Below are 72,089 nucleotides of genomic sequence, written 5' to 3' on the forward strand. Positions count from 1 at the left end.
TGGGAGCGACGGCAGCTCCTCACCCCTCTCTGGCTCTGGGAGCGACGGCAGCACCTCCTCACCCCTCTCTGGCTCTGGGAGCGACGGCAGCTCCTCACCCCTCTCTGGCTCTGGGAACGACGGCAGCTCCTCACCCCTCTCTGGCTCTGGGCACGAGGCAGCTCCTCACCCCTCTCTGGCTCTGGGAGCGACGGCAGCTCCTCACCCCTCTCTGGCTCTGGGAGCGACGGCAGCTCCTCACCCCTCTCTGGCTCTGGGAGCGACGGCAGCTCCTCACCCCTCTCTGGCTCTGGGAGTGACGGAGGCTCCTCACCCCTCTCTGGCTCTGGGGACGACGGAGGCTCCTCACCCCTCTCTGGCTCTGGGGACGACGGCTCACCTCTCTTTATTGGAGTGACCGGTGGATCTCCCATGTCTACCGCCAGGTAATTAACCACCATGAGGGCAACCTCTGGGAAGGAGGCCGGGTGGTGCTGTTCCTCCCACTGTTCCCACCTCTCCCCATCTCGACGCCACAGCGTGTTGATAACTATGGGGAGATCGTGGACGAGGTCTGCCTCAGGGTGCATCAACCAGTCCCAGATCTCCTGGGACGGTGGTGAAGGTGGTGGTGCTGGAGGTAGTGGGGTGGCCCCTGATGCCCGGGGTGAACAAGGCACCTCTTCCTGGGCCTGGTTGTAGGGGCATCCTGCCCAGTTGTGGCCGTCCTCCTCACACCGGCCACACCAGTTTGCCGGTGGCACGTCTGGGCAGGACCGCCAACGATGGTCCTCCTTCCCACACCAGGAACACCAGGGGAAGAGGCTGGCCGGGTCCTCCAGCGGTGGCTGCAGCAGCTTACATTTCTTCAGCTGCTGCTTGTCCTGCCTTTTCCACTGTCTGCTCTTCTTTCCCATTTTTTTTTCACCAAAAAAAAAAAAAAAAAAAAAATACTGCTCTGAGCCTCTAGGTGGCGCTATCCCACTTCTGACACCAAATGTGGCAGGCTGGCGAGTGGATAGAGGCCCAGAGACAGACTGCAGTTCAAAAAAATAACTATTTTATTATAAATAAACAAAAATAAAGTGCACAAGGGCAAAAAATAACAGATATTCAAACACAAATAAAGCAAAAACAAAACTCACAAAAATAAAGGTTTCCAGGCTGGGCAATGCCTTCACTGGATTTAGAAAATTCAAAAAAACCACAAAACAAACACCAACCTGCTTCCTCAGCTCCCTCCTCTCCCAAATGAGAAGCAGAGGCCTCCTTTTATATCAGGTGGCTGGGCGCTGATTGATCGTTAATCAACCTAATCAACTAATCAACCCCAGCCACCTGAACATAATAAACCCAGGCAGGCAGGGGAAGTTAACCCCATCCCTGCCAATTTAAAAAGGGCAGAGCTTTGCTCTTACTTATAAGACCTCATGATAGCATTTCTTAGAAGCCTGCAGCAGCGCACAGGATTTTAAAAATAAAAGTCTTTCAACTATAGGTCTACTCCTGTCATTTGCTTTAAAAAAATATTCCATGAGAAAATAAACTCGGACAGTACAGCAGTGTAAAACAAAGGCTTACACTATATCACATTTCCAAATGGAGAGGCTGAAGAACAATAATAAACAGGCATTTTATTAGTTGTCAGGCTTTCCTAACATACTTTACACAGTTGTAGTGTAAGTCCGGACTCCAGGAATGAAAATGCATATATTAATCAAGTGTTCTACTTGGTTGCAACATGAATGCTTCCTTACGGGCTGACGGTGAAATAGAAGTACAGGCTACTTAGTTGGCTAATTGGCTTGTTAAGGCATCTGAAATCAATTGCTGTTTCAATTGCAGGGGTCGTAAAAACTACTCGCAAAGGGCTTTGTGAGCTCGTTGCTCCTTTTGAAAATAAAGGAGTATACTAGTGTGAGCAAAAAAGGTAGAAATGAGAATGCGCTGCTACCTCTATTTTGTTCTAAATGTGCCCCTTCTGAAAATCAGGCTGCAAGTGTCTTTTATTACTGTGTTTACAGTTTTTTGGGGTTTTTTTACCCATAATTAGAATGTTATAATATATTTATATGTTTTGGATTTATTAACTGCAAGTTGTATAAATAACAGAAATGAGGTTCAATTTGTTTAAAAGACATTTATAAAGACGTTACTGTAGTAATGAGTAGCAAATTAGGTTAGGTTTTATTTTGTTTAATTACATTTTTTTAGTTTATAAATAGGTTATATATTTGGTTACAATTAACACAAAATGAACGTGCCTTCAAGAGTTCATGGCCCCCATTTTCCTCATAGTGCCATTACACTATCACTTGTATTCTTTCTCTAAGGAGGAAGACAAATTGTGACTCCTGAATAGAGGCTTAGAAAGGAGAACGATATTTTTTTTTCTGTTTTGTATAGTTCTCTATTGTTGTCTCAGCATAGATCATTATTTAACAAGCTTACTAGCTAATGCACTGTTACAACCAAACTGAAGTACTTCTGAAAAGACTCTGAAGTGAGGTGGTTTAACAGATGACAACTAAAATGGCTGCTCTGTAACCACGGCTAATGTGAAGAAATAAAGGGAAAACATTTTTTTTAACCTTTTTTCTTTTTAAACTTGTTTTTTGTTTTGATGGCCACCAAGACGCTAACTTTTATATACCCCCCCCCCCCCCCCCCCCCCCCAAAAAAAAAAAACAGCGTTGTTAAACAATTAAAAAATTTTTTTTTATTTTTTAAAGCAAGGATATTTTATATTCTCAACATGCTACAAAATTCAAAAAAGATCTTGGAATCCGCCATGTGGAATTCACATGAAACTGCTGGTATTGTCAGCAACATTAAAATATGGGAAGTGTAGAATATGTTTGTAGGAAATAGTGTAGTCCCAGCTGCTTCTCTTTTAGAATGACACTGTAGGCATGTAGGTTTAATGTGCAAGGGGTGCCCCTGGCTACAGCTAAAAAAAAAAAAAACTACCTTTGGGGAGCTGGAATAAGGATTAAAGTGAGCTAACATTAGGCTAAAATATATAAAAGAATGTCATTGCCATTCACACATTGTATTAAAAAAACTGAATATAAGTGTAGGAAATATTTTTCCCAAAAACCCTTCAGTGAATGCAAGTCAAATATTCCTGAAATCCTCTCTGAAGGGAGTTTCCTTGCATTTCCATCTTTGTTATTTCAGTCTTCAAAGGAAGCAAAACAAATTAGCAGGCATTGTTCAGACTCTAGCTCTCCTGATAATATTATTTGTGGAAACATACAAGTAAGAATAACTTCCTGGTTGAAAAAGATTAAGTGGCTTTTGGAAACACATATTCTTGTAAACAGAAAAGTATTCATTCTCTGCTGTATATTTTCATAATCTGGAAGTCTTAATGTCAATTTTGCAGACTGCTGGTAAATTCTCTTCTTGGTTACCAGAAACAGGAAAAAAATAAATGAAATGATTCACATACAGGGAATTTTCTTGACTCAACCTTATCTTGCAATAAAAATGTATTAAAAACAGGATATGTTAATCCTGCTAAATTGTTCCTTGCTCGACCTTCTCTGAGCTATATCATGATTTTGCATCCTATGTTCTATTTTCATGCATTCTTTGAAGACACTGCAACCTTCGGAATATAATGGGCACTGTGAGCATAACCTGTATAACACGGACCCCTTGAAAAATGAAATGCTTCTGAAACTAAAGTAAGGCATGTTGCTATAGAAGAACACGGCACATGAAAAAAAAAAAAATTAAAAAGCATTTGCTGTTTGCATTTTCCTTTTGGGATTTATTTTCCTAGGAAGATGTATTCTGAATTTTGTATTTAAAAAATGTACAAATCCTTTGAAAAACAAGCACAGAGCAAAACCATGTCTAGCAAAACAAAAACAAAAAAATAACGAGGTCAAGGATAGCGTTGCTAACACAAAAATACATACGCAATATAAACAGCCCTTATTTGTTTAACTCAGATATTTACTTCCAGTAGTGAAAAATAAAGAACATTACTCATCTGAAGAAATGTTTACTTTACCAATTTTTTAAGTGTACACTTTTTAGCTTTATGGTTTGAATCAACACTCACAGCCTCTTGGAAAGTCATTATTGTACCACAAACTGGCAGGTGGCATTTTGTTTGTTTAACCTTTGCGTCAGTGCTTTTAGACTCCTGACTTACTCTATCAACCTACACCCAGCCTTAACTTGGCTAAAATAAAAGGATGCTTTGTGAACGGCTTACAATAATGTCATGCCCTCCTCCCCACCTCTCATTTACTAGTAAATGTCCCATCAGGATCTTGTATAGCCTTCATATCCAATGTTTTCACTGACCTCCATGTTTTCCTTCCATCTTGCTTTCATGCAATAACAAGTGACTGCTTTGTGCATACCATCTCTACTAACATCGTTCAATCTTCTATGAGAACTACCACAGTGTCTGTTTATTTCTTCAGTGTGTTTCTTCCAGTGCTCATTTCAATGTGTTTTTGTTTGATTTGAAATTTGTAAAGATCTACCATTGTGAGGTAAATACCGTATTCCTTCGAATTTAAGACACCTTCGAATTTAAACGCAGCACAAATTTACAACCCTCAATTTGAGGAAAAAATAAAACATGAAATAAATATGCATTTACAAAGATACAGCCTCAGTTATGCTGTTTTGTTCAAAACTGACACGAAACAGTGCTGTTGTAGATTAACTACAGAGCTTGTTTATTGTGCTGCACACTGTACAGTACTTAAGATGGCATCTCTGCCGTACACACACCACCACTCACTTACGGCATTACACATCCTTATGAAGCACCATTTGTGCCAAAACTATCCGGCCATTAATTTGTCAATTTGCTTGTCAATTCGTGAACTGGTCAATTTGTCCATAAATTTGTCAATTCATACAGTAATTCATAAACATATTTGTTAATTAATCTATTCATTCATTAATTAATTTGTCAATTAATTAATACGAAAGGCTGTATGCACCTGCAAATTTCCAGTCAACCAGATAAACTTCCAACTGGCAATCTCGCACTGTGCCGAAAACACTGCAACCTTTCTAACCAATGGGAGCGCACACTAATATTTTAATCAGTGAAAATCCATCCTCACTCAAAACTGCTTCTGCCAATAATATTGCAGTTTATTAGAAGGGCGTTTCAAAAGATATTCTATTTAACAAGATACTCGACTTGGCAACATTAGAAAATTGTGACAATACGTAGTTATTATGAAAAATACTACTTTCTTTACTTCTAAAGTTCAATGCATTTTTTTAACATGGCGAAAACCAGAACAAACCATTGATTCTCCATAGAATTTAGTTTTGCCTAACTCTCTATATACAACAATGCTTTGCGCACAGTGAGACATGTTGCAAGATCCTTTGAAAATTATCGGAGTCAAGTATCTTGTTAAATGGAATATCTTTTGAAACGCTCTTCTAATAAACTGCAATATTATTGACTGAAGCAGTTCTGAGTGAGGCAGGCTATATTAAATTTGAAGGAATACAATAGACCCCAGTGTCTTTTATATTCATGAATGTGGATGTTAGTCTCAAATTAAATGAGTTTTAACTAAGGCTTTTAAATCAATTTTCTTATTTTTTTTTAGCATGGACAACCTTAACCCTAACTTTTTTTCAAAATGATCTAGACAAGATTCAGAACTGGGCAGACACATGGCAAATGACATTTAATAGAGAAAATTGTAAGGTACTGCATGCAGGAAATAAAAATGTGCATTATAAATATCATATGGGAGGTAATGAAATTGGAGAAGGAATCTATGAAAAAGACCTAGGAGTTTTTGTTGACTCAGAAATATCTTCATCTAGACAATGTGGGGAAGCTATAAAAAAGGCCAACGATACGTTGTGAAAAGTGTTGAATTTAAATCAAGGGAAGTAATGTTAAAACTGTACAATGCATTAGTAAGACCTCATCTTGAATACTGTGTTCAGTTCTGGTCACCTCGCTATAAAAAAGATATTGTTGCTCTAGAAAGAGTGCAAAGAAGAGCGACCAGAATTATTCCGGGCTTAAAAGGCATGTCATATGCAGACAGGCTAAAAGAATTGAATCTGTTCAGTCTTGAACAAAGAAGACTACGCGGTGACCTAATTCAAGCATTCAGAATTCTAGAAGGTATTGACAATGTCACCCCAAGGGACTTTTTCGACCTGAAAAAAGAAACAAGGACCAGGGGTCACAAATGGAGCTTAGGCAAAGGGGCATTCAGAACAGAAAATAGGAGGCACTTTTTTACACAGAGAATCGTGAGGGTTTGGAATCAACTCCCCAATAATGTTGTTGAAGCTGACACCCTGGGATCCTTCAAGAAGCTGCTTGATGAGATTCTGGGATCAATAAGCTACTAACAACCAAACGAGCAAGATGGGCCAAATGGCCTCCTCTCATTTGTAAACTTTCTTATGTTCTTATGTCTTCAACATTTTTTTATCACTTCAAAATACAAGTATATTAACACAATTATATAAGGAAAATAACTTTGGAGTAGGGAGCACCACCGTGAAAGTGCTAAGTGTGTTAAGTGCATGTAGTAAGCATTGGAGTACAGTAAATCATAACTGCAGTTTAGATAGGTAAAATACCTGTCTTCTAAAGTGCCTTTTAAATTAACAAAAAGCTACATATTGAAAACATATTGCAATGTATAATCTATATCAGTCTATTTGAACCATCTGAAAATCCTGGATTAAAGTATAAAATAAAGTTTTAAACAAAATAAAGAATGAAAAGATCTTCACCACAATTAAAGGCATCCAGAGATAATGTTGTTGATAATGTTGCTAATTAAAGGTTTAATCTGTACTCCAATGTTCATAGTTATAAGAATATTAAACTAAAATAGACACTCATTCTTTAAATACTATCATGATAAAATGCCATTCTAATTTTACTGTGGTAGAACTATAATATATTGATTTTTTTTCCCCCCAGTGTAACTGAAAACCAAATAAACTTGTTGCTTGAATCATCATACGAGATTTAGGCTTACAACTTTCCTTATTATTAAGTCAACTTTACAAGAAAGAGAATATTTACACTAGCAGCAGAAATCAATAGACTTAGTCTAACACCACCATCATCAATCATAAAAGACTAGCTGATGGCTGGTAATCAATAAGCTTTTAACTAGCAAATTGGAACACTTTGCCTAAGTAACCTGATAAGGATGTCTGTATATTATTACCATGTACAGTTAAACTAATCTTATGAATGATGAGATAAAACTTTAAGATTGAAGTGATTAGCAGGGGTAAAAAAAATGCCATTTGTATATTATTCAGCTTTCAAAAGACAAAAGGGAATGATAAATGTAAATGTTAAAACAGTACGAGGAAAGGCTGGTTAGAAACGTTTTATGTTCTTCTGTCTAAGCGGCCTCTGCTTTGCGTGACTGTTGAATTTTTTTTTTGTTTGACGTGCAGTGTGTGATATGTTAAAGCAACATGCTATCATAGAGTTTATGGCACAGCAATGGGTGCTCCATTGACTCCTGATTGTAGGCACTGCCATTGCCTTTTGTCTTTCGTACAGTATTCACAAGAGACTGTGATAGGGGTCCTATCCAGTAAACTAAGAGCTTATGTAATGAACAGAAAGATATACAAGTCAGAGGACCAGCCTTTATGGATGTGACCCCTGGCAGCCCCTTCCAGCCAGCAGTATAATCCCTAACCCAACACTATTGCCTCAACATTGTCCAGCTGAAACCCTCATAGGACTCCTGGTAGTTGTACTTGTCACGGTTTGGTGTCATATTGAACCCAGTATATAATAATGTTGGATACACTTCATTTTTAGTTTATTATCTCCTTATTATCAACATTACCAAATATTAATAAATGCTCTTCATTTTTTTTTTTTTTGTTAAAAAGGCACTTTTTAAAGATGTTACTGTAGTCATGTTTTACAAATGAGATTAGGGTCTATATTATTATGCTTTTGTATTACGTTATACATTGGTACAGCATTTAAACTAAATATTAACACAAAATGCAACATTTGTTAACATGTTAACAAACTAGTTGTTAATAGTTAATAAACTAAAAAAGTGCCCCTTAGAACAAAACCTGGTCATAATCTTTTTTTTTAAATAGAAATTAACCAAAATAAGGATTGGACTATAAAAAAAGTAGATAGTGTGAGATTAACACCTAAGGACAGTATTTGTTTTATTTATTTATTTATTTAATCTCAAACATTTTATTCGCATTGCAAAGGACAAGGTTTTTTTTTTTTTGTCAATAACTGAAATTCCTTTTTTTTTTCCATACAGCTCTTATCTGAAGAATCTGTCTCTCACTTTATGAAGATAAATTATTGATGCCTTTATTACTTTGTGGAATTGGCTGCAAAAACAAGGCCACTAAAACACAACCTGCTTTTTGTCCCGGGCTGTATCTCCCCAGGAAACTTGAATAATAAAACTGAGTAACATAGGTGGATCGCGTCCCGTGGAACATATAATATAAACATAGCAGTTTCTTTGCTATTAATCAAAACCATCGTGATGGACGTTGGTTAATATGTTGTTATAATCGAACAACTGAGGAATGTGCCTGCAGCGGTTGTTGACCTTGAATAAACTGGCACCATTATCTTTTGTTAGGCTGATAAATTAGTAGGAGAGGAGTGTTTGTCTTGATACTGTATCTGTACCTGTTTTTGAAACTTCTGTCATGAGTCAAACTCTGAAACAGCTGACGTGTGGCACATGGACAAGTCCATTATCCAGTAGAGCGAGCCGCTATAAACCGGCAGCTCTCGGTAATGCACAACCTGTTAGCTTTGTTTATCAGTTTAGAAGAACACCATGTCTATTATCCGCTGAACAATTACTTTTGAAAAGATGACAAACACTGGCTAATTCGATAAACTGATAAGCAAATTGAGTCAACTGTTTAGTTTTGCATTAAAACCTATACACAGCATTAGAGAGAGAATGTCCAGTGATTGCACGGATTAAAGCATGGGGTTGTCTACGCTCGGCCGCTCATCCCGAACTAATGCCCCATGTGCAGATTTTTCATTGACATCACGAATGTATCAACAAACACTTAAGCGTGAAATTGACCATTTTGTGTGCCTTTTCTTTTGTCTACATTAGTGATGGGTGATAATGTTAGGGGTCTGAAATAGATATTGTCAGGTGCTGCATGAAAAGCGGTTTCCTGGCGCTGGAGCTAAATATAAAAAGTATTAACTAAAGATTGATAAAATAGTTTATTTTTTGTTTGTATTTTGCTACACACAATTGGAAATCATGCAGTTTTATAAAGTCAGAATCAAAGTTTTTTATTTAAACATGGTCGATGAAAAATAAAAATATATACTTTTCGCAAAGCTGACAAATTATTTATTATACACTGTTAGAAAAGAGGACATTCAGTGTTAATCGAGAATTCCAGATATATTAGCAGTGGAGTGAAGAAGTCTGTGACAAAGCATTAACCCTCAACTTTGTCATTTTCAGATACTGAGTTGCATACACCTGCAGGATCTTATGAAAGTTTAACAATGTGACAGGGTCACTGTCGCCCCGTTTACCTACATTGATATACTGGCTAATTCAGTGACTAGCCTAGAGGCTCTGAAATAATGTTCCTGCATGCAGGGTTATAACGCTTTAACCCACTGGTATCTTGTATTGTAGAACTCCTAGTGATTTTGTTTTGAACCCTTTGATTTAATATGAAAATAAACCAAAGTTTGAAGCAAGGTGAAGGTCATCATTATTAATCATCCTCAACAGGGCTGTCACAGCTGTCACTGTAGTAGATCAAAAACAGGCAGGCAGACAGACAAGCAGACAGACAGACAGCCAAACAGACAGGCAGGCAGGCAGTCAGGCAGGCAGGCAGGCAGACAGACAGCCAAACAGAATGGCAGGCAGGCAGACAGACAGACAGACAGACTGGCAGGCAGGCAGGCAGTCAGACAAGCAGGCAGACAGACAAGCAGGCAGACAGACAGCCAAACAGACAGGCAGGCAGGCAGGCAGACAGACAGACAGGTAGGCAGGCAGACAGGCAGACAGGCAGACAAGCAGACAGACAGACAGACAGACAGACAGACAGGCAGGCAGGCAGGCAGCACAGACAGACAGACAGGCAGGCAGGCAGGCACAGACAGACAGACAGACAGACAGACAAACAGGCAGGCAGATAGACAGGCAGACAGGACTTCTGATACTCTCAATAACTTGAGAGGGTTTCATCACAATCAGACAAGCAGTATCCTATGTAAAAATGTAAGTTTGAAATTCATAGAGTTGAATGGATAGATGCATAACTTACTTATACTATCAGATTATAATATGTTCTATAACTCATACTCCTTGGTGTGTCTTGACTCTTTAGATATAGGTATGCAAAAATCAATAGTGTGGCAAATCAACAGTGTTGTGCTTAAGCAAAAATAAATAATTAAAAAAAAGAAAAAAGATCCCATAGCAGTGATAATATAGGTTATTCTAATAGGAAAAGTAGAGAAATGATATGCACCCTTGTGAAGCACCCCATTATAAATTCCAATTGACTTTTAAAACTATGGATAGTCAAACTAAGAGGTATATACAGCATGTTTTTTTTTTCATTAATTCAATATCACACGCTTGCACTAAATGGCAATCATTTTAATTACCTAACAAGAGAGACCAGTTGTGTCAGTTATGGTCTGGACCCTTGTATCATCATTGCTTAGATTAACGTTTAGATACATGCAAATACAATACATAAAATAAGCAAGTAATGCTCATAGCTAAATGCTGTTTTAGTGGTTTTAAACAACTTAAATGAGACCCGGTAACTGACTAGTGGAGCAAAAAACCCTTTAGCTTCAATTAAACAATCAACAGCCTCCTTACATTAGCACTGTGATCTCACACTGAGCTCCTCCATGCAATCGGGTCAATATTTGATTAGGAGTTGTCACAGAAACCACTTCCTCCGTGCACCTAGGCAAGCTTCAGGGGATCATTTCTATATCATTGATTCAATTAGTCCTGTGTGATTTTCAAGCAGTGGAAATTCTACAGTAATGCAGATTCCATAGGCAGCTAAGGAAAAAGCAAGCTCCTATTTTATTGTGCATTCTGTTTTAGTATTTGCTTTGCAATTAGACCCAATCCAGAATGATATATGGTATTTTAAAAGTATTCAGCCACCACTTTAAATGATTATGGGATTTTCTACTTGAGTTGCCAATTTAGATAATTCTATTAAAAAAAAAAAAAAATTACCTGGGCAAACAGAGACCGAATGAACTGCACATGTTGTCATAAATAGCTTTGTGGAAATCCGCGCCCCTCATCAGTTGTATCAATTAATCAGCAACCTGCTCAATAGGTTCTCTATCAATCAAAATATGGCATTTATGATATTTCTGGTGGCATGAAGGATGATTTCATTAAAAACTATAAGTGAAAAAGCCCAGTTGAGTACCATCAATGCATTGCCTCCTAGCTGGGTTGTATGGTGGCAAATAAGACTTCTTGTACAGCATTACTAACAACATGATTTTTGTTTATGCATAGATAACTATTTGTCATTCTTACTTATTAGCAAATATTTGTGGGTATTTCCGGTAGGTTGGGAAGCATATTAGCGTTGCACAAACTTCACAGCACAACTTTTCATGTCAATCTTTACAGTTGATTTGATAAATGGCAGTTAGATTGTGTCAAACACCTGTCCTTATTTATGGTTAATGCAATCTGGATGGATTCCCTGGTATTGTCAAAATTCTTTATTTTATTTGGTACAGAAATTGAAGAATATTATGTTCTTGGTTATTTACACATAAATACTATACATAAATATTTTAGATACACTTCAAAGTACAGATACATTAACCTTAGCACTATATCGTACACTTGTATTACATTTAATACAACAACTCAAATATATGATCAGAAAAATAAAATAAAGTTGTATCCGGATCAGTACTATTTGTATGTACAGTAGTCATTTTTGGACACCACAAGTTCTGTTGGTAGGTCCTTCTTGCTTAATACTTTGTGAGTCATTACACAATAGAAAAATCAATCCCCCTACTATTAGTTTTAGAAGTGTTCTGGATATCGGAGGCCACTGAACTGAATGACTGAAAACACAAGTATATAAAATAAAAGATTAATCACACACTGTCATGCCTAAATCATTACAGGTCCCCCAATCATTAACATTTTTTTGCTCACAAAAACTCTTCAGTGTTTGCCTTTCAGCTAAATGATAACCTTTTTCAAGTTGAATCTCCTGATAATAGAGTCAAAGACAAGAGCAGAGTTGTGTGGTAAAGGTCATATACGTGCTGATCCGACAGGAAATAACCCGCTTGCAAGCAATCAAAGATGCTGGGCTTCCAAGTTGTTGTTTTTTTTTTTTTTGGTTTTACTTGCAGTTTGGTAAGTCTGTAAATTGGCTTTTTGGGATATAAATAGAAGACATCACTTTGGTCTAAGGCACAGAGGTTCTGTTCTCTGTTAAATGATTATCATCCATTTTTAAGGACCGTATGTTTTCAATTGTCAAATTTCACTTACTCTACTTACAATCCTCAACTGAAGTTTTCAATTTTTGGCTATTATAAGTTGGTCAGTGCCTGGCTGTTAGTCTAGAAACTATGGGCTACATTAATTTACTCCAAATCAACACAGTTAGAAAGTTGCTTTTTAATTATTATTATTTTTTTTTTTTAATTAGAGGTTTGTCCCCCTACAAGACAACACAGGAAGATAACAGGCAATAGTCAACACTTTGTGCAAGCATGTGAATACAGAGTTTTATTAGGAATCATTTTTTATATGTAAATAAAATATATTTCTAAGATTTGTTTATGTTTGAGTCTCAGTATTGGCAATACTGTTCTGTGTGCATTACAGTATTGTACAATATTGTGCGTTTTCATTTCTGCCAGCTGCCAGTTCATTTTGATAGTATTGCTGTTTAGCTGTTAACAGGAGACTGGCCAGTGGGTCCCCAGAAACAAAGATATTTAATGTATGACAAGGGTCTTTGGTTGTTGTGATGAGAGACAGGCCTTATCAATATACTTTCACTGCAGTACAGCTTGGTTGTTTGTAATCAGATGCTCAGTTTTTATTTGGGGGATAAAAAGGTGTCCCACAAACAAAAACAAAGTTACAAATCCAGCCTATTGTGTCCATGTGTTCATCATCTCTTGAATGGGAATGTTTACCAGTTTGTATCTTATGGAAATGCCATCACAGATTAGATATATTGTTTAATAAAATTAATTTGATATATTGTTGAAAGATACAAGCTGATGTTCACCTCATTTAATAATATAAACCTAAATTTGAGAAAATGTCCCCACAAAGATAGTAACTCCTGAAAAAACGACGTTACGGTGACGTCCCCACTTTGTAAAACACCTTTTTAAGAACTAAATATGCCTTTATAAAAAAAAATTAAAAAGTGCCAGAATATTTAGTTTGTTGTCGACTTTCGCCCTGTTTGCAGTTTTGTCTGACTGGAGTAAGAAATAGTAAATAAAAATATAGTGAGAGTGAACAGGAAGCCCCCACAAGTATAGGAAAACATAACGTGTGTATATATGTGTGTGTGTGTGTGTGTGTGTGTGTGTGTATGTGTGTGAGTTGTTTAAGTATATAGAAAAAATAAATAGGTTAATATTAGCCCATGAATGAAAAAAAACTGTTTACTAAGAAATTTTTTTTTTTTTTTTATCAACACACAATACTTTTGAGAACAAGAAAATGTATTTTTTTAAATTATTAATTTTTTAAAAAGTGATAGAAAGTCCAAACACATTTTTGGTAAAACTAAATGGAAAGCTCTGGCCAAGGAACACAGATCAGAGGGGAATATATTTTGTTAAGAGTGGAAGTCGAGCAAAGTGTATCTTTACATCTATTCACTGTAACAAAGAAACCGGAGTCTTTAGGGAATTTTCTCCGAATTGAGCCAATTATTAATGGCAATCCTTGAGTAATTTGGGTCACTGACAGGCAGGACTGTAAAGATCAACATGTTGCGTGATACGCAGTGACACTATAGACTACACTGTAGGCTATACACCTAGCTCTGCTATAACTTTGTGTGGTCACTTTTTGGTATCTTAAAAATAAAGATCTACACATTATTGTTACAGTGTGTGTCAAAACGTTCTGCTTTTTAGTCCAGCTCTCTGAAGGCTTGAATTTGGTTAGATGAGACAGTGCCCCGTGTATTTCTTTTTATATTTTAGAGAACTGAACTATAGTCCAATTGTTGTGGAGGACATTTTTATGGCATTTTTCTTTTTTTACATCAAATCAGTGTTGTCTGTTTAGGCCTATATAATTATCATATTTTATATAATGTCTGTATTAAAATCCATAAATTAATATTGCACAAACTACCGAAACTGAAAGTAAAAAAAAAACATGTTAATTGTCTTTCGACTTTTCCGATTTAAAAACTGTAAGTTATATATATATATATATATATATATATATATATATATATATATATATATATATATATATATATATATATATATATATACACACACACATACACAATACCTAAAAAATATAGAGCTCCAAGTCTTCTTGTGGATCTCTGTAAATAATTACCCTGCTCAGCAAAACTGGATTATTGACACTTCACATTCAAAAAGTTATTATCGATTTATAATAGCCATAAGTCCCCATTTTGTATATCTATTATAGTGCTATGTTCTTCACTTAAATGACCTTCCAATAAGAAAGTTACAAGTACCCAACTAAATGCATTTTAAAAAATGTATTAACCCAAAATGTATTCACATGACAGGGTGCAAGTTTTTTCATCAAATCTGACAGGAGTCAGTTTCGTGGTGTTGAATAGATGCTAGAAGCGACAGGTGCGCCGAATGTTTGAGGTTGAGCAGGCGTTGTGACAGATTAAAACTGTTGGTTAAACTTTTATTTGAAAAAGAAACTACAGGAGTCACCCGTTGTCTGTTTAATCCACTGAGAAACGTGTGGGAGCATCGTTCTCCCCCATTATCCCTGTACAAGATAACTCTCGATAAACCGATGCAAATACATAAAACACTCATTCAATAATGACCTTGAAAAAATAGTCTCGATTAGTTGCCTACTGCACCAGCTGCACGTCAGATTAAATGTTTACTGGCTATTTTATAATAAGAATGTTATTGCTTTTTCTACCCGTAGTATGATAATGTGGACTGTATAAAACATAAAACATTTAAAAAAAAACACGTTATTTGCTTTGCATTGTCATTTTATTTTGATTACATTTTCCAAATATCCAATTCATTTCTAAAATGTATCCAGTATATTTTGAAGCTATTAAAATAAATCTAGTTGTGCTTAACATCTGTTGAATACGATTTATGTTTACATCTTAAACATTTGGTTTCATGTTGGAAAGCAGTTTAATCCGATTGTGTAATAAACTGTGATTTACTCGCTGTTGTTTTTTTGTTCATGTTTTGAAACGAATACTCTATGTATACCCTTATTATTATTATTATTATTATTATTATTATTATTATTATTATTATTATTATTATTATTATTATAAAATACTAGCACAGAATTTTATTTTGGGTGCCATGTTTTTTTCCTGGTTAGTTGTAATACTTGCAGTTTCAGATTGATATAAACAGCACAACAATTTTGTGTGAAAATTATAAATATATAGGCCTACGGGACAACATACGAATGCTAATTTTTACTTTTTATGTAGGTAATTTATTAATCAATATATTGTAATATTATACTATATTCTGAGGTGTTATCACGAAGTAACCTTTACAACATGCATCCTTATGATATTTTGATACATGGGCAAAGCAAGTAGGCACTATATTTTTTGGTAACAGGAAAAACGAATTGCTTTTGTTACAGCACTCTCAAGAAACAAATAAACCTCCAGGGTCCTTTAATTGAAGCTTTTTAACATCTAATTTGTATTTATTTTATATATATATATATATATATATATATATATATATATATATATATATATATATATATATATATATATATAGATATATATATATATATATATATATATATATATATATAGCTATAGCTTTGGGGACATTACATTGTTAAATATATTGTAATATATTATTTGTATATAAAGTACAGCAATTACAACATTAAAACGATGCAGAGTTTATTAGGAACTCAACAAGTATTTTCCATGGCTGTGTTGTGTATCATTTACAAACAGGTATTTACAGCACGAAGTTTTACCTTTTAAAAAAACAACAAAATACATACAACAAAAATAAGCTTGCTTTCATTAAAACAGATTAAATTCACGCATCACAAGTAAAGCAAGCATATCGTACAATATTTATTTAGGTGAACAATGCTCAAAAAAGAAACTCGCAAAGACACTGTACAAAAACATATACTCTTTAAGTTAAATAGATCTGGTTGAACTTCTTTGTTGGCCGTATGATATACTAATGTTATGTTGAGATCCCTCAAATATAAGTACATATATACATCAGCTACTTAGCCATGCACCTATTTATCGTTGTATTGCCTTTTCATGTCCTGTTTTCGTTATTTACGCCCTAAAACACGGCGTAAATAGCGCGTAAACCAACTGAGAATTAGGTCCATAGTGCGATAGCTAAGTGGTTTTTAATTGCATTCGAGCAGTCTTTCATTGTACATTTCATGAAAAATGCCTGTCCTCTTCAATGTCCACGTCTTGTTCCGAATCTTCTGAGATGTCGGATTCGATTTCCTCTTGAGATGCCGGCGATGATGAGCATTGGGATCTGCTAAGAATTATTTCTTTGTTTCTCTGCTCGGGATTCAAAGAGATGTCCTGCCTCTGATCACAACGGCTTCCAGAAATTTCGCATTCTTCCCTTTTGGTTCCTTGAGGGTTTTCCTAACAATGAATGAAAAACAACTATCAGTTTCAATGTGTACATTCATTTTTATTTCAGTTTGTCGTAAAAACAGTACAATGTATGTGCACGTCGCTATGTGTGCTTTGAAAGCTATTTATCAGTTATATTACTGAAATAATATATACATACAATATATGTATATTCAATATCGTGTATATTAGCCTATTTCACATCTCGGTCAAATATACATGAAATCTGAAATATATCGCAGTATATTACTATTTATTTTTCATATCGGGTATATAACTGTAAAATGTTATCAACATGCAGGGAGCATGCAATATCACATTTATATAAAAAATAAAACAATATTAAATCAGAGTAGCCGAACAGTGAACCAACGAGAATAGTTCGTTTACAGATCTTATCTGTCAGATATCCATTTGATTAAAAGCATATGGGTTTACAATACAAGTAGCATTCAAGTTAATGTTTATGCTTGATTATGCTATAAACAGGACCAATTTTAACTATTATTATTATTATTATTATTATTATTATTATTTTATTATTATTATTATTATTATTATTATTATTATTATTTGTATAAATTTCGCCACAACAAGGCTTGTGTTGTTGCATATTACTTTTATCGTGTGTTGTTTACTCAGTTAGAAGGAAAAAAACACAAAAAAAGAAGAAAAAACTGATCTTGCAAAGTTATATTCTTAATTTTAATGTTTGCAAATAAGTCCATAGAACAGTCTATGAAAATTAGTCAGGGGGGGGCCAATTTCCATGGAGGACCATATTTAGCGTGACATCTGTCTGGATTCCAGCATGACTATTTGTCTTTTCAGTCAAGGTGAAGAGGCTTAACAGCCTTTCAAATGACTTGCACGCAAACTGGAATATAAGATGATGATAAAAGATGTTAACAAGCGACTTTCATTTCCATTGGAACAGAACTATCTCTGCATACCTGCTTCAAGCGTCGCCATTTTGCTCTGCGATTCTGAAACCAAGTCTTTACCTAAAAAGAGCAAAACGAAAAACAATTAACATATATTATTCTGTTCCATAATGTAAACTTCTTCAGACATATTTTACACATGACCATTATTAGGCATGTGTTGTATCTATACAAGATACATTTAAGTGGCTAAGCATATATGTTTTAAAGAGATAATGTTTATAAAAAAAAATATATATAACAAACATGCTAACATTTCTGTTACTGTCAATGCAATTGTTTAAATGTGGTGTAGAGAAATGAAAGTTGCTTATACCTGTCTTTCGCTGAGCTGTAACATCTTTGCGAGTCTTTTTCGTTCGGGGGGTGAGAGATACTTCTGTGTCTCAAATTTCTTTTCCAGCTCAATAGTTTGATCGTTCGAAAATCGAACCTGCCCGCCCTTTCTTTTGTGCAGAGGCCTTTGAATAAAGGGAGTCCACAGAAGAGGCTTTCCTGTAAGAAATAAGAAAAAGACAAAGTCAGAACACAGATAACAAATAACGCATTGAATTCCACAACCATAGAATATTACTTAATAGGTACAAACAATATGTTTTAGGTTGTGCACTTAACCCGGTACATACGTTATTAAAACACTGTAGTGTAGTAAATGCAATTATATTGGTTTCAACACATCATTGTGCAGATATGTTATATAGTTTTTCACTTCTCTCAGATAAACACAAAAACCAAGAAGTGAAACACTAACCATATATAGGCCAAGTGGAAACTTGTACAGTAGGCTACAGTTACTACCCTCAGTCAATTATTTTAGGTAGGCCTACTCAACTCAGCTACCATAGACCATGTTTAGGAAATTCTACATTTTTTTTTTCTCACTCAGACACATTAATTTCCTTGAGGTTTGCACAGAAAAGCTATGGCAACATTTCCGCCAATGTGTTTCCTGTTGGTCTGTCTCTTAAGTGGCTTTTGTTTCCTTCTGTTCCTTTATTGCAGTCATTCAAGGAAGCCGAGAGGCAGCAAATAGACAAAAAAAAAAAAAAGTAATGAGTAAAACTGAGATTTTTACCCTACAAACTGTGCGTTATTTAAATTTTGTTCTGTAACATAAATTAATCCTAAATGTATTATTATTATTATTATTATTATTATTATTATTATTATTATTATTATTATTATTATTATTATGTCACAAGCACATTGTTTATCTTTTACATCTTAGACAGAACGGTTTGCAACAATAACGTTGTGCGTGTCCTTCGGGCTCCATAGTAGGTTCTATACTTGGTTATGGTTAACATTAAGAACGATAAGTGGTTTATCTTGTGGTATCACATAGGGCCTACGCCACTTCCCCCACATAAAATACAAAGTATGCAGCGCCACAGAAAAATATGTGAAGAATTACCGCAAACTAAATCCTGTGACCTACAATTAACCATAAAACATAAAACACACCCTATTGATGGGGAAAATATAAACAGCCGTGTATGGTCATTTGAAATCTAAGAAGGGCCTTTCATTTCAGTGTATAAATGTGTATCTTTGTTGGCGTCAATTTGTGGTTCGTTTTGCAGCTGAATGCCTTGAAAAATAGGAAGCAACTGGTTGTTTTAGCTGCTGTAAAGTCACATCCCACACTCAGGAAATGAACGATATCAGAAGAACAGATCCCGGCTATCAGAAGTCGAGTGTTTCCTGAATATGTCTGTATTGAGGATGTCGATAAAATAATCAGCAGTGTGCACGACTCCCGGGGAAGAGCCTGCTTGAAGCAGCCAGGAAAACATTTAACAGCTTCTGAGACCAGATTTACTCCTATCGAGAACTCAAGGTTTCCTGTATGAACGGAAAAGGGTCAGCCTTTGTGAGCACGGACTGTTAAACCGCAGAGCAGCAAGCAGGCGATCATAACAAGTGTTTGACTATCACTGCTGAAAATCGCACTGTTTTAACAGAACTTTTCTGCTGGTTTTGTATTTAATTAATTTACCAGTAACCATACCAGAAAGTGAAATCAGGGTAACAGCATTGGTGTGCTTAATAACGTCAAACAACAATAATAATAATAATAATAATAATAATAATAATATCTAATAATAATATAACTTATCCAGTCTAATTATGGGCGATAAATATTCTACCCGATATATATTATATATATATATATAGATATATATATATATATATATATATATATATATATATATATATATATATATATCTACTATTTTTAATGAAAAAACTTGGGTTAACACATATTTTTAAAAATGCATTTACTTGGGTACTTGTAACCTTCTTATTGGAAGGTAATTTTAATGAAGAACATTGCGTTATGACTTACAAAATGGGGATTTATGGCTATTATAAATCGATAATAACGTTTTGAATGTGACGTGTCAATAATCCAGCTTAGATTATTGCTGAGCAGGGTAATTATTTACAAAGATCCATCAGAAGACTTGGAGGTATTAGGTATTGTTTATTTAAAGACCTTTTTTTAAAACACTCTTTTGACAGCCATTACTATTTTTGTTAATATTACATTAGGTTAAAGTGGTAATATTTATGGTTTTTTTTTAAAGTTTTTCTTTAATTCATTATATAGACATAGCTGTAAGATCGTCGATACAATTACACACGTGTGTGCATGTATATATATATATATATATATATATATATATATATATATATATATATATATATATATATATATATATATGTGTGTGTGTGTGTGTGTGTGTGTGTGTGTGTGTGTGTGTGTGTGTGTTTATTGGACTTCATTGTGATGTTATTAAAACCTTGACTTGCACTTAAAATAGTTTTCTAGCTATATGCACTGTGACCGTTTTTATTTATAAAAATTAAGGTTTAATGATGTATGAAATACACCGTTTCAACCACTGAAGTCATTATTATGATGAGCTGTTTTGGTATAAGCCTATTAAAGAATTATACAAATGTCGACGAAATCCAAAATGAGTTGTACAGTTGCGTTACCTTGTGTGCGATTTGTATCCTTTTTTCAGCATGCTGTGCAGATTGTGCAACAATGTATATAACCTATAAGCTACTATTGGTCAATTTAACAAGCAGCTAGAGTTGATCTGTGCAGTATTCTACAAATATATCTTACATTTTAAAGCAGTAATGATACTTTAATAAAAGTTATTCGCGGATATCACAATAATCGTACGTTATGTACAGGCAGAGGAACGTGATTTAAGATAGTGCTGTACTGTTTTATTCTCTGTTTAGAATTACATATTAATTCAAGTTGTTACATTCCAAATCAGAAAGTATACTTACCAAGGGGATCATGTCTGATTAATGCATGTGCGTAGTCGCCCATTGTCCGGTGAAAAGGGAAGAATGAACCAGCAAACGCTCCCGTGTTATACGTAGCTGTCAGTGCTGCCGGATGCGAAAACGCTGGATGAATCGGGGTCGGTTCGTAAATTGGAGTCCTGTACGGTGAGACCAAGCTGGTAAAGGAGGAATTTGCCGACGGCAGAGCTGGGGTCGGCATCAATGGAGTAGAGGTGGAAGTCACATTTCTGCCCAGAATATCGTCAATATAAAACGGAGTTGGGTGCACCGGCTGAATTGGAGTCGGTGCGTAAAGAGGAACGCTGACACTCATCGCCGGAGACGTAGAGTGTTGGTACTGCATGGTTATTTCCAAAGTCCGCTAAACTTTAAGAAACAAATACAAACTTATCCTAGATTCTTCCTCTTCTCAGTGAAGTCATTCAGTTCCAGTTGTTCATGAAATATAGCTCTTCACTGCTGGATGATCGAATCTTAAACGCAATCTTTCTTCTCTCTCCACTGGGTACCTTATACATATAGGCAGTTCTACCTCCAGTCTAGTAGATATTGGCAGTGGGAGGAGTTCGAGAAGTCTGTCAACTTCCTGCAGGTATAATTGCTCTGTGATTGGTTCTGACCTTGTGTACTTTAGACCAACTGGACAAACCCACTGAACAACCCCCTGCCGTCTAATCAAAACCGCCACTGATCACTTCAGAGAAAGGTGAGGCAGGTGGATGCAATCAAAAAGCCGGTCCAATGAGATAAGGTTAAGCAAAGATCTTGTCACAGCTGGCTGGCTATACATACTGACGTTTTAAACCATGGTCTTTTACTGTAAGTTTTAGCTACATTCTACAAGAAACATATATGGCAATGATTCAAGTTTTGACAGTAATTTATAAAAACAAAACAAAAAAAAAAAAAAAAAACGCTGACTACCCTATAAGCTCGCACAACATGATTTTGTTAACGTGAACTACTGTAAACTATACTGTATTTAAATATTAATAGCCCTATACCGCCATGTAACACCTGTAAGTCGCCTTGGATAATGGCATCTGCCAAATAAATAAATTAATAAATACAAAATAATTACCATAATAACAATAAATGTAAATACATTTGGTTGTCCTAAAATGTGCCACATCTTTCGTTAGGTGTCTATTTGCATACACGCGTTTGAGACTACACCTATTAACTTTAAAAGACAAGTGACCAAGGGTTATTCTTAGATGAATTAATCGGGTGCTAATGCTTCAATGTGTATTACTATTCTGTTTCAAAGCCCAGTCTGTAACGCGCAAATGCAGCAGGTACTTTTCGATTAGGGTATGCGTACATATATTTTGGGGGGGGTTCTCGTACATTGAAATACATTTGCTGTTATTGAATAAGGGACGTTAACTTTCTCCTTGTGCTGTTTTCCGTTTGAGGTGCTGGTTTATTGTGGCAAACAAGGTAAAACGTCACAACGCCTATAACCATCAAAAGATAATTCACCGTGTAAATATATATCAGCGATTATTCTCACACTGTTGTAATACCACAACCCACAACTGAAGTAGGCCTACTTCATTCAGGGTTAGTTTTACTTTGTTGAATATGCCTGAATATAGCCTGAAGCAATACATTGGATTTCGTTTTCAATTTTTATTTCCTGTATATAGAGCCATGACTGTACACCCAGTCGAATCACGTTGGGTTAATCAGAGATTTTTAATAGACACAAAATAATGCTGTAACGCTGGACGAAACTAGTCCTACCAAGCGACAATGGACATTTGGAATGAAGTAAATCTACCTACCCGTTTAGGAAGGAAACATCCATTGAAAAGCCTGATTTCATACCATAGTAAAAATCTAATATTTTCTTTAAAATATGCATTGGCCTAAACGGACCCGAATGATGAAACAGTTCAGAGAATCAATAGGTTGTATTTAACAGTGTGCAGTTCCTGCATCTCTGCTTGGCATAGCCGTAAGAGATGTAATGTTAGGTAACGTGCGTGACATTTTAATTAAGTAATACTGGGCCTACTATAAAAACTTTGTTTTAATTTAATTTCCATGGTGTAATATAATAACAGCTATAGCAAGTATATGAGCACCGACAAACATAAACTGATTCATTTGCATCAATGTCATATCTGTTTACATTTCGATTTGCATTTTATCAGTAATATATTATATTATTACAGCACTCCAGGAAAAAATGAAATAAGATGCACTCAGTTTAAGTGTTGGTTATAGAATATATTTCCTTCAGCGCTGTTTGTCTTTGTTGGTTTTAGATAGGAGCGAAATATTCAATTTTCTAAGCCCTATTCAGTTTTATTTATTTATTTTTTATCAGCAACGTTGATTAATTAGCCTTGGGGAATACAAATGTACACGGAAGCAATAACATTTTATAATATCAGTTTATAGCCTGTTACAGTATATGGACTTATTTAAACACATTGTTATTGTTCAATACTGCAATACTGTATGCTTTACCGAAGGAGATAGGGGTATATGCGATGTGTGGAACACAAAAATCGATAGAGGAGTTAAACTAATTTGACAAATATCCATCTCTAAAACAGCCGCTGTCACATGTTCAGACGTTTCTATTGAAATATTAGGTGCTGTAGTCCTCATGATGCCTATGAATTATACAGGCTGCAAAGTTCATTGCTCTTGGTGAAATAATCTTCAATAAAACATGTAATCCTTTTTTAATTATTGCTTTCAATAGCACTGTTATTCGTTTTTGAATGTGTTTGACTTTTTTTCTGATGTAGGCAAGTCTCGAAAAAGCACTTGTATAATATTCGGTACTGCACACCACTTAACCTTTTGATGATCCCAATAGCACATTGTGTCAATTGACAGTGGCGCCGATTCTTCAACAGTGTTGACACTGGTGTTTAAAAGTTGTTCTGTACGTCTATAGAAGATAGCAGTAATCTTGAGGCTGACAGAACAGCCTTCCACATAAACTATACAATTGGTCATGAGCAAGTGCTGAAAACAGGTCTACTTTATCAGACATCGTGATCGTTCCACAGCCTGCTGTCTGCCTATAGCCAGAGATGGTGGTGGTTAGCTCTCTTTAAGTCAATAATGTACCTTTTAGAAACTTGCACCTGAATAATGCCACGCAATCGATTTCTTATCAGAACGTTTGGCTACATATCCAGTACTTTGTTTTCTATAACTATAATGGCAAGTGTCTTGTCGTCCATTCTGGAATGCTTGAAAGAAAGAAAAACCAAAAATACTATAAGCTATAGATGACAACAGAGGTTTAAAATGTAACTTGATGTCTGCAAGTAACTGAAGTTATTTTAATATTCGTGGCAATGGGAAGACGTGCCTTAAATAGAACCTTTATTGTGTTGTAAGTTTTAAAAGAATGGCTTGAATTGTTCCAAGATACGTCATACAAGGAACCTCACTCTATGCCTTAATGAGGTCTAGTCTATCAACATAGAAGACCGGACTCGTGACAGAAAAAAACTAAATGTTACTGAAATAAACGGAAATGTTTGCAGGGGAAGTGTTATTGAGAAGATATTCACATGACTTGTTTCAATTCTGACCCGCTGTCAACAATTAATATTAAGCTAGAGTTCACTCCGTTGTTGAGCTGATAGGCCTACGCGTTCTGCTGGAGGTCTTTCTATTGTATGACCACGTCCACTTTCAGATTCGCCTGATCCAGATACTCCCGATTATATCTTATAGGAAACGAGCAGGAAAACGAGTATAACAAAGACTGCATAGCTTTACATGAAAGATAATAATCGGATAACTAATGTTTGCAATTCGCAAATCATTGTAATGAATCGATTGCACAGCGCTCTGGCGTCTGTGTTCGTGACTGGAAGACCCAGTTAGATATGAAGAACACGCTGCTTATCAGTTTGCTACTGTTATCGTGGATCCGGTGATAGGGGCCTTGAACCCCAACGTTTAGACAATATGAATTTCAAACATTTGATCAGATTTGAAACTTGTTTGCGTTAAATTAAAGTAATAAACACGAAATACCGATTAGCACCTAGTTATCACGACATTATGGTATTTAAAAGGTCAGTGTCCAGCACATTACTGAATGTTACTTCGAGTCAAAGGGCCGTGTTGATGATGATCAATCAACAATACAACAAAGTCTTGATTTCTGCTCAAATAGATCATGGCCCTTTTTTTGAATGGATTTTTTTAAAAATCCCAATTAGCAATGTATGTTTATTTCACAAACAGGTACAAGCGGATGCAAGTCACGTTTCGTGACTGACAAATATGCAGTTGGCTATTCCGAAAGCAGCTTGCTGTGATCAAGGCTTCATTCGAATGATTGTTATCAGTACGACAGGTTTGACAATCTGCTATATAGCAAAACTGGTTATATTGAGGTACAAACATTTTTTGTTGTCTTTCACGTGAGTAAAATTGTATTACTATAAAATAGACAATAGCATCCGTTGTAATCGGTAAATTACAGATTGCCTCTCCCGTTTGAAGATAACCTCAGATTAAACTAAATCTGACAGTCTGATTGCACATTACTTTCCATTCTAACTAATTAACACCTATAGAGAAGGTCGCGCGCTCCTAAATTACACGTATCGATCATATCTATGCCTTTTGGTAATTTTGAATTGTCAAAAACTTGTATAGCATCTCTAACATTAGCAGATAGCGTAGCAGCAGAACCCACGCGATGAACAGCGGCATTTGTTGTTTGCTTGAATTAACTAAGATTATTAAAAATACAATGAAGAACTAATGTACTCAAAAATGAAAAAAAAAATATATATATATACGATTTTTGGTAATGGGACAGCTACTTATAAAAGCACTAAGGCCTATATTTCCAATTTCCGGAGATATTTTCTTTAAATAATAAATACATAAATAAATAAAACATATAGTTTGCTTAAGCATATTTTTTGTTTTTATCATAGGGCTTATAGAAAGATAAAAAAAAAAGGCTAAAAACTGGCAATGCTGGAGGATCGTCAATTGGTTTCCAATAAACGTTTTTTTTTTGTTTTTTTTTTTTCTTGTAACACAATACTAATCATACAAAATAAAAAAATAAATAAAAATACATGTTAAAAACGTATATGCTCAGGGCGTCCTAGGATTTCTATACCCCTGTGGACGCTCTAAGAAGTGCGCTATAAGGGAAGGTTGCTGATCTGTATGCAAGGGCAGTACACGTGGCTATTGTAGTTGTCATGATTATGGAATTTTGGTTACAGCCCGAATAAATCATACCGCTATACTGTTGTGGTATACTATTGATATAGAATGTGTTCTGCAAATAACTGTTTCACGAGAAGATCACTGTGAAATGTGTTTTTTAAAGAAGGAAGTTCATGCAAAGTTCGTGGGAGTTGTATGTGAGTAAATTATGTTGGTATCTTGTTTTTATGCAGTTGTCAAAGCATGTTGAATAATAATAATAATAATAATAATAATAATAATAATAATAATAATAATAATAATAATAATAATAATATTAAAGAGCATAATATATAATCATCTTGAATATTGTGTTCAGTTCTGGTCACCGCTATAAAAAAGATATTGCTGCTCTAGAAAGAGTGCAAAGAAGAGCGACCAGAATTATTCTGGGCTTAAAAGGCATGTCATATGCAGACAGGCTAAAATAATTGAATCTGTTCAGTCTTGAACAAAGAAGAGTAGGCAGTGACCTAATTCAAGCATTCAAAATTCTAAAAGGTATTGACAATGTCGACCCAAGGGACTTTTTGACCTGAAAAAAGAAACAAGGACCAGGGGTCACAAATGGAGATTAGACAAAGGGGCATTCAGAACAGAAAATAGGAGGCACTTTTTTACCCAGAGAATTGTGAGGGTCTGGAATCAACTCCCCGGTAATGTTGTTGAAGCTGACACCCTGGGATCCTTCAAGAAGCTGTTTGATGAGATTCTGAGATCAATAAGTTACTAACAACCAAACGAGCAAGATGGGCCAAATGGCTTCCTCTCGTTTGTAAACTTCCTTATGTTCTTATATGACTAACACACCCGGTCGAAAATGAGCAGAAATGTGTCAAATGAATAACTAAGTAAATAATTAAAACACAAACACAACACCCACCTTAAAAAAAACAAAACAAAACAAAACAAAAAAAAACAAGAATACAGTCAGTATTACCATCAGTGCAAAAGCTTCACGGGATCAGAAATGGACCAGTTCTATATTTAATCAATATTTATTTAATTAAACGTATTTCTTGTTTAATTATTGTAACTGTTCACTAGGAAAGCGTGACATAGCCTATTGTATTGTAGTTGTTGTAAAAAAAAAAAAAAAAAAAAAAAAAACAAGGATACCGTTTTGTAAAAAATATTTACCGAAAAATTTGCACCCTTCTCGTATCTTATTTATGAAGACAAAAACACCACAGTCGTTCTTGGCAGTGGCTCAAGATACCTGAACGTTCAGTTCGGGTAAATCAGATCATTGCATTCGCACAAACGTTATATTTGCTATGAAATTAGAAAACGAATTGGAAACTCGAGGTAAATACATTGCAATGTTTATTAGCCTGCAATAGAAGAACAGAAAACAAAAAAAAACCGAATGCTTCATTATGCTTGACGTTGCTATTTCATTTTATTGCTGTTAGTGTCCTTCAGTAAGCACACAGACTCATCTGCGTTGAAGGTTGTACCTGTAGATACTGGAGGTTGAACACATGCTAGCATCAATGTTCTCTTTGATGAGCTTGTAGTTGAATGGTTGTTGCTGGGAAACAACACAAACCAAATGACCTGAAGCAGGTGTCTGTTGGTGTTCCTAAAACATTAGTGTTTTGTGGGGTGCTTTCATAGTCTTCACAAGTATCACTGTAGTTTACGCTATAACACTTCAATTACGTGTTTTTTTGTATGTTCTCAGCCAATCAAATTAAATACAAAAATGTCAATTGTTATAGTTAAACCCGACACATATCATGGGTTAATGTGTGTATTAGCCAGACGTCAAAACATGTTCTGCCCTGCGAGTTGTAAAGCTTTGCATCAAGCGTTAGACGTTTCGATGTATTAATTGCATTGAATATTGTGACTGATAAGGCGAGATTGGTGTCTTATTAATAAAAACGTGAAAGCGCTTAGACGTGGTTTGCAATTAGGGTTAGGTATAAGGTTGTGGTTTGATTTTTGTATTTCTATATTTAAATTTAAAAAAAAAAAAACTGTTGTAAACCAATAATTTCAATAGAATTAAGCCAAAAATATTGTTACCTTAGTTATACACACACACACATACTGTGAAATGACGTGGGCAACACATCATGCTAATGAAATGTATGAATGAGCAATTAACTTGAACACATTTATTGGCAGAGTTCATGGGGGCTGATGCACGCTTCTCCTTGTTAAAGCGGTAAACACTAAAGACAAACCGCTGCGGTATTTAGTTTTTCTTCAGCCATGTGCTTGATGGGTTCGTATTGTACAAGAATCAGAAGCAAGTACGCCAGCGCCCTCTGGATGGAATATGCTACCTCGCATGTACAACTCAATTCACACTGGATAAGGATCGGGCAAGTTTGGTCTTTTGATGGTGTTTTAACGAACAGTTTGTATATTACCCCGTAGCTGTAGCAATACAAATCTTTGATTTAGCACTTATATTATACTCAGCCAGTCAGAGGCAACAGCCTGCTATCGCTACAGTGGGGGCAACGTTTGTAAATAATTAATTTGTTTTGATAAATTAACTAAAAGCACCAGCAGAGTGCAGCGTACATCCTGCAACAATGATCTCGCTGGTTCAATCGGCTCTGAGCTTGAGCGACCCCTACTGGCAAGACTGTGGCTGGGAATTCACAAAAACAAAGCAAAAACTTGGGTATATATTTTATTTTGTGGCTCGGGTAAAAGGGTAAACAAAAGGTTTCATTATTTTAAGTTCAGTGCAGGTCTCCTCTCTGTACTGCAAACATTATTAAATATATTTATTGCACAGCGAGAATACAACAGAAAATGTGTTTAATTAATTTCCAACTAACAGGTTCTACAACACAACAGAAACCAGGGTGTTTGACCTTAACATTATAAGTCTCACTATAAAACAGGTGTAACCTTTAGCCATTAATATACATAAAGGAGGTGGAAAAAGAAACAAAAACATTACATGTAAAATACCGTTATATACAATGCATATTATATAAAAGGAGACTCCCACATTTGTTTTTAACCAACCAAGTACAAGTTTTAGAGTAAGCAATACAGTTTTTCATGAATTGTTTTGCTCATAAATGACCAAAACAGTTAACTAAAGCTAAAAATAAGGGAAAAAAGCACCCCAAATTGGTCCTGGGCAGCTATGTAAATAACCAGATCTATCTTTTTGAAAAGTCTTCAATTTTATTTTTAAAAAGTACAGTACTTTACAAACACATTTCATTTAATTCCAGTTTTACAATTAAATGCACAACATCTAGATTTTAAAGTAAAGTATATTAGTTTCAAGCAGGATGACAGAAGACTAAAAACACATGTAGAAGAAAAGTATAAAATACAAAACAGAAAAAAGAAAGAGACAATCTTCTGGAATAATGAATAATAATAAAAAAAAAAAGCTTGCTCCTTTAGTTCTGCAACCGGAGGGGTAATTTAGACCTGGTCATGGAGTGCTCCATTGGCTCTGATGTTTTTGATTTATCAAGCAAGCTGGTAGATGCTTGGTTTTCCTTTTCTTTTTTCTGATTCTTCTTGCGCTAAAAATCAACACAAAAGTATGTCAGTGACACTTCTATGCCCTGCAATGTCACGAACAGGCAGTACACAATGGTTTTCATTCAGTGGTGTACAAAAGTCCACTTTGCAGTCCTACCCTGAAAAATAGAATTTGTCTGCTGCACAATATTGAAATATTTAAGTTTGTAGGATTTATATTATAAAACTTAAGCCCTTAATATTAAAACAACAACAAAACAAACTAAATACCCACATAAGGCAGAAATTACAAGCTCCAAGAATGTTTTACTTTTAAAGCTTTTTTCAAGCAGTCACAACAGTAAGCAGGAAAGGCATGCATTTCTTTAAATCACAGGCATCTAAAAGAAACCCATTAACTGGTTTTACCTTGAAGAAAGGGGCTCTTCCATTCTCATAGCACATTATACCATCATCAACACAGGACTTTTCACTCAACATGCTTTCATTGGAACCATTTACTGCATCATCTTCCAAGGAGTCCTGAAACCAGTGGAGGAGAGAAATAAACCTGCATTAGAAAGTAGACCAACAGCAATGCCTGGAAATAGGCAAATAAAATAAAAATCATGGGGTCTAAGTTCTTTTTTTCTTCTTAAAGTTAAGTGTCCAATTATTTTACCCCCGATTTTCTCCACAATTTGGAATGTGCAATGTCCCCACACAACTCAGTAGAACTGAAGGTCGAGGTATCCCCAATCCCACAACAGAGCCAGCTTCATCTTTGACCCAGGAACTTGAGCAGATGTCAGAGAGCTACCGACCGCTGGAAGACAAACTTCAGCCCTGTACGTGACTGCTTTTGAGCTCACTCGCCTGACCAGCAGGGTTCGCTGTAGCACAATGGAGAAAGCCCCTGCTTAACCCAAGGGAGCGCCAAAGCCATGCGACACTCCCTTCGTAATTCCCAGCAAAGACTGGCAACTTCGCACAGCCAGGACCCGAACCTGCACTGTATGACTCTCCCTGCACACCAGAAACCTTTTCTGAACACAGGACTCATCAGTATAGGATTTAAGACACAGTAGACTGCACCTTTCATTCAGTCATGGTGACATTGCTGGATTCAGTTAAACTTTTCCCGACTGTTCATTTTTTAGAACCGTTATGGCATACCTGATCAACTTGCTCTTCCTGGACAGGCTCAAACGTATTAAAAGCAGCCTGCAGCTCCTGTTGCTCTTGTCTGAATTGCTCAAGCAGCACATCCCGTGGTCTGGTTTTAGAAAAGGTCCTTGGGTAGTAGAATTCTTTGCGCTGTGGAGTGGTGCCTAGAAATTGAATATAGAAAAGAAGTGTTCAAAACAAAAGTTACAAGCTACCTTTTAAAAAACCAAAAAAAAAACCACCATTGGTCCAAGTATAATTCTTGTGTTTACAATTTAGTTGTAATCTTGATTTAAAGAGTTTATAGCAATGATTCTGCGCTTTTACGAAGGCCGTCCAAAACTGTAGTCCAAACACAGGTGCATTAAGCTCAAAATATCAGTTTTTGAAAAGTCTAATGCTCACACTCTGCATCACAAAATGACAAAAAAAAAAAACTAAAGCAGAAATATTAAATCTTATTCACACTCAAATGTGCAAAAAAGTGCTGAAATGCAAACATTTAAGCAGCCTGCTGCTATCAGTGCATAATACTAAACACATTTACCATTTAAATACAGTATTTTCAAATCATTCATGTTTATACATATAAATCCAACTGATAAAATTAGACTTGCAATGGCAACCAGATCATTGACAAACTAAGTATTAACATAATACACTGATTTAAAATCAGATTAACTTTAAAATTAGCATAATAAATAAATAAAATAAAAACAAAGCTGTATTATCAGTTTTAGATCCAAGTATCCAAGAATAAATTGATCAATTGATGGACAATGGACCCAATCATTAACTGGGCAAACAGCAGCAATCCGATCATTAAGGCAAGTCGATTACATTTCAAAAGCACAATATAGGATTAACTTTTGTTTGTTTTAGAAAAAAAATTTAAGACATTTATCAGCACAAGTCTTTTACGAGTCCATAGCAATATAATGTTAAATGCTGAAAAAAAAAATATATATATATTATATAAAATTAGTACTGTGCAAAAGTTTTAGGCAGGTGTGAAAAAATGCTGTAAAGTAAGAATGCTTTCAAAAATACATGTTAATAGTTTATTTATCAATTAACTAAATGCAAAGTTTAGTTAATTATTAATCAATTAACTAAATCAAATCCATATTTGGTGTGACCACCCTTTGCCTTCAAAACAGCATCAATTCTTCTAGGTACACTTGCACAAAGTCAGGGATTTTGTAGGCATATATAGTCAGGTGTATGATTAAACAATTATACCAAACAGGTGTTAATGATCATCAATTCAATATGTAGGTTGAAACACAATCATTAACTGAAACAGAAACAGCTGTGTAGGAGGAATAAAACCTGGTGAGGAACAGCCAAACTCAGCTAACAAGGTGAGGTTGCTGAAGACAGGTTACTGTCAAAAGTCATACACCATGGCAAGACTGAGCACAGCAACAAGACAGAAGGTAGTTATACTGCATCAGCAACGTCTCTCCCAGGCAGAAATTTCAAGGCAGACAGGGGTTTCCAGATGTGCCGTCCAAGCTCTTTTGAAGAAGCACAAAGAAACGGGCAACGTTGAGGACCGTAAACGCAGTGGTCGGCCAAGGAAACTAACTGCAGCAGATGAAAGACACATCATGCTTACTTCCCTTCGCAATCGGAAGATGTCCAGCAGTGCCATCAGCTCAGAATTGGCAGAAAACAGTGGCACCCTGGTACACCCATCTACTGTCTGGAGAAGTCTGGTCAGAAGTGGCATTCATGGAAGACTTGCAGCCAAAAAGCCATACCTCTAACGTGGAAACAAGGCCAAGTGACTCAACTATGCACAATAACACAAGAACTGGGGTGCAGAAAAATGGCAGCAGGTGCTCTGGACTGATGAGTCAAAATGTGAAATATTTGGCTGTAGCAGAAGGCAGTGTGTTCGCCGATGGGCTGGAGAGCGGTACACGAATGAGTGTCTGCAGGCAACAGTGAAGCATGGTGGAGGTTCCTTGCAAGTTTGGGGCTACATTTCTGCAAACAGAGTTGGGGATTTGGTCAGAATTAATGGTCTCCTCAATGCTGAGAAGTACAGGCAGATACTTATTCATCATGCAATACCATCAAGGAGGCATCTGATTGGCCCCAAATGTATTCTGCAGCATGACAACGACCCCAAACATACAGCGAAAGTCATTAAGAACTATATTCAGCGTAAAGAAGAACAAGGAGTCCTGGAAGTGATGGTATGACCCCCACAGAGGCCTGATCAACATCAAGTCTGTCTGGGATTACATGAAGAGAGAGAAGCAACTGATGCTTCTTAAATCCACAGAACTGTGGTTAGTTCTCCAAGATGTTTGGGCCAACCTACCTGCAGAGGGCAAAGGGTGGTCACATCAAATGCTGATTTGATGTAGATTTTTCTTCTGTTTCCTCACTTTGCATTTTGTTAATTGATAAATATAAATTAACATGTCTATTTTTGAAAGCATTCTTACTTTACAGCATTTTTTCACAGTACTATATGGTTCATAAATCCTTGGAGAATCCCCCTGGACGCCCAATAGTAGCTGGTATTGGTTCTCTCACTGTCAAACTTTTGTAGATTTCTTTAAGACCTTTGGTCACTGAACTGCCTAGTTATGTTAGATACAGGAGATTTTCTAGATCGCCTTAATTCTAATGTATTTCTTGCTACTTCTGACGTCTCTAGTCTGCATACAAACATACCTCATTTCAGAGGAAATATTTTTTAGATCGACGTCAAAGTGTTTCAGATTTTATATATAGAAAAAATAAATAAATCTTTCAACATTTAACATATGTTGCAGTGGACTTGGACATATGCAAAAGACTCTTGCTGATAAATGTCTTAACCTTTTTTCTAAATCAAAACTGATTGCTGCTGTTGGCCCGTTAACAATTGGGTCCATTGTCCATCAACTCAATTATTCTTGGATACCAAGATCTAAAACTGATAATACAGCTTTATAAAATTGTTAATGTTAAAAAAAAAATAAAAAATGATAATTTAAAAAAATTCTGATTAAATCAATGTATTGTGTTCTAATATGTAACTCGTTTATCAATGATCTGGATTGCCAGTCTAAATCAATTGGATTTATATGTATATTGTTAACATGAATGATTTGAGACTGTATAAAAATGGTAAACATGTGTTTAGTATTATGCACTTATGACAGCAGTGGGTGCCGCTGAAACATGCATTGTCACTTTTTTTGCACATGTGAGTGTGACCACGATTAAATATATTTCTGCTCTGGACTTTTTTTTTTTTTTTTTTTAAAACTGTCATTATGTGATACAGTGTGCAAGCATAAGACTTTTCAAAAACTAATTTTGATTTAAAGAAAAAAAGTGCAGTTAGGTCACACAGATGTAATCATTTGTTTAAAAATACCCCCCCCCCCCCCCCCCACCCCAATACCCATGAAAATTCATAACCCTTTGAAATACCTGTTGGAACATCCTGCTTGAGCTCCTCCTGCAGAAATCTTAAAACCTTTTGCAAGCCTTCCTGTGCCTGGTCCCCAAGCTCAATCTTGTGATCCATAAGCATCTCCTTATCACTCCCAACCTGTTCCACAAGGGCACTCAGTGCACTCTCTGCAGAGCCTTGCTGCCTTCTTATCTGATCAGTCACCTCGGTAGATAGGGAGTCGCAACTCCTGACCACATCCTGGTAAAGAGAGAAAAGAAAGCAGAGAATGGTTAATTAACACAAGTAGCACTTATGTATTTAACAACCACATATCTACTAACAATTAGCTTTTGACAGTTCTGCAGATGCCTTTTCATGGTTGTTAGGCATCATGAAAAATATGAGGGGGTGTGGGGATGACATTTATTGAATACCAAGAAATTAAGGCTTTTGAATAGATCTTATCAATTTTATGTTGGCAGGCATTAAAAAAATAAATAAATAAATAAAATAATAACACAATTAGGAGAGAAATCTAATACACCCCTGTGGCAGAGAGAGCAAGAATCTGGGTCATAAAAACCACCCTCCTGACCTGTGAGGGCACTGTGCAAAAAGTAAGTGTGCCTTGGACTGGAAGGGCTGTCAATTAATTCCAGGGAAAGTTAGAAGTCAGCCACCGAGAAAAGGGGCGGAGCCACAATACCAAGGGGGCGGTGAAGCAAACCATTCCTTTGTGTCGGCTGCCGAAGGCTTAAGTAAAACCGTGAGTGTTGCATGTATTATCAGTGTTGTGTGTCACCGTTTTGTTTGTCAACCCCATTTTGAAATGCCCAATTTTAAAGCCTGGCTCACCACTGCAACCCCCACGCTGACTCGAGAGATGAACACGAACACATGCGTCCTCCGAAACATGTGCCAGCAGCCGCCCGCGTCTTTTCACACTGCAGCTACCTCAGAGCTACAGTGTCGGAGGACCACGCAGCTCTGGACCTCTTGCAGACAGTGCCTCTACTGGACGCACCACCAGGGAGCCCCCCCCATAGACTGCTAAACTTACACCCAGGGAGCTGTAGCTAAGAGGCTAGCACCAACCCGGAACACACTGCACCAAAACACATCGTTACAAACAGCTTTTCACTCACTAGACTGACTGTTTGTGTGTATTGTATTGTTTGCAACTCTGTTTGGACACATTATCTGGGGATTGCAACCCCTTGTTTTAGGCTGCAGGTTACACAGTTGTGCATCATCAGCCATCTATTATTTTGAAAAATAATTTCTAAAGGAAACAAAGAATAAAATGACCTTGGAACTGTGTGTAGTCACATTTACTGCATAGCATCACTTCCATACCTGCACACTACTAACCACTTTGCCACAACAAAAAAAGATTTAAATTCAATTGGTCAGACACATTAAAACAGTCTAAAAATGACTAAAAGTGCTTTCTACAGCAACTTGGTGCTGCCAGATCGTTTATGTGCTCACTGCAAGTTGACAAAAGCATGTACTACAAAGAAAAAAAAAAAAAAAAAACACTGCAAGAAAATTTCACTCCGTAAAGAATATTGCTTCCTCTCAGCTCTGCACACCCTCCAGTCCTGACCTGAACACTCCCAGCCAAGCAGTCCAGGCTCCTCTCAAGTAAAGCAATAGACTATATCAACTTGTGAAGTTCAAATAACTGCTATAAGCCTAGCCCCAAACACACACAATGCTAGGTAGTATATTTGGAGTAGCTCTGGCAACTTCTGTTCTGTAGCGACACCAACATTAAAGCTATAAATAAACGTTACCTGCTGTAAATTCTGAACTAAAGATCTGTTCCCATTCAGGAAGGAAAGCTGCCTGTCTGCAAAGGACACAATGTTGGAGTTTGTGCAGCTGCACCATTTCTCAGTTTCTTCGTTCAGGCTTGCAACAGCAGTACTCAAGTGTGTGCAGTATCCAGTGGACTCCTCTATGACTTTCACCCCCTCACTGGATGCTTGCCGGATCTCTTTAATCAAGTTATCTGACGAGGACTCAAACTTGTTTTGCTGAGAATTAACACTCTCCACTGTGCTTATACAATGCCTGTGAAGAAAAAGAAAAAAATATATATTTAAAATATTTAGCACCAGTTCTCTAAATTACTCAGCAAGGTATTTGATTAATTTGGATTATGTCCGGTTTGCCAAATGTGAATCACTATTTTATAAGCAGTTAACAATATCTAAATGATAGTATTATATATTAAATGTGCTGCAGTAGAGGTTCATAGGGGTGCTTAACAAAAAACATATCAATTTTCTTAATTCCTAATGGCATGGGCAACATTATCACTGTTCAGTCTTTTCTTCCATTGGAAGATATTTTGGTTCTTTGCATCATGCAAAGATTTCACAATGCCATAAATTAAATAATAATAAATAAATAAATTCAGTAGCAATTTCCAACAATATGATTTGCCAATATGTCTGCAAGTTTGTTTTGTGGGAGGACAAACTTAATATCTATTCTCTTACCTGATTTTAAAATCTCGGTTAGTCTTCCCCCACAAAATATTACAAAGGCACATTTCCCAGGCAGCTGCAGCCAGTGTTTCATATAAATTTTTTTGTGCAGAGCTACCACTGTGTTGTACTATAAATATTTAGTTTATGCCCTTTGCAAATTCTTGTTATTTTTTATTTTATTTAATATATTTATAAAATGTACAGCACTTACTGCTCCATGGTTTGCTGGTAAGAACCCGTTGAAGCTTGCAGTCCTTCAGTCTTATTCAACACACTTTTAAAATTCTGCTGAGTCTCCACAGCCAAAAGATTCAACTGATTTTGTAGACATGAAATCACTTGGGACATGCCCTACAACAACAAAATTGTTTTAAAAAAAAATGCATAAACAAAAAACCAAAAAGATACTGTTGAATAAAAGAGAGATGAATTTGTAGATATAAACCTCTGTGTGCTTGTCGTTTGCTTTGTTGACCTCTTGCTTCAAAGCATCATGGTCTGCCTGGAGAGAGGTCAGCATTGTGGCAGTGTCTTCACGCACTTTAGTGAGAGCCTGTCCGTGTTCACTGAAGAACGTGCTCATCTCCTGTTTCATGGTCTCCACCTAAATTTTTTTTTTTTTTTTTTTTTTTTATTAAAATGCATTACACTTCAACAATCAAGTAACTATTTAGGACTAATAAACGAAAAAATAAATGTATTTCATGTATATACATATATTTCTTTTTATATATACAGTACTGTGCAAAAGTTTTAGGCAGGTGTGAAAAAATGCTGTAAAGAATGCTTTTAAAAATAGACATGTTAATAGATTGTATTTATCAATTAACTAAATGCAAAGTGAGTGAACAGAAGAAAAATCTACATCAAATCCATATTTGGTATGACCACCCTTTGCCTTCAAAACAGCATCAATTCTTCTAGGTACACTTGCACAAAGTCAGGGATTTTGTAGGCATATAGTCAGGTGTATGATTAAACAATTATACCAAACAGCTGCTAATGATCATCAATTCAATACGTAGGTTGAAACACAATCATTAACTGAAACAGAAACAGTTGTGTAGGAGGAATAAAACCGGGTGAGGAACAGCCAAACTCAGCTAACAAGGTGAGGTTGCTGAAGACAGTTTACTGTCAAAAGTCATACACCATGGCAAGACTAAGCACAAGGTAGTTATACTGCATCAGCAAGGTCTCTCCCAGGCAGAAATTTCAAGGCAGACAGGGGTTTCCAGATATGCTGTCCAAGCTCTTTTGAAGAAGCACAAAGAAACGGGCAACGTTGAGGACCGTAGATGCAGTGGTCGGCCAAGAAAACTTACTGCAGCAGATGAAAGACACATCATGCTTACTTCCCTTCGCAATCGGAAGTTGTTCAGCAATGCCATCAGCTCAGAACTGGCAGAAAACAGTGAGACCCTGGTACACTCATCTACTGTCTGGAGAAGTTTGGTCAGAAGTGGTCTTCATGGAAGACTTGCAGCCAAAAAGCCATACGTCCGACGTGGAAACAAGGCCAAGCGACTCAACTATGCACGAAAACAGAGGAACTGGGGTGCAGAAAAATGCCAGCAGGTGCTCTGGACTGATGAGTCAAAATTTGAAATATTTGGCTGTAGCAGAAGGCAGTGTGTTCGCCGAAGGGCTGGACAGCGGTACACGAATGAGTGTCTGCAGGCAACAGTGAAGCATGGTGGAGATTCCTTGCAAGTTCGGGGCTGCATTTCTGCAAATGGAGTTGGGGATTTGGTCAGAATTAATGGTCTCCTCAATGCTGAGAAGTACAGGCAGATACTTATCCATCATGCAATACCATCAGGGAGGCATCTGATTGGCCCCAAATGTATTCTGCAGCACGACAACGACCCCAAACATACAGCAAAAGTCATTAAGAACTAACTTCCGCGTAAAGAAGAACATGGAGTCCTGCAAGTGATGGTATGGCCCCCACAGAGCCCTGATCAACATCGAGTCTGTCTGGGATTACATGGAGAGAGAAGCAACTGAGGCTGCCTAAATCCACAGAAGAACTGTGGTTAGTTCTCCAAGATGTTTGGGCCAACCTACCTGCAGAGTTCCTTCAAAAACTGTGTGCAAGTGTACCTAGAAGAATTGATGCTGTTTTGAAGGCAAAGGGTGGTCACACCAAATATTGATTTGATGCAGATTTTTCTTCTGTTTCCTCACTTTGCATTTTGTTAATTGATAAATATAATCTATTAACATGTCTATTTTTGAAAGCATTCTTACTTTACAGCATTTTTTCACACCTGCATAAAACTTTTGCACAGTACTGTATGTGTGTATATATATATATATATATATATATATATATATATATATATATATATATATATATATAAAAGAATCTACATGTTTTCCTGCTTTTGCAGCCTCTGTATTAAACATGAGAATTAACCAGTGCTGCAACATAATTTTACAGACAAAAAATATATAAATTCTGTCAGTTTTTTATTAAACAACATTGATAAGGGAAGGAAGGCATTCCATCTAGGTTTATAACACACTACATCTGTTTGATAAATACTGTCTCACCTTTTCTGCCAATGCTGAATGACTCTGCAAAGTTAGTTTCAGATGGTTGTTCAGCTGCAGTACAGAATTAATTCCAGGCAGAAGCCTTGCTAGAAGCATTTCCTCCATTTCAGCCTTATGCTCTTCCTAAAAGCAAATTTAAAGTAGCATTTAGCAATCCAGAGAACTGCTTTTACTGGGTTAATGCACTACCCCGTGTGGACCAGGTCTCAAGTGCTCAGTGTATAGCAGTCTACATCACGCACAAGTCTGCACAATACACAGCAGACAACTTTTCATTAGGTTAAAGGTTTAACTCTGTATCACTGCATTGTGATAATGCTACATGGCTACTGGTCAGCAAAACAGTTTCTTAAATTTTACAAATATACATTCCTCACCACTGTTCTAAGTGTGATATACAGGTTCTTCCACATTTCAGTGCATTCTCTAGATATAGGCCAACATGACCATATGTATGCAGACACCTCCTGTATCCCCATTGTATAGATATGCATTTTGAGCAGTCAATACATGATTATCTATAGAAATAAAATTCCCACCATACCCAAGTCCAATAATAATACTAACCGATCCTCAATACCTAGAGAGGCTGGTCCCTTCAGGGTAGGCTTGAGGCACTCTCAGTGTCTGGGATGCATCATCAGCCTAACTCACCATGCACTTCTGAAGACTGCTCTTTGCTTCTTCACACAGTGACTCCTGCTTCAGCATTGTGTCCAGACTTTTTGCCACTTCAGTGTTGACGATCTCTTTGAGGCTTGTAAAAGACTTGGCAACAGTGGATAGTGTACCACTGAAGGCTGTTGCATTGGCATTTAAAAGATCACCTAGAACACAAAGGGTTTTAGATCCAGTAAGATACTGTATATGCAGTACTTTGCATAACTGAATTATGTATATTTATAGTGTACATTTTTCCCTCAACACTCGTGTTATAGTAGTAATGCAAATATATTTGGTTATAAATTAACCAGAGGAGAAAAAACTAGTTAGAAGGGGCTCCAGAGTGATGCATCCAGTAAAAGCACTACATGTGGAGTGCAAGACGCACCCTATAGACCGTGGACTGGAGCTCACTAGGGGCAGCGCAAAATTGGCCGAGTGCCGCCAGGGGTGGAAGAGGGCTTGGGACTATCAGCACTAGTTAGAGTGGCAGTATTCAGACCCACTACCATTTATAGCATTAAAATAGTAGAATTTTTAAACAAAATTGCTTTCTGGTGGATATTTTCAGATTTTACCTTTGATAATTACCAACTGGCAAGATAAAGTAGTCTGGTGACGCTGCTCAGCACTACACCTAAGTGCAGGTGAGCAGGCTGTGTCCACCAGGATAGAGCCTGCAGACAGTACTGCACTGTCAGCAGACGGCCACAGTTCAACGAGAGCTGAAAAACCAAGGCTGGTTCAACAGCAGGAAGAGGGCGCATGTGTAGAAGACCCAAAAGAAGGGTCTGGGAAGCTCCTGCCATCAAGCCCAGAAGCCTCTGAAACGTCACTATTGTGGCCTTTTTGTTGAGCTGAGAAAGCATCAGACAAGTGACTATTCTCTGCACTCTGTCCTCCAACAGAGTGGACAGCATGGATCTGAAATCTAGATGCACTCCCAAATAGGAGGCTGTTTGCAAGGATGCGAGCTGGCTCTTGGCACAATTCAGTGACAGACCGACGAAGGTGGTCGGTTACTTGTTCCATGTGAGCCACTGCCTGTGCTGGAGACTGAGCATAAATGAGCCAGTACAAATAATTGAGTACCCTGATGCCTCCAAAGACTCACTGGGGGCCAGAATAGCTTTCATGCATTTTGAAAAGACACAAGGAGCTAGAGGCGCCTAGTAGCAGTACTCAGAACTCGTACACAGTCTCTTGGAAAATGAACCCGAGGTACTTCCTGTGCCCAGGTTTTATGAGAATGTGAATTTTTTTTATTTATATGCGTTTTAATAAAAAATAAAATGTTGTCACCAGTGATTTTTACCGCAGTTTTTCTCCCCAAATTTGGAATTGGCAGTTGTGTTATTATTAATCCCAATTCACCGCTTCACCCCCCCACCCTCGACTAGGGAAACGGAGGCTGAAACACAAGCTCTCCGAAACGTGTTCCTGCCAACCTGTCATTTTCAGCACTGTGGATCCACAGCGAAGGTCTGATGGGTTAACCCTAACCCATCACACCTATAGTGCCAGAGAACAACACAGATCTGAATGGCTCCACAGGGGTCGCTGGTGCATGGTAGACGGTGAATTGCCCCTCCTAAGACCTCCCTAGCCGGGCAGCGCTCTGCCAACTGTGGGCCGCCCCCAGGGAAGCCCCAGTCACGGTCGGCAATGACATAGCCTGGATTCGAACCTGCGATCTCCAGGCTATAGGACACATCCTGCACTTCATGCGGAGCGCCTTTACTCTGGCTCCCCCTCTGGCTTTAGCAGGTGTCACCTGTAGCGGTCTGTGAGGATGCTGAAACATAGGACTCCAGCTTTGTGTCGGTCCACATACTGGAGGAGGCACAGAACTCAAAAGGAGTTAAGGTTGGCAAGTGCCTCCTTAGCATGCTCTGGACCCAAACAGGCAGCGGATCTGCCATGCCTGTCTTTCATAGGGAGACCTGCTTTGCAGACTTAGCAGAGTGAAAGCCAGGCATCGTAAAACAGAAGTGGTGTAAATTCAAACAACCGCTCTGCTGCAATTTCTAGAACAGTATATGTATAGTACTGGTAACCAAGGAAGGCTTGAACAGCACAAACACCAATGCCACTATGCAACCACTGTAATGTAGAATGGGTCTTAGCCTTTGTTACTTTTAAGTATCTACACAGTACCTAGGCACTAGTACTGTGCAGAAGAATAGAAGAATCTTTTTGCACCGTATAGCCTTACAGTATACACTATACAGTGCTTGCACGGTATGGTGCACACGGTACTGCACAGCGTAACGGTATGGTGCACAATGCATGATATACACGGTATGGTCTACAATGCACGCTACACACAGTATGGTATACGGGGTACGGAAGAGCGTCAACGGTACGGTACACGTGGTACGGTTGCAGAGCATGGTACACCATCGTTGCGTTAACCTTGCTCAACAACAGCGGTGGTAAGTCAGTGACATAGTTGCCAAAGAGAAAATACGCACGGATGTCCACCTCTATAGCTTCTGGCTTAACATAAGACAGCCCTAAGACTGGAGGAAGCCCGCTGTCACCGACAGCCTTTGCAGTAGTATTGCAAGTAGGGACCAAAGCGGCAGCGAGACACTGCGAACAACTCAGACCCAAAGCAGAACTGAGCCCAGCAACTGCTAGTGACTTGGAAAAGTGGTAACCTTGTTCGTTGTACAAAAGTATCAGTGAGAACGGGAGCAGGTCTTGGACCTACAGTTACCATGAAAACAAATATAGGGATGCCCACCTACATAATGCTCTTGGTTAACCAGCAGCTCAAACTGGGGAAAGCCTACTGCTAGAGCCCTAACAGTCTTCACACTAATTCCATAAGCACAGCTTAATGTGGCAAGGACACACAGAGGGAAAAACTGCAAGCAGCTTGACCCAAGCATGTGTCTCAGTATTTGTATTTTCTGGGGGGTTTACCCACAGAAACACAACACATAAATTTCTCACACAATATAGAGTTGGCGTTATTTTAATATAATTAATACCAAAAAAACAAATTTTTATTTTTAAGCTTCACCGAAGCTTAGCAACCTAAGAGACAATGCCATAGCCCACTAAGGTGTTCAATCTCAGGGAAGGGGCAACTAAGCCGCAGGCTTCATGTAGGGCCAAAGTCCACTAGGAGACCAACGAAAAACCACAGCCGAGTGCAAAAACATGTAAAACACAAAGCGAAGTCAGACAAAATTAGACATGAGTGATACTTCTGTGAATAGATCTCGCGCTCAGGTCAGTGAAAGGAAAAATGACAATATTGTGCCAGTAGTCCTTTGTATACCCTCAGGGACGGGTGCGACTGCGTGACAGGCACTGTGTGCAGCTTTGGTACATCTTTTCAGGTTTTATGGTCTTTAAGGATAAATACCCATTAGGTAATGGTTACACCTCGTACTTGACAGGGAACTTACCAACCGAAGTGGTGTAGAACTCAAGCATGCCCTGATGCTTAAGGCTCTGCTGTTCAACAGATTTCTGCATTTGGTTAAACAGGCTGTCCATCTGAGCTGCAAAGCTCTCCTGCATTTTGGCATTATGTTGTTCAACTTCTTTTTTCCGATCCAATTTGGCATGCAGTCCAGATACATCTTTGGTGCTCACATCAACTGTGGTTAACAACTGAATAAAATAAATATAAAACTCTATTTAAAATAGTTTATACATATTTAGGAAGTTTGTAACCTTAGAAGTACAAGCCATGCTCCACAGGCCCCGTCCAACTCTCTCTATTTGTTTTTGATTATGTTCTATGATCGTACCTCCAAGCGGTTGCAGTAGAAAACTAACCTGGTCCGCAGCTCCATAAAGCTCTTCTTCAGTGGTCTTCAAGGCTGAGACGACAAACACCTCCTCAGACAGCTTCTGCTTGGTGTGCTGCAGATTGTTTTGAGTCATCTCAAGTTCTTTTTCCTTTTCTTGCAGATTTGAGGAATATTGCTCAAGCTCCTTTTGACTATCTATAAATAGCTCAGAAACCTAAAACATTAAGAAAATGTGTACAACATATGCCATTATAAAATATTGCATTGTAACACACACACACACACACACACACACTATATTATAGATATAGCTCTGGGAAAAATTAAGAGACCACTGCAAAATTATCAGTTTCTCTAGTTTTACTATTTATAGGTATGTGTTTGGGTAAAATAAACACTTTTGTTTTATTCTATAAACTACTGACAACATTTCTCCTAAATTCCAGATAAAAATATTGTCATTTAGAGCATTTATTTGCAGAAAATGACAACTGGTCAAAATAACAAAGATGCAGTGTTGTCAGACCTCGAATAATGCAAAGAAAATAAGTTCAGATTCTTTTTTAAAACGACACAATACTAATGTTTTAACTGAGGAAGAGTTCAGAAATCAATATTTGGTGGAATAACCCTGATTTTCAAGCACAGCTTTCATGCGTCTTGGCATGATCTCCACCAGTCTTTCACATTGATGTTGGGTGACTTTATGCCACTCCTGGCGCAAAAGTTCAAGCAGCTTGGCTTTGTTTGATGGCTTATGACCATCCATCTTCCTCTTGATCACATTCCAGAGGTATTCAATGGGGTTCAGGTCTGGAGATTGGGCTGGCCATGACAGGGTCTTGATCTGGTGGTCCTCCATCCACACCTTGATTGACCTGGCTGTGTGGCATGGAGCATTGTCCTGCTGGAAAAACCAATCCTCAGAGTTGGGGAACATTGTCAGAGCAGAAGGAAGCAAGTTTGCTTCCAGGACAACCTTGTACTTGACTTGATTCATGCACCCTTCACAAAGACAAATCTGCCCAATACCAGCCTTGCTGAAGCACCCCCAGATGAGTCCAAATTTCAGCTTTGTCCAACACCTGGTCGTCTAATGGTTAGACGGAGACCTGGAGAGGCCTACAAGCCTCTCCAGGTGGAGGTGGATCGGTGATGATCTGGGGGTGCTTCAGCAAGGCTGGAATCGGGCAGCTTTGGCATGAATCAAGCCAAGTACAAGATGGTCCTGGAAGAAAACTTGCTTCCTTCTGCTCTGACAATGTTCCCCAACTCTGAGGATTGGTTTTTCCAGCAGGACAATGCTCCATGCCACACAGCCAGGTCAATCAAGGTGTGGATGGAGGACCACCAGATCAAGACCCTGTCATGGCCAGCCCAATCTCCAGACCTGAACCCCATTGAATACCTCTGGAATGTGATCAAGAGGAAGATGGATGGTCATAAGCCATCAAACAAAGCCAAGCTGCTTGAACTTTTGCGCCAGGAGTGGCATAAAGTCACCCAACATCAATGTGAAAGACTGGTGGAGATCATGCCAAGACGCATGAAAGCTGTGCTTGAAAATCAGGGTTATTCCACCAAATATTGATTTCTGAACTCTTCCTCAGTTAAAACATTAGTATTGTGTCGTTTAAAAAAGAATCTGAACTTATTTTCTTTGCATTATTCGAGGTCTGACAACACTGCATCTTTGTTATTTTGACCAGTTGTCATTTTCTGCAAATAAATGCTCTAAATGACAATATTTTTATCTGGAATTTAGGAGAAATGTTGTCAGTAGTTTATAGAATAAAACAAAAGTGTTTATTTTACCCAAACACATACCTATAAATAGTAAAACTAGAGAAACTGATAATTTTGCAGTGGTCTCTTAATTTTTCCCAGAGCTGTATGTATGTATATATGTATATATATATATATATATATATATATATATATACACACACACACACACACACACACACACACAGTTTTACACCTATGTGTCTCCAATTTAAATTCTACTTCACCACTAACCTACATACTGGGCCACAATGGCAGAAGAAAGGCATCCCCTGTTCCCACTATACAGACAATCACTTACAGAATCTAAAACTAGCCTTCTCCAGTTTGCATGACTTCTGCAGCAGTGTCTTTACTTGGTGAGCCACTAGGGACCCCTATAGTTTTAATTTCTTTCACACGAGGCATCACTTAATTCTCTGTACCTGAATTAAAGAAACTTACGGCTTGTTTCACAGTATTAAGGTACTGTTAACTGCCCAACATTATGCAGCTTTATGATTTAAAGAACTTACCCGTTTCATTTCTTCTTCCACTGCTGCAATCTTCTCTGTGAACTCAGAAATCTGCACATCTTGGGTTACTATTTTGCTGTTCATAAAACTGGAATAAAGTTGAAATTCAATTTTCACAAGAATGTCTGGTAACCCCCTAATGCAGTTCTCCAAGATCTTGTTTGTTTATTTCGAAGTCAGGTTACCTTGTACAGTTTGTTTCCCCTTGTGCAGCTGTTCACATTGAGGTTTAGCAAGCAAACCAGACTCCAGTGCATTTGCAAAACTGACCGAGACCACCTCTTAGGTGGACTCGATACGATTAGTTTCCTCACACTTCACACCAAACGTACCGAGTGCAGACCAAACCCTCTAAAAAACAGATCCAGTGTGAACACAGCCTTAGAATATTTTCTTTTTCTATTATTAGCCATATTTATTCCCCATGTGTGTATGTAGTAATTACCTTTAAACACATGTTACTTATTTTAATGAACACATTTAAAAAGGCATAGAACACCACCACTTTTTGTGCACACTGTTGGCAAGCACCACAAAGCTTCCGTGTTATAATTTCTAGTTACTCACTCGTAGTTTTCAGAAGAAATATACACTCCGTTTTTCTCTCTAGCTGCTGAAAGGTCACGTTTAAGGCGTTCAATTTCCTCAGTGTATTCCTACAAATTGAAAATGAAACATTCATTCATTAAAAACTATCGCTTTGTTTCCTAGGAAATGTTGTCACAATCTGTGGTGAAAATGAATTAAATATGAAACTGGCCAACACTGTACACCATTACCTATGTTTGGCCTTCATATACCTGACAACATTTAAATGTTGTCAATTATAAAACTTTGAACTCTGAACTGTGAACAACCCTAAACAGCATTACTGTATCCAACAGACTGAAACAGGCCATAAGATACTAAATTGATTTTTTTTCAGTGCAATGGAAAATTACCTTAATGAGTGTCCTTTTGGTGAGTTTCTGGTTTACCTCAGGCTTGTTCATAATGTTCTTTGCCCGGTTAGCATAATCCAGTGTGCTCAAGGTTTCCTGGAAATAAGGCAGAAGGATTACACATTTCCAAAAAAAAGTATACAAAACCTTATTTTACAGAAAGACAAAAATTATACTAAAGCTAAATTAAGCAGTGTGGCCCAACCAATAGCCACCGAAGTCACATATGGCCCATACAGCTTCCTTTCAAAGCAATGGCTTGGACATGGAACTACGTTTGCATTTCTCATGCTTTATCTAATCAACGGGTCTCTCGTTAAACAGCTGTTATAAATTATCTATCCCTTACCACAATAGAAAATATAACTTACAAAACTGCATGCAAATGCATTTCTATTTAAAACAATAAAAAACGGTAGACTTAGCATTCGGCACAAAAATACAAGGCAGACTCCTCAGGCAGTTCTGAGAAGTCAGAATTACTACAGCAGCCCAGCAACACAAATATGCATACCACATACCTCCAGATTGACAGAGGCAGGGGAAACAGTGGCGATGATCGACGTCTTCGTGCGACCTCCAAGAGAGTCCTGAAGGATACGAGTGAGCTTGGATTCTCTGTATGGTATGTGAGGGGTCCTCTCCACAAGGGCTGTGATCACTCTGCCCAGAGTTAAGAGTGACTGGTTGATATTACCAGCTTCTCGTGCCCTTTTGTCCACAGCTCCAGAGCGACCAATGTTCTCACTGCCGGCAAGATCAACCTGAAATGAAATAGTGAAACACTGTACAACGCAACACTCACAAAAAAGCACAAGCACCGGTATATAAAACAATACCATTTACACTTACCAAGTTCAGTTTGCCAATTTTGACAAGTTCTTCTCCATCAACAGTGGTCTCCCTCATGTGAATTGTAATTGCAAAGACGGAGTGCGAGCGGCTAAAAGACATATAGGAACAGTGATATATCCACATAGTGTAGAGTTTACAAAATATACCATTGGGGTCTTGTGACAGACACAGAATGATTCTTGGTGATAAATCTCCCTCCCGACCTGTGAGGACACAGTGTAAAGGGAACAGTGTGCCCTGGACTGGATGGCCTGACAATTCATTCCCAGGATTAGGTGGAATTCGGCCATTTAGAAAAGGGGGCACAGCTGCGGTACATTAAGTCATCAGTCCAGAAGGAAAGCGATGTGGCAACCGCGGATTGAATGAGAAACGGTTGCACTCACAAACCAAGGGGACATGGCTAGGTGATCTGTTCCTTTGTTTATAGTTAAAGAACAAGCGTGAGCGTTTAGTGTTTGTTTTGTCGGTTCTAATTGTACTGTTTGTAATTTATTAGATGGCTAACACAATCCAGAGCTGGCGCTACAGGCCAGCACTAAACCCGGATAACACTGCACCATTGTACACAAATAATAACAATAACAATCTCTGGACTTGTGAACATGTGTCTTTGTGTACTGTGTTTCATTAATTATGAACTGAGTCTTATTATTCCAGGACTGCAATCCGTTGGTTTAAAACTGTGAAATACGCATGGCTGTGCATTGCCTGAGATTATTCTTTGTGGTCGTCAGACCAGGATTACAATAATAAAACCTGCTTGGATTGTGAACTTTGTTGTCTGTCTTTTGTTTCCTAATCACATCACCGTTACACCGGAGCACTGCAAACCATTTTGCCATAGGTCTATAAAATCTGCATTACATTCTAACCACATGCAAAGATGTTTAAATGTAAAATTCTTACCAATGGGATGTTATTTAACACCCACAACTATAACCATGCATATAGTAGTAATAACTTAAGACACAGCCCCTTTCACACAAATACCTCTACTGGGTCGTCTCAGTGAAGTTATAAAATATATATATATATATATATATATATATATATATATATATATATATATATATATATATAAATACCCATTCACACAGCACAAAATTGCACAATTTATGCCTGTATAATACAGTCATAACCCTTTCACACAGCCAAAGGGATCATCCCAGTACAACTTTCAAGCCTGTCAGTCAACAGATCGGTTTAATGGCAACGGAAACAAAACAAAAGCAGAATAAAGTGGGCAAGCTACTTGATTATATACACACACACAGCAGCAAAATTCTGTATGCGTGTGTGTGTGATATCTAGAGATTGACTATAATTTATCCACTCTGCACAGGCGTGTTCAAGAAGAGCTGTGTGTACTGTAAATTTCCCTGTGTTTGCTTTGTCCTCTCTAATATATATGTACATATGTGGTGAATTGAAACAAAAATATTAAAGTGTGGAAGCATTATTAACATTATTTTCATTCAGCCACCTTATAGAACTGAGGCCTAAAGGTTGTAGGCTTGTTGACCATCAAAAAAAAGAAAAAAAAAGTTCTACCTACTGCATACCGTTATAAACTATGTGCTATTATTTTGGAACTGCAATCTGTTGGTGGCAGATTGTGTGTGTATATATATACACCTTGTGGTAATTTAATGCAAAATGCAACCGACAACTGCTGCGCATGTGCTTTACTCGTATTTGACCTCAGACACGAGCAAAAGAAGAACCAGCCGTGCCAGTGAGCTGATCTCATTTTACCAACGTGCAATGCACATGGGATACAGATTTCTGACGGTATCCTGAATTGGGCGCTACAGCATAGCCCATCACACAGGAGTTAAGACGGTTCAGAGATGGCATAAAATATGACAGCTTTGTGATGGTATAGGCAATTCACACAGACTAAAATGCAGCACCATTGTTGGTTCTGAACGGTCATAACTCCTCTGTGTGAAAGGGGTATTAGAAAGATCTCATTAGATATGCCAACAGCATTTTTATTTTATGTAATAAAAACTTGGTTTGCTTAAAACAAAACTAAAAACTTGATCGAGACACAGTACGGACCAAGACACCAGGGGACTATCAGCAAGTAATTAGCTTATATGAGTACTCATTATGATTCTACATAGCATAATTCTGAAACAAATAAGCGAATACCTGGAGTAAGCATTCATTAAGGTTGATGCAGTCTTCCTCTTAGCCGCACCACGTTCCAGAATCTGATAAACCTCATACTTGTTGTGTACAGAAATCTCTTCCAGTCCTTTGATAATAACACCCCTCTAGAATTAAAATGCATTGAAGATATGTTATACAAAACCCCCTTGCTATGAAAAGTAATGAGTAAACTTCTTAACTGGATGATGACATCTAACAACTTCAACATATGTACAGTAGTAAATATAATCGGATGAAGTTAGTAGGGAAAATTGTTTAACAATACCTAAATCTCTTTTGAAATTCTTACCTTATTACGAGGATCATCAAACATTTGTAGCCTCTCGTTAACGTCAGTCGAAGGGCTCAGCAAGTCAAAAAGCTCCTCGTTGTAAATCTCTAGCAAGGACACTTTGACAGAGAATTCTGTTCCATTGCTAGTCAGCTTCTCAAAGATCTGATGCAGAGTTCTAGGAATGATACCAGCCAGAGGGTCCTAAGAGAGGGATGAACAGGAGAAAATAAAATAAAGATTTTGGGCCAAACACATTGTGATGCAGTATAAAAGGTGCATTTACATGTTTACATAGAAAATGGTGTGGTACCCCATACAATTTAATAAGGTTTTTCTTAATTTTACTCCCAAATAGTATGTTTCCTAAGCTACAGTTATGTTAAAGATAACTGTGGGAAAATGCAGCATTACCCAATAAATACAGTACCTTTAAGCTATTGTTCAAACAGCAGTCTCTGAACACTGCATGATTCAGTAGGCATGTCAATAGAAACAAAGACAAAACCAACCTGCTACTAATCTGACAAAAAAACAGGTTACTTGCCTCTTCCCATGTAAATTCTTCATTGGGAGACCTTTCACCTTCCATTGTGAATGTTTTTCCAGTTCCAGTCTGCCCATATCTGTAGTAAAAAAAAAAAAAAAGTGTGTGGGTATATACTGTATTTTTATATATAACACACATCTATACATACACACTACTGTGGAAAAGTCTTACATGTTACATTTTTCTACTCTGGGTAAATTGTTGATGCTCATAATGCATCAAAGTCAGTAGTGTTTTCTACTATTATAACAACCTTGACTTTACATAAAGAAAGAAGGAAAAACATTGAGCGAAATAGCTCGCATCACTCGATTTTCAAGATGCGGTATTCGAAGCATAATCAGCAAGTACAGAGAAACACCTGTAATTGACAAACCCAGGACTGGAAAACCCAAAAAGCTGTCAAACAAAGATGAGCAATGCTTGAAGATAATAGTCTTAAATAGAAAGACGACAAGCGCTGAATTGACGACAGAACTTGCAGAAGGCACAGGTGTCATCGTCCATCAAATCAACAGTACAAAGGTCACTCTTGAAATCAGGACTTAAAAGGATGTGTTGCAATAAGAATACTTCTGTTAAGGGGATCAAGATTAAAAGGCTAAAATATGCACAAGATCACAGAAATTGGACTATGGAACAATGGTCAAGGGGGTTTTGGACTGTTGATGAATGGACGACACCTGTGCCTTCTGCTAGTTCTGTTGTCACTTCAATGCTTGTCTCCTGTCTATTCCTTAAGGATATTATATTGAAGTATTGCTCATCCTTTTTAGGTAGCTTTTTGGGTCTTCCAGTCCTGTGGTTGTCAATTAAGCCAGGGACACACCGATACCCAATGCGATCGTTGCATCACACACTGTTCGATTGAAATAGTAGGAAGGTACAATTTGTAATTTATTTCTGATGTTTGACCTGCCCTGGATGCATAAAGTACAGTGGCAATGGGGCAAGTCAATGACAATACTATCTATAAGGCGTTGTGATGGTGAAAACCACATATGACTGGAAACATGCATATATTCTCTTTCTCTATTAATACACACACAACATACATACATGCATGCATGCACCAGATATTCCATTTGTTTGTATGTCTGTGCCGACATCTTTTGGAAACATGCCCTGACAGCCCCATAATCACTGTACTTTTTAACTATTACACCAAATATTTACACAACACTTAAATGTTGCAACAAATGATTAAATTAATATTAAGTGTTATTTGGTATAATTTAATTAAAACACTTAATAAATAATGGTTATAGCACCTGTTTAAGTACTTTAATCTGTAAATACTTCGTCTGATAGTTATCATATACAAACTAAAGGAATATCTTGTGTGTGTATTAAGAGAGAATACATGCTTGTCTGTCTCCATTCTTATGACTGAACACGGCGAACTCATTGGTTTTGACTGAGACTTGCGAGTGGTTATGACACACTACCCGATGCGAGCAAATCGCATCACAAAATATTAAACTACTAGCCGATTGAAATCGATCGGCCGATCCTGTAGAATCGCATCGAGATACATATAATATCTCAATATTATAATTACATTTATTAAAAGGAATCAGGTAGCACATGGAATCTGGGTGATCCCTCCAGCACTCAAAAGTATGTGCATTTTATGTGCATATTGTGCTCCAATAACAAAATTAAAACGTTGCCCAATACTTACGCAAATACTGTACAGTTGTATCCCATGATAACTTCATCCAAAATGGGAAACACCACACTGCGGTACACTTCAATTTGTTTTGCAGAAGGCCCAAAAACCTATAAAACAGGTGACACGTTTTAGAAAAAAAAAAAGCAATCCGTCTGAAGTAAATAAACCAAAAGCGTACTGCATGAAAGTAATTTACCATATCAAAGGTGTAGGTCTTCTTGAGCGTTTTATCTCCAACACCTCCTGTACGTACAAGAATTTCTTTTCTTCCAGAGTCACAGTCCATAACACTATAAGAAGATGCTTTACGTTCTGCATTGTTGAAGGGTCTGGAATTTAAAAAACACATTATAAAATGTTGATATTCTAAATTGCAAATAATTATTTGTAAAGCATGATATCGGAGGAAAAACGGGGCTTCGTGTTTTAAATAGACCATTGACATAATTTAACCTGAACTGTGTGCGTTTTTATTTATTTTAGTTTTATTTTTCGTTTCATGTATTTTTACCATAGATAAGAAACACCTTCAAAACTGACGGCACAAATGTAATGTTGAGCTAATTTCTGACAGGCAGATATATATTGAGATTTCTATAGGCGGTGAGCATGTAGTAGAATTAAGCATTTTAAGGATTTAACTACTTAATTACAATCCCATTTTTATAAATTTAGACTGCGTCACTGTGATAAATGCTCAGGTTTCAGTTCTTCACAACCCACAGTATGTCTACACTGAATGGACCATGGTTATTTAATCTAGTCTGAGGCCGTTTACGTCATATTTAATATGAGGGCATTCAAAATAGCACTTAAGAGAAGCCATGGAATAACACATTACCTGCATCTTACAACAACCTGAATATTCCTCCCCTTGTCGTCCTTTTTACCAACAGATGGATTTTGAGAAAACATTTCTGCTGTTGTCGCTCAGTAGAAGCTACGATACAATAGAAGACGGTGCTTAAAACAATGATATAAAAACAAACAGCATAATTTGTTGCGTTGTTGTAGAACATTAGTGAACAGTTTAAAACACTCTTTTATACACAGAAAATATTTTTGTTTCACTAAAGTCTTTTTTATAATACAGCTGTGAGCAGAATTCTGCACATTGCAAAAGGGAACATAAAACTACTTAAACGGCCATTTATGTATTTTACTAGTCTGTTTTGATTAGGATTACCAACATATTCCTCATACTGTACCACCAGTTTACAATACTTTCCTACCACAAGAATACAGTACCGTACCATTTGATACGTATTTTACATGTTTATATTTAAAAATCGCTATGGTAGTAATTTTATAACATTTCCTTACCTTATATGGAATGCGTATCTTCAGCCACCTCTCTGCCCCGGCTATTAAAACCCCGATAAATATTGAATTGTGTTGATATATTTTTATAATAGCTCTACAGTACCTGCTAGTGTGTCTGAACCATTGAATTCTCTCCTACTGCAGTTAGAAACTTTGAATACCGCGCTTCCGTCGTTCCTCAGCCAATGGCAGAGCCACAAAACAATGTTCAATACTCTGATTGGCTAGAGGGATGCAAGGAACTTGAAGGATCATGGGAGTTTCCGTAGATTTAAATTCAGTTCTCAGCACTGCAAGTGCTAACAGGGAGTAGTTATATTTTCATGTACAGTATATTATTTTAAATATGGTGACTGTGCTTTCTAGAGTTTATTCTCGTGAAGCATTAAGGTGTGTTTTCGTACATATAGATTGTGGTGACCCTCGGGTGATTAAGTTTTTCAAATCTATATAATAAACTGCGCTCAGGCATTAAATAACATTAACGAAACAGAAGTTATAATAGTTTACCAGACACTTAAAAATATCTGTCTTTAAACTGTCTACTCAATTTGTTTTGTCATTGATTTAGTAAATTACTGAAAATGATCATTTATTCATACGTTAGCCTTTTTGTTCTCCATTTCCTTGATCAATTTATCCCAGACGTTATTAAGAGTCCCTTTTACAGCGCCAAAGATGTAGCTGAGAAAAACACGACCTCTCGGATGCCGCTTGCTCCTAAGCAAGTTGCTCCTAAATAAGTTGGATACAGTGCACGTTTGTTTTCTTTATATTTTGCACGATTTCAGTGGTATTTGTTGATTGTTCACTTTCAATATGTTGAGCGAGCAATTTTACTGATAGGCGCCCCCCCTTGGAGTTCAGGCTCTGACATCCTGAAGCGGCATTTGCTGCCTGAGGAGCAGAAGAAAAAATAACAATTCGTTTTTTAAGTTGTCAGCATTCCAGTATCCACCTTATAACTAAGGACTGTTTTCAGTGCCCGTTGTTGTAGAGGCCAAAGCCGTGTGTTTGGACCCGAGCAAGCACGTCCAAACTGCTTCTGAATTGGGCAAGAATCCTGTAACAGACATTTGGTTTGTCTTTTGCATTTTATATTCTATATCTTGAAGCTTCACTTTAATGTACTACTGTAGTTAGTTTCCGCGGAGCACGTTAGACCGATGCGTCGTCACTTCCTCTGCTGAGGTCAATTCCACTCCAGAAGCAAGCTGCAAGAAGAAAGCAACAGCATACAGTGTATTCATCTATAGAGGTTGCTGAAAAATAAGGCATATGACAATAAGTAAATAAAAAAAAAACAAGGAAAGAATCATACTATGTTTATAAGAATGAAAATGGGGCCTGTGGCAATGTTGCTCAAGTTAATTTGAAATAAGAACATTTAAAGCATTGAGTAGTACTAAAAATAGACACTGGGGAGTGACTAACTACAAAGAATGCCTAAGTCAGGACTTCACAAACTTGGTCCTGGTGACCCCCTGTGTCTGCTTGTTTTCATTCCAACCAAGCTCTCAGTAACTTAATTAGACTCTTAATTGAACTGATAATTTGCTAAATTAGACCGTTTTACTTGTTTTCAGCTCTTGAACAGTTGCATATTTCAAGTTTGCTATAACATTTGATAAGTAACTTGAACTGCAACTGTTTAAGAGCTGAAAACAAGAAAAAAAAGTCTAATTTAGCAAACTGTTAGTTCAATTAAGGGTATAGTTAAGTAATTGAGAGCTCGGTTGGAATGAAAACCTGCAGAAACAGGGGGTCGCCAGGATTGATTTTGAGAAGCCCTGGTCTAAGTACTGTATCTATTCCACTCTACCTTCTGTTTTCAGAAAACAAACTGAGCAACCCTGTCTGAGGTTTGTGGCATTATACTTCCTGCAATACTGTATCTGACATGGGCAGTAACTTTGCATGTGGCTTATGTCTGGTGCCCATGTGACTTAAAATGGAAGACTTAGAAATGACTTAGAAATGCACATTGGTTTTTAGTGGATTTCACTGCAATTCACTTCCAAAGGCAAAGAGCCGATGACAAAGTTCAAGTCCTATGTGTCAGACCAATCAATGAGAGGAGCTATTTTGATGGATAGAAATATGTGTCTGCTACAAATTATACCTACCAAAAACACGTGTTTGGCAATGAATGCTAAAGTGATATCAGATCTTAATGCATACTTGAAATCAGGAACAGACAAAGATGCTTCTGTATATGGGGATTTTAAGCAGCATTTTAGTGCATAACTGTTATTAAACCAAGTGATGTCAAAACATTGGTAATCAAGTACAAGTGTATGCAATAGCAGTGTGTACTGTTAATGTAAGTCAAATACTATTTTCAAATAAGACATAATGTATTACTGTAGTTGGGACAGTTGTAAACCAAAACACAAATTAAAACTTCCACTACACAACTATCAGGTGAGCAGTGAGAGATCATTCACTCATTCACACATAAGTTACTTACACCTAAGCTAAAAAATTGTGGCCAACTCTTCCCAATTGAATGGGTGGTGTACTGTGACTGGCGCCTTGTTTTGCAAATCCACTGCACCATATTTCCCTATAGCACTGCAAGCTGTTACAGACCCAGCATGTTAGATAACGTGATGACAGAATCCTCAGTCAGCTTAATCGAATGCGACGCAATCCACCCATTTTTTTACTTTGGCTCAAAACGACTAAATTCAGGGATACACAATCGATGTGTCAAATTTGGACTGAAATACGAGGCTCTATTAACTTCACTATATTGATGTTGAAAACAAAATATCAAAATTATCATTTTACTGGTGCCCTGGTTTTGGGTCTAGGCTGTGAGGCATCTGTTGCTTTTGCCTGAAGAGAACATGGCGCTTTGTAGTTTGAGAGGTTAATATTTTTTTTGTCACTTGGCAGGTTATGCAGCAATGTGTTAACTGATTGATACATACTGTATTACCACACACCGACCGATCCAGAGAAATTATTCACATATTCACCAGTTTTGGGGTAAGTGAAATGCTGAAAAAAACGGTGATTTGTTTTTTTTGTTGCCCTTTGTGTGTTCATTGTGGGTGTTTTGGAATCAGTCCTGTCCCGTAAGGTAATGTCTGTCGTGAATCAGCACATTAATCTAATAATATTCGTTGCATCTTGACACAGGATGGGAGAAGTAAAATCACACACCAATATCCAGCTTTGTATTACTGGTCGGGTGTTCCAGATTCACTAGATTGGGTGTGTGTGTGTCATTTTACGGAAATTAAAACGACTTAAAATTAAAACTAACCATCTCTGTAAATTGTGATAACACAAATTGATACACGGCCTACCGGTATTTTATGATTTTGGATGTATAATTTCTGCGACAAACACATTTTTAAAAAATGGGAAAAAAATTAATATATACTTGTTTTTTTTTTTTTTTTTTACTGTTGAATATTATGGTCCTCAACAAATTATTATATTATTACCGGTAGTATGTCAGGCCTAAAAAACACCATAACTCTTATGTGACTTTATCTCTTTTGGTGCTTTTTTTGTATAATCTGTAGTAAATATTCCAATGAAAACAGGTATCGTAGGTTAAGTTTCAGAATTATTTTTACGCTTTTGTCGCGTTTTTTGTACCTGGTTGAACAAACGAGTTGGTTAAGCCTCTGTATTAAGTGACATACCTTTATATTGCAAGTAATGTAATACAGTTTACCGGTATGGCCATAAGTGTATCCTCCCGCCATAAATAGAGGTATGTATACTTTATCACGGTTGTTATTAGTATAGTAGGGCTACATTTTGAAGCTTAAATGTTTTCAAACGAACAGCCTGTATTTTATTAATTCCGTGCTGGACTTCGAACGTTAGCAAACTGATGCAGTTGTGCTGTAACAAGGCAAGCACTTCGTTGTTTGTTTTGGTGTAGAGACATGATGAAGGATACTAAACTCAGTTGCACCCAAGTCCAAGGTATTTGCTTGTCATAAATTACCCTATTCTGTCTTTAATCTATTTGACAGACATATTACTTGTCCGTTCAGTTGAGTGTATTATTAATTTACTGTGTGTCAAGTAATAGGTTAACAAAACAAATTCACCCTAAAACAATTTGAAAAAATTTATGCCCTAAAAGTTATACCCTTGAAACATATTTAAGCGATTTAAAGGTTCTTCTGTTCTAGTCATTAAACAATGTAGATGTTTACATGACCATACTAATAACTAGGATAAGTAGAACCGCACATAGCAAGACTGGAAATAACACTCCCATTGCATGCTATACTACTGTATTAGCTAAATCCAGTGCTTATATCATTTGCCAGCTTATGTCTGAATACTGTAATTAAGCTCACCGTGACACCTTGAATGGACCATATGTATACAGCTTATGCAGTTGTAATACGCAAGACAACAAGTTTGAAAATTCCATAGTTAAGATGTGAGGTTTATTTTATGTTAACCCTTAGGGTGTGAATAAGCTCAAAGGTAATCTTGATGCTCTGTCCCTCCTCTTATATGTGTGAAATCAGCAGTACATGTTGTGTGTTGAATTCAGCTTTTGGTTTTATATCCTCAACGATGCCTTTCCACTTTGCGTTTAAAAAGTACGAGCTGAACTGACAACTGCAATGTAAAACTGGAGCGCTCAGAACCTAGTAGGACAAATGCCATGTATGTAAAACTGAATCTCGTCTAATCTAAATATAGATTGGAAACATGTTTATTGATTAAAGGAGACCTTTAGACTGCAGTAGTTTCGACCATCTTAAGTACAGTATTGTGATGGTTACCTGCAATTATGTTGTCTCTAACCTTTCCCAGTCAACAATCAATAGCAAACTATTGCTGATTCTTCTGTTTTTTCAGGTCTATCCAATTGAATTGTTTCTGGGTAAGGCGGAGGGGGGTTGTTTATATTTAGGGCTTCTGTTTTTTGGTTTTTATTAATTAAATTTTTTAGTGCTTATTTATTTATTTATTTATTTATTTTAGCTATTTTCAATTATTATGTAATTTTTTTTTTTTTTTTTTTTTTTATGGCTTCCGCTTTTATATACTGTATGAAATTTGTGTTCAGGTAGCATTTAGTATTCAGGTGCACTCCACTCATAACAGACTCCAAGGGACAATGTAAATCAGTCTTTAAATCTGTATTATTTGTTCAAGACACACCTCTGTGGGGCGTGCAAAATAAGCAGTACCATTTTACAAATTTATATTTCCGCAAAATGTAATTACAATTGTATACGTTACGTTTAAATTGTACAACGGCTGTGCCATCAAAAACATAGAAGAATAAAAGTAAACAGGAACTATGTTTTCTGCCTGATGTCACCAATGCTGCCAAGATTGTCATTTACTGTCCTGGATATACCTTATTTGTGCAAAATGTCTACCTGTGGAACAGGAGAACTGTACATATAAAACAGTGCTGTATATATTAAACTGTACGTATTAAACGCAAAAGACCTGCCAGGGGTACATGGTATATATGTTATAAATGAGTCTGTTTTAATTTGGAAGCCTCCCAAAACAGCAGCAGTCACTTAAAAAAATAATAAAAAAAAGGTTTTAAAATAATTAGTTTATATTGACCTTTTATTGTGTGTAATCTAAAAGGAATTGACAGTAAACCGTTTTATGTTTTCATTGTATAACATTAAAAAACAGAAGTCTTTGAAAAGGTTAATAACATTGTAGATGGCATTTAAAAACGATACGTAATCCATATCTGACTGAATGTGGTAAAATCATCCAACCCCTGCCCCGGCACCTTTTTCAAACCGCTTTAAACACTGTTTGTCACAGTTAAAAAAAAAGTTATGTGTGTAATAATGGTATGCTTCCTTGTCTACACAAATGCAGTTGAAAGAGAAAAACAAAAAAAACCCTGAAATGATCTTAACCGACTGGCTTAGTGTGAACAAAACGGGTTGTGAGTCTTGCTCCGGTGCGCGCTTAACACCATTCTGATGTGCCAGTGTGAAAATGGTATGAGGCAGTGGATTGCATGCTGTAATTTCCCTACCAATTAAAGCTCTTATTTTTATTATGATAACATGTAGCTAATAACAAATTGTCAGACCAAAATATTTAGCAGTAAGATTTAAGATTTACTTCCTTTGTAAATCGCTCTAGGTTAAATTGTTTAAAATTTTATGTGGCAAGACATTTTGTTTGAGCTTCGTTGGTTCTTTGTGTCCTCAAAACTCATTTGAATGCCTAAAAAAAAACTGATGTATTATGACTTGCGCTTTTCTACATTGGATTATTCTTTTTCTTGCTTTTTTAGAACCCAGATAACAACCAGCTACAGAATGAGCGATCCATCAGTAAAGAGGATAGTGAGTGACATCATCCGGTCCCCAGAAGACAAGCGTTTGTATCGCGGACTGGAGTTTGCTAATGGCATCCACGCTATTCTCATCAGTGACCCTACCACAGACAAGTCTTCAGCTGCGCTTGATGTGCATATAGGTAATGTGTGTGAGGAACCGTAAGGCTGCAGTGGAGTTTCAGTTGATCATTAAAAGATGACAGCGTTTCACAAGCTGTACGCAGTCCTGTACCTCTGTACAGCAGAATGTTAACTCAGCATTACCACATAAGCTCTCAGTGGACGCACACATTGATTTTCTATAGGTCTGTCAGTGGTCATGCTGCTTCCATACACTTACTACAGCAGTTGTCTGTCGAGTGTCTGGCCCGGTTTAATGGAGTCTTCTATACCATCACATTTTGCACTTGGACGAGGCAACATACTGTAGAAATTATAAAACATAAATGAGTACAGTGCTCCCTTAATGTTTCACCATTTGATAAATCACTTTGGGCTGTCTTGACAGTAAATTGTGAAAGTACACCCACCCCTCGTTATATCGCCGCTCGCTATGCTGCGGATTCGGATATATCGCGGTCCTGGATTTGGCTCCCCATTTTTTACTATCTGACTGCATGTGCCTCAGCTGCACTATACATAGACACTTAGAATTATTGTTTGTTTTCTTTAGTACTGCACATCACAAACAACAATATACAAAATTATTAAAAACAAAGCATTATCGTATACGCACGTATTGCACAATAACAAAGCAAATTAAATATCTTCTTGCTGTCTTCTTAAATATCCGGTTCATCAGTAGGTTAGTTTAGGGGATAGTGATCCCATGAAAATAGCGAGGGTTATGTAGTGCAGCCGGTTCCTGGAGCGGGACACCTCATTTATAAGGCTAGCGCTTGCCCGGTGTGGCACCTTTTATTTGTAGTTTTTGTACTGTGTTTTATTTTGCCTTTTGTACAGCTTGCTGTATTTGTCCTCAGTGCATTACCATCGCTGATAACGTCACATGACCCCTTTATTTATTTGCTTACTTTTTTATTAATAAATCCTGCGCACCTGTGCTGACGTTTCAATCATTTTCAAAGCATGCAGCAAGCCTGTGAAAGCTTTGGTCGTGCTCACTGTCAGCATTCCCATCCGCACGCTTCATACACTAGACGTTGATGAGATGTGGTATTTGACTGTTGTGCCCCTACCCAAACACAGAATTAACTTCTCTTCTGAGGTTAAGAAAAAGACACATTCATTGGGTGTTGTATACTATTTGCATCAGGAATTTGAAAAATTGCAGTTGCAAAATCTGTCTTTGCATTTCTTTTTAGGTTCATTATCTGACCCTCACAACATTTCTGGTATAGCCCATTTCTGTGAGCACATGCTGTTCTTGGGAACAGAGAAGTACCCCAAGGAGAATGAGTACAGCCAGTTCCTCAGTGAGCATGCTGGGAGCTCCAATGCTTTCACCAGCGGGGAGCACACAAACTACTACTTTGATGTGTCTCATGAACACTTGGCGGGTGCACTGGACAGGTGAGTCGAGATTATCGAGGAACAGCGTCCAGTCAAATATAGATATACTGTATTAGTTTGGGGGCCATTAATGTCCTGTAGCTAATGTGACTCTCCTGATAAACCTTGTAAAACTTGACTGGTTCGTGTTTTAAAAAAGCAATGTCCCATAGTCATGTTCAATTGTATGCCGAAACATTGTTTTGTATTACTAAATTCATTTTGCCTGTCTGTGCATTCTGCATCAGAAGCCTTGTTGACTGTGCATTTTGTTTACAATGCCTAAAGGTTCCTGCCTCTGGTACTAAACATACTGTAGACCTGCAGGAGGTTATCAGTTTGATCTGTACACTCTTCTTCTGCTCAGAGAAGTGAGACAGAAGTGGTTAACATATGAAAACTCTGATTTTTTCGGTGTGTTAGGTTCGCTCAGTTTTTTTTGTGCCCCCTCTTTGACGAGAGCTGCAAAGACAGAGAAGTGAATGCAGTAGACTCGGAGCACGAGAAGAACCTGATGAACGATGCCTGGAGACTGTTTCAGCTGGAGAAGGCTACGGGCAACCCCAATCATCCCTTCAGCAAATTTGGAACAGGTCAGCAGGTGTTAGTCTCATAACAAGGGATAGCTTTTCCGCTGTTTGTTATATGCTCCAAATGAAAATCAGCAAAAAACTGGTTGTCTAGTTCATGCAAAATATAACTGCTAGACCCCTGTGGCTTACTTGGTTAAAGAATAGCCGTTTGCAGTAAATGTTATACAAATTTCATTTTTGAGATGGCGGTTATGAAAAGGACTTGTACTGTTCAACCTAGAACAATACTGCAAATAAAGTGCATAATAAAATAGCTTTCCATGCTTGTTTGAATATTCAGATATTGTTCTAGAAATAAGGGCGTGTGCACAAACAAGTAGTTAGACGGAGACTTTGAGTTGCTGCTACACCTGTACTTGTCCTGATGTTCACTTACAGAAAATCTATCGTAATGACTATACATGTTTGTGTGTGAAAAATGTATTGTGACCCATTACACAGGCAGGCACTGCCGGTTTTTTAAATATCCAAACATCTGCTCTGGTTTCCAGTGCAAGCCCCTGCTAGCAAGTGTAGAGCATTAGTAATGTATTTGTCAATTTCTGTTTATCCATTAATGACCTGAAAGTACTGGGTGTGGTGCGTAATGTACTCTTACATTAACACTCAGGTCTGCCTTTATTACTAATGTATCTTGATGGCTGTTCTTCTACGCCCTTTAAGATCTGCTAGGAGAAGTTTACTGTCACTATCTAATTAGGAAGATAGCTAAACATATTTTAATATGTTTAGCATATTATTTAGCAATATGTTTAATATATTTAACATATTCTCTGTATCATTTTAAATAATGAAGGTGATATGAAGTACATGCAATCAGACCTTACAAAATCAGTGTATACAAGGGATTGGTTCTCATTAGGTTCTTTTGTTTTACTATTTTCTTCTACCACTGTGACGCAGTGTACATCCCGGGCTAGAAAGTTTGAGTTTCTAAGCTCTATGAGGCTTATGCAACTGACAGCCATCTTGGCTCGAAGGTATCCACTGGACAATCACCTGGAGTCAAGATGGCTGCCAATCAGCCACACTATAGAGCGCAGGTGAAGCTAATTACTTGCAACTCAGGATGGGATAAAAGGACAGGCTGATGTGGTGTTGAGAGTGAAGAGGGATACAGAGGAGATAAATGCTGTTTGTGAAGATTTGATTTGATGTAGTGTAGTTTACTTTCCTATTGTTTCCTGTTGGCGACATAAATGAGTGTGCCATAAGACACAAAAGCATACAACTGTGACTTTCATTGAGTTAGTGTTGGTAAGTGGCTGGCCATCCAGACGATTTTGTCACTTTACCATAACCACCCATCACTTTAAAAACTGTATCATAAAAACACAGATATATCAATGCGAGTAAAAATTGCGAGTATTTAAAAATAAATAATTATATGTATATATAAAATTTGGCATGAGGTAATATTGATTCCAGGGTTCAATGTGATGTGCTACAAACAACTGTCTCTTGGCCTGCTGTAACATGAGCTTGTACAATACTCTGGCTGCACCTGTATAGATTTAAGCAACCCATTTAATAGTGTCAAATTAACATATGAAATGGCACTGTGTACACAGCTCTTCCATATTAGCCTTAGATTCACCTTTTTTTGTTCGTAGTGCTGTAAGAATGCAGCAGGAACGATAATTGATTCTCTGCTTTACCAGGAAGCACCTGCTGTGTTGTTTAACGGTTTCCCAAAGCAACAGAGGCCGTTCAGAACAAAGCTCTTGGAATATTAAGTGCTTCTGCTTTTGTGTTCTTGGGGTTACTGTACGAATACTGTCTGCAGGTTGTGTATCTCATTTGTTTATACATTTTAGGTTGAGAAGGACCCCATATGCTTGCATTTAGACTATCCTCTTAATGTAATAAAGTCATAATACTGTAAACTTTAAAGAAACAGGAACATCTATAAGAACATGTCAGAAATTGGTTAATTCTGAGATTATCTAGCTCATAATGGGTTTAAACTAGAATAAACCAGAACATTCACCTATTAACTGGATAACCTACTTATAAACTTACAGTGCCCTGTATACCCCAGCATTTAACAGCTTGGATGTTTTAATGTTAGTATGTAGTTTTGACTGTGGTTTATATCTGACTTCTGTGTTTTCTTAGTTAATACTTAGCTGTCGTGTTTGAGCCATTCAGTGTATTAATGTGCTGTTCCAATTGTCTCATCTAAAAGGACATTCTATTGCTATCCATGGAGAAAGAATGTTTGGGGAAGTATTCAAACTTGAGCAATAATATACAGTATTTTTTTTTCCTGCAAATTGTGCTGTATGAGAAGGAAATAAATAAATGCATTTCATGGTAGTGAAAAAATGGTAGTGTTTTCTAGTGATTTGAAGCGTGCAACACTATTTTGTAACAAAAGCCTATTTAAAGGTGGTCATGTGTACTTGAATAACTGTGTAGTAAAATGGCATCCTATATTAGGATTCAGAGAACTGAAGCCCTTTTGAAGAATAGGTTTTAATTTGCGTTTCTTATTTTTTTCCTAACAGGAAATAAGCTGACCTTGGAAACTCGGCCATCGAAAGAGGGTATAGATATCCGTCAGGAGCTTCTGAAGTTCCACTCAAACTCCTATTCCTCAAATCTCATGGCTTTGTGTGTGCTTGGGAGAGGTGAGTGAGAAAGATTAAGCAAGATGTGTTATCATCAGGGAATTGCAGGGTTAGTTTTTGCAACCCATTTGGATAGCTCCAAAGGAACATAGTTCGATGCTTATACTGGTTAATTATTTCCAGCGAAGCAGCGGACAAAAAGCTGCAGTGCTTTGTTCCAGATAATAGCGAGACAGAGTTTGTATTTGGGAAATGTTTGATTTATGGCAGACCTGTGGAAACCATTTAGGAGAATTTTGTGTAATTGTCTCTGAGACACCAAAGTCACCAAGAGTCATCATCAAAGTCATCATCCAGAAGAATATTTGGAAGCAGAGCGGAGTTTAATTAAAGCACTGGAAGTGCCAGTGAAGTCGTGCACACCCACGGAACCGTTTTGATAAAGCAATTCCAAGAGTGCAGATCATACCAGAACTAAAGTAATAGACACAATTTTCAATCGTCCTACTTGTTGATTTTTGCATATCCTTTTTATTTCACTGTTAATGTAGAACTGTTAATGGAATTTCTTAAAAATACACATTATCTGCTAGGTTCAATAAAATAACTAGTTTTATTAATATCTGTAAAATCGTATCGGTCAATAGATTTTCTGTTCTTGGTATTCTGATCGGTATCGTCAAAATCAGTACTGATTGACCTCTTCATGGGCTTTATTGAATAACCACTCTTCCTTTGTTTAGGAGTAATTTTAATCGTTGTGTAGTTTTTATTTTATTACTTGTGTTTGGATTTTTGTACACTGCTATATGAATGTTTTGGTATTTGTATAAAAATCCCAGAAGGTTTGATCCAAATAAAATGTTTATAATAACACTATATGGTGGTGGTTGCACAGGGATTTAATCAAATTGAACTGCCCTGGAAGGTTCTCTAACCTGTAAGTACAATATCTTAATTGCTGTGGTTCAAAAGCCACTTTACAAATTCAGATATTGTGGTGGAAAAAGTGTGCTTCATGTAGCAATGAAACATAGGTAGCAACAGCAGGCCAACGGAAAGAGCATGGTATGATTGATGCCAAAAAAACCAGAGCCTGTAAATTATTTATCATGCTGTCATTGACAAGAAAGTGCTATTGATTCTTGTGGATTTGCTGCATTCCACTGCAGAGAATGTCATCCCAAGCCATTGTGAAAACAAATGGTGGTAACAATGCACCTACCCTGCACAGGCACTTTATTAAGATCTGTCTACCCGATTTTAGATTTGTTATCCCCTTCAATTAGAGATGTGGCTGTGGCTGCAAACAGTAAGTGATTTTAATCTCCAAGGTCTTGCTCTACTTTTGCTGACTGGATCATTCCTGCTCAGTTGGACCAAATTGTGTGGTGGTGTTTCCTCCATTTGCTGTTGAATTAATGATACTTGTGTAATTGAGAAAAAGGTGCCCAGGCAGGCATACGTGCAACAGAAGAGAGGTGTAACTCATGCCCCACATAGTGAGAATGTGTCTGAAAGTGGTAAAAATCCATGTGGTGGATGGACTCTAAATAAAGTACATTTTAAAGCCTGTTTCAGGACTTTCCAACACATTCATTAATGTAACAGTTTCAGTAACCCCCATTTTGGTCCACATGACAGAATCCAAACTTGTGAATTGATCTGCTCGTTTGAGGGAATAGGTCTTTTTGAGTCAGGCCCAAGTCGCTGTTGTTTTCTTTCCTAATTGGAACCCTGTCTTCTAAATAGTAACTGGTGGCACAAATTATTTAGCAATAAAAATTACAATTGAAATTAAGGCTGTAAATCTACATTAAATTAATGTACGTGCTAAGTGTTTAAATATCCGGTCGTTTACCGGTTAAATGATTCATAACATCCATATATAATAAAAGTACTCTTGTGACTCTTACTCAGATGTTACTAACTTTATTTTAACTCCTGTTTTTACTTCTAAGTTTAATATATATATACACACATGCATTTACGCTTCATACTGTCAGGTAAGGGCCATGGGCAAAAAACAAACAATAAGAGAGGGTGGTGTTGTAGAGAGGGTCCAAAAAAAACATACACAACCTTCTATGTTTGCAATAAATTCAAACGTTTTATTTTTTTCTTATACAACTACAGTTACTTTTGAGGAACAGTTTAGAGTTTAAATAAATAAATAAACACTTACATTTAGTGTTTAACAATTCCATAAAAACAAAAAAAACATACTTTTTTCTTTTTACTGTACTGGTAACTTTACTGTTTGTGGCACGACTGTAAGACTGATGAATACTATCCTCCGTTGAACAATGCCGTCTGTTTATTTCACAAAGCAATTTAAGCTCAACAACATTCCTTTTTAAGCATTTAAAAAATAAATAAACGTTGAATATGTACAGGCAAACACTTTGTTGTTGGTGTTAGTGACATGGGTATGAACGTTCAGTTAACAACGAATTAGGAAAGTGAGTCAAAGGTTAACTGCATAACTTTGTTTTTTTAATTGGCCATGATTATTTCACTACAATGAGGGAAACTACAATGCTTATATTTACGTTTGCTTGGCTTGGGAAGTTGGCGCAGGGTGGCGATATAACGGGTAAAATTAACACTTTTTATATAGGTGACATTTGTTCAGAGAATAGCTGGCGGTATGCGAGGGTGGCGTTATAACGCGAGACAACTGTACGTACGTACCGGAGTCTGTGAGTCAACGGCACAGGGGCGTAGAATTGATGTTAAGGCAAAAGTGAGGGCGTCGACTCAAGACAGAGGTGAAATGACAAGCAATATTACTGGAATATTTTTAACATAACACAACACTTTTAAGGGCTCCTTCATTTTTTTTTATTTGAATGCGGTGTGGCGGGGGTGGGGTGGGGTTCCTTGTTTTTATATTTTTTTCTGGGGAAAGTTAGTTTTTGGCAACATAAGCAAGACAGTGGTCGACACCGCTGAATTATCTTTACCTTTACATGCTTATATTTAAAATATTTGTAGGCAGATGTTGTAGAAGCAAATGCACTTTCTGCAGTGTACATAACAGGACACATTCTCTTACTATCAATCAAAGTGCTGTTTCAGCTGCATGCTGTCAGCATCCAATTGACCTGAGAACTATTTTTGCAGAAATTGAGTCATGGTGGATTTCTCGCATATAAGCATGTTGACAACGTTGTTTTTTCTTAAAAGTAAAAACTAATTGAAGCACTTCATCTGCCATTTCTGTATTGTCATGAATACTGCTCCTGTATTCCTAATTAATTTAGAGCTGCTGCTGAATTTTAATGTGTAGGGGTGCTGTGTTAAAGTATACTTCCTGAGGGGTGTTCTCGGAGACAACTGTATTGACAAATTCATTTTTCAAGAATATAACACACGATACAGGGATGGAATTAAGAACCATTTCAGTTTTTACGAGCTGCAGGCATTTGCTTTTTTTCTGCTGCATCAGTACAATGTGTAGAGAGCCTGCAGCTCGTAAAACCTGAAATGACTCAAACTGCAGTGCAATGAGTGTCTTATTTCAGTTATGCAGATTTATCCTGGCATCTGGTATTATGGGAATGGGGTTGTTATTTGTTGAGCTCTGGTGTTTTGTCTAGTAATGAATGTGTGTTGTCTATTACTTTCCTCTCTAATATTGCAATGTAACTCTCATTCTGTTATTTATTGGCTGCGTTCCAGGAAAAAAACAAAACCCTGTTGTCATAGCATAGATAAACATTTTTGCTTTTTATAATATATATATATATATATATATATATATATATATATATATATATATATATATATATATTTTTAAGAGCACAGCAGAGGCTAGATATCGGCATGACTAGGGAATTAATATATGCACACAGGCGATGACATGCATTTTATTTTGCGGCAAAACAACTAAACAATGTGTAAAATAGATAAAATAAATAATTGCTATGGGCTATGGGGCCAAGGTTACATGGGTTTATGTTATCACTGACATAAATCCAACAGGATGTTATGTTTTCTTTTCCAATTTTAGTTCATGAGAAGAATAGTTGCGGTAATTGGTATTATTGAGGTGTACTTGCTGCTTTTTTATTGTTTTTTTGTAAAAGCTTGACATCCTGTGAGTTAAGAAAAGGCTTAATACAAAGCTTGTTTTGTTAACATTGTCTTTGTTTTCTCAAATTAATAATCGTACCCGGGTAGTAAAAAGAGACAGATTTAAAACCCGACGGGTACCCATCAAATCAACAGTACAAAGGACATGCTTGAACTCAGGATTTAAAGGATGTGTTGCAGTAAGAATACCTCTGTTAAGAAAGGGGAACAAGACTAAAAGGCTAAAATATGCACAAGAACACAGAAATTGGACTATGGAACAATGATCAAAGGTGCTTTGGACTGTTGATGAATGGACAACGACACCTGTGCCTTCTGCCAGTTCTGTTGTCAATTTAACGCATGGTTTCTTTATATTCCTTTAGGATATGATTTTCAAGTATTGCTCATCCTTTTTAGACAGCTTTTTGGGTCTTCCAGACTTGGGTTTGTCAATTACAGATGATGTTTACAGATCTGTACTTGTTGATTATAGTTTCAATAGCACACCTTGAATATCGAGTGATGCGAGCTATTTCACTCAACGTTTTTCCTTCATGCAAGTCAAGGTTGTTATAATAGTATAAATTAGTGGAGGATTTGTGTAAATTGTTGATGCTCATAATGCATCAGAGAAGAAAAACGCAATACGTCTAAGATTTGCACAGCAGGGAGTAGTAGTAGTCGCAGTAGTAGTAGTACTTACTACACATTTGGTTCCTGAAAGTCGCATTGTAAGTCGAAGCACATTTTCCCATAGGAGCAATGTTATAAATTGGAGTTATGTTAATGACTCTTCAGCCAGATAATATAGTTTTACAAAAATGACCCGTTTATATTGTACCCATGCAAATATTTATTTAACTCTTTACACTCAGCCAGGTGGTTATGTGCATATTACTCAGACACCTACCTGGCTTGTTTAAAACTACAGACTAGGGGCTTTCCAATGACATATTCAGTGTGTGTATGCAGTACTGCGAGCAGAAAATATGATCGCATGAATTTAAGCCCCTCATCATGTGACAGAGTTCACAGCTTAGGTTTCGTTTTGAGTCAATTGCTCTTATCAGACATTGTTAAAGGCAAAAAAAACAAAAACAAAACAGTTACATGCATAAAAAAAAAACGGTAGACTAAGACAAAACTACAACTCAAATACAAAAATAAAGTGCTTCAGTAAAGTACAGATCCCGAAAACAAATACTTAAGTAGTGTAACAAAGTTTTTCTACTTTGTTACTTTCCACCCCTGCTCAATAGTCTTGCTAAGCTTTATTCAGTGCATGTTGCAAGTTAACCTTTACAGTGTCATAAATGCAGTGTATTCTACACATTACAGAGGGGTGGGAAGGCAGTTTGTAGTCAGGCTCAAGACAGGTGACGACAAAATACTTGTCCTTCCACAACTGAAACTGGTAAACAGTCTATTGCAATCGTCTCTGCTACAAGATCAGTTATTTTATCTGCCCTTACCGGATCACAAAAGCTATGGTGTGCTAATTGTGTTATCCTGGGCTGACGCACTTGGGCAGAGACTTCATCTAGCTGGTAGTAGGTCCAAACAGGACTTCTCTTTTTAATGCTTGAATGAGGCATTTTGTACTTGCTTGTAATTCAGTCTTTACCGACACAAACGACATCTGTATGTATTAGGCTTGCATGCTGCGTTCTACCAGTCTTCTCTGACTGGCTAAAGATTAATCGTGTGGTGGACTGGAGGAGGGGTGGGGCAAGCCTAAGGTGCAGAGGATGTAAAAATAACTGAATGGGTATGTTTTGAAGGGGGTATGCGTATAATTAAAATGTAAAACAAAAATATTTCATTTAATTTACTGTTTAAACTCTTCCAACCTTAATTGAAATATATATGATATTTTTTAATAACAGGGTATTACCTTTGCGTAATCATTGGCAGACAATGGCACCTCCAGCAATACAGTGATGTTGGGATAGATGTTGCAATACAATGGTATTGGGACAGATATTGCAGAGGTCCTGAAGGAGTATACTGCAGTGGATTACCAGTTCACTTTATGTTACTATTAATATGAAAATGCGGTATGACAGAAAATCCCACTGCGGTGCCATTCTACCATTGCATTTTAGTGCCACTGCCGCATTGAAAACCATTTGGTAGAGGTTGTTTACCAGGTTTGTTGGATGAAGGATGATTGAAAAACAGAAAAACCTTGAAGGACTTGAGGCTGGAAGTATTGTTAAGGTACAGGATATTTTAAGCAGCCTGACAGATGGCTAGTGGAACTGACGATGACCCTTTTTTTAATTTCCTTCCCAGAGTCCCTGGATGACTTGACCAGCATGGTTGTGAAGCTGTTTTCGGAGGTAGAGAACAAAAATGTCCCGGTTCCTGAGTTTCCAGAGCACCCGTTCCAAGAGGAGCACCTTAGAGTAAGTTTAAGTAACTTTTTTCTGGTTAATTTCAGAGAGGATAAATGTAACACTGTTATAAATACATACACAGCAGGGGCAGCTATAGGGAAAGGGGGGTTCAAATACGTGCAAATGGGTAAATAAGAAATGAGGACAGCTGTGCTTGGGACCATTTTGATAATCAAAGTATAACTTAATTCTAGATTTCATCATTGCCATCACAGTGGAGCCTAAACTATTCACACACCACAGGAAAAGTTAATGTATTTTAGCATGGAATGTTCAAACAGTTTTCCCCTTACTGTGTAAATTTAAGGATGCTTCAGTTTAGTTTACTACTTCTAAATGTTTAGCCATTCCCTGAACATTTAAGCTAAACTGATATTGGCCACTAAATATGGCCGCAAAAAAAGTCCTACAGCAGACAACTTATAAGTAGCTATAATAGCCAAATGGTATGCTCCATAGGTTGAGCTGTCATAGCATGCCTATGTCAAAAGGTGTCCGCTTACATTTTTTTTTTACTTTTTTTTTTAGCAATTTTATAAGGTGGTGCCTATTAAGGATATCCGAAACCTGTATGTCACATTCCCCATTCCGGACCTTCAGAAGCATTA

The 72,089-nt window shown here is 37.2% G+C and overlaps 3 protein-coding genes across 3 annotated transcripts in view; 1 reads left to right on the forward strand and 2 right to left on the reverse strand.

Annotated features, from left to right (window-relative positions):
- Window positions 1-16,145: 16,145 nt before the first annotated feature.
- LOC121321448 (hematopoietically-expressed homeobox protein hhex-like) lies at window positions 16,146-21,676 on the reverse strand. Its single transcript, XM_041260400.1, has 4 exons — window positions 21,144-21,676; window positions 18,145-18,323; window positions 17,838-17,888; window positions 16,146-16,893 (listed from the first exon to the last, which is right to left on the reverse strand). Exons 1-4 carry the CDS (start codon window positions 21,505-21,507, stop codon window positions 16,672-16,674), a joined length of 816 nt encoding a protein of 271 aa, XP_041116334.1. The 5' UTR covers window positions 21,508-21,676; the 3' UTR covers window positions 16,146-16,671.
- A 7,354-nt stretch (window positions 21,677-29,030) lies between these two features.
- Window positions 29,031-54,139, reverse strand: LOC121321443 (kinesin-like protein KIF11). Its single transcript, XM_041260395.1, has 23 exons — window positions 54,006-54,139; window positions 53,524-53,622; window positions 52,879-53,011; window positions 52,692-52,789; window positions 51,005-51,083; window positions 50,476-50,661; window positions 50,166-50,290; window positions 48,003-48,093; window positions 47,672-47,914; window positions 47,151-47,246; window positions 46,777-46,865; window positions 46,210-46,297; window positions 43,935-44,123; window positions 43,559-43,766; window positions 40,128-40,300; window positions 39,471-39,596; window positions 37,357-37,515; window positions 37,123-37,262; window positions 36,210-36,489; window positions 34,446-34,668; window positions 31,014-31,168; window positions 30,267-30,380; window positions 29,031-29,899 (listed from the first exon to the last, which is right to left on the reverse strand). The coding sequence occupies exons 2-23, from the start codon at window positions 53,595-53,597 to the stop codon at window positions 29,771-29,773; spliced, it is 3,198 nt and encodes a 1,065-aa protein (XP_041116329.1). The 5' UTR covers window positions 53,598-53,622; window positions 54,006-54,139; the 3' UTR covers window positions 29,031-29,770.
- A 2,646-nt stretch (window positions 54,140-56,785) lies between these two features.
- Window positions 56,786-72,089, forward strand: part of LOC121321877 (insulin-degrading enzyme) — a 43,392-nt gene continuing 28,088 nt past the window's right edge. The window contains exons 1-7 of the mRNA XM_041261188.1: window positions 56,786-56,999; window positions 60,280-60,464; window positions 61,650-61,857; window positions 62,260-62,429; window positions 64,940-65,062; window positions 71,378-71,490; window positions 72,010-72,089. The exon at window positions 72,010-72,089 is cut by the window's right edge and continues 83 nt beyond it. Of these exons, the coding sequence (XP_041117122.1) occupies window positions 60,305-60,464; window positions 61,650-61,857; window positions 62,260-62,429; window positions 64,940-65,062; window positions 71,378-71,490; window positions 72,010-72,089 (854 nt within the window). The 5' untranslated portion in view covers window positions 56,786-56,999; window positions 60,280-60,304. The remainder of the gene's footprint in view (window positions 57,000-60,279; window positions 60,465-61,649; window positions 61,858-62,259; window positions 62,430-64,939; window positions 65,063-71,377; window positions 71,491-72,009) is intronic.

This window comes from Polyodon spathula, chromosome 10, assembly GCF_017654505.1.
Source record: "Polyodon spathula isolate WHYD16114869_AA chromosome 10, ASM1765450v1, whole genome shotgun sequence".
NCBI classification, from domain to species: Eukaryota; Metazoa; Chordata; class Actinopteri; order Acipenseriformes; family Polyodontidae; genus Polyodon; species Polyodon spathula.

What these genes read in the sequence shown, in the direction of transcription:
- LOC121321448 (XM_041260400.1), bottom strand. Translation starts at nt 21,507, where the DNA reads ATGCAGTACCAACACTCTACGTCTCCGGCGATGAGTGTCAGCGTTCCT. An exon ending in AATCAGACATGATCCCCTTG is followed by an intron (nt 18,324 to 21,143) that starts GTAAGTATACTT and finishes TATTTCTTACAG; the next exon opens with GAAAGCCTCTTCTGTGGACT. An exon ending in TACAGCTCAGCGAAAGACAG is followed by an intron (nt 17,889 to 18,144) that starts GTATAAGCAACT and finishes TGCTCTTTTTAG; the next exon opens with GTAAAGACTTGGTTTCAGAA.
- LOC121321443 (XM_041260395.1), bottom strand. Translation starts at nt 53,597, where the DNA reads ATGTTTTCTCAAAATCCATCTGTTGGTAAAAAGGACGACAAGGGGAGG. An exon ending in AAGAATTTACATGGGAAGAG is followed by an intron (nt 50,662 to 51,004) that starts GCAAGTAACCTG and finishes TCCCTCTCTTAG; the next exon opens with GACCCTCTGGCTGGTATCAT. An exon ending in CAAGCAGGATGTTCCAACAG is followed by an intron (nt 31,169 to 34,445) that starts GTATTTCAAAGG and finishes TTCAATTTCTAG; the next exon opens with GCACCACTCCACAGCGCAAA.